Source organism: Battus philenor, unplaced genomic scaffold (assembly GCF_028537555.1).
Source record: "Battus philenor isolate CCGP_79_NKW_IND1 unplaced genomic scaffold, ilBatPhil1.0.hap1 SCAF_9, whole genome shotgun sequence".
Lineage (NCBI taxonomy): Eukaryota > Metazoa > Arthropoda > Insecta > Lepidoptera > Papilionidae > Battus > Battus philenor.
Window position 1 is genome coordinate 15,479,847 of NW_027181759.1, and position 69,714 is coordinate 15,549,560.

The 69,714-nt window shown below is 33.8% G+C and overlaps 6 protein-coding genes and 1 pseudogene across 6 annotated transcripts in view; 4 read left to right on the plus strand and 3 right to left on the minus strand.

Annotated features, from left to right (window-relative positions):
- Window positions 1-10,957: 10,957 nt before the first annotated feature.
- LOC137932441 (oxidized purine nucleoside triphosphate hydrolase-like) lies at window positions 10,958-11,507 on the minus strand. Its single transcript, XM_068776058.1, has one exon. It carries the CDS (start codon window positions 11,457-11,459, stop codon window positions 10,959-10,961), a length of 501 nt encoding a protein of 166 aa, XP_068632159.1. The 5' UTR covers window positions 11,460-11,507; the 3' UTR covers window position 10,958.
- Window positions 11,508-13,011: 1,504 nt separating this feature from the next.
- Window positions 13,012-19,092, minus strand: LOC137932279 (C-type mannose receptor 2-like). The gene is made up of 6 exons (XM_068775884.1): window positions 19,038-19,092; window positions 16,822-16,938; window positions 15,334-15,468; window positions 14,807-14,998; window positions 13,892-14,143; window positions 13,012-13,290 (listed from the first exon to the last, which is right to left on the minus strand). Exons 1-6 carry the CDS (start codon window positions 19,087-19,089, stop codon window positions 13,103-13,105), a joined length of 936 nt encoding a protein of 311 aa, XP_068631985.1. The 5' UTR covers window positions 19,090-19,092; the 3' UTR covers window positions 13,012-13,102.
- A 3,321-nt stretch (window positions 19,093-22,413) lies between these two features.
- LOC137932354 (macrophage mannose receptor 1-like) lies at window positions 22,414-29,662 on the minus strand. Its single transcript, XM_068775958.1, has 6 exons — window positions 29,644-29,662; window positions 28,004-28,111; window positions 26,528-26,662; window positions 25,798-25,998; window positions 25,040-25,291; window positions 22,414-23,464 (listed from the first exon to the last, which is right to left on the minus strand). The coding sequence occupies exons 1-6, from the start codon at window positions 29,660-29,662 to the stop codon at window positions 23,271-23,273; spliced, it is 909 nt and encodes a 302-aa protein (XP_068632059.1). The 3' UTR covers window positions 22,414-23,270.
- A 4,707-nt stretch (window positions 29,663-34,369) lies between these two features.
- Window positions 34,370-46,285, plus strand: LOC137932355 (macrophage mannose receptor 1-like). Its single transcript, XM_068775959.1, has 6 exons — window positions 34,370-34,385; window positions 40,636-40,743; window positions 42,111-42,245; window positions 42,777-42,977; window positions 43,478-43,729; window positions 45,308-46,285. The coding sequence occupies exons 1-6, from the start codon at window positions 34,370-34,372 to the stop codon at window positions 45,499-45,501; spliced, it is 906 nt and encodes a 301-aa protein (XP_068632060.1). The 3' UTR covers window positions 45,502-46,285.
- A 2,543-nt stretch (window positions 46,286-48,828) lies between these two features.
- LOC137932357 (C-type mannose receptor 2-like) lies at window positions 48,829-57,277 on the plus strand. The gene is made up of 7 exons (XM_068775961.1): window positions 48,829-48,916; window positions 51,033-51,149; window positions 52,463-52,565; window positions 53,219-53,316; window positions 53,684-53,875; window positions 56,010-56,261; window positions 57,039-57,277. The coding sequence occupies exons 1-7, from the start codon at window positions 48,865-48,867 to the stop codon at window positions 57,224-57,226; spliced, it is 1,002 nt and encodes a 333-aa protein (XP_068632062.1). The 5' UTR covers window positions 48,829-48,864; the 3' UTR covers window positions 57,227-57,277.
- A 1,580-nt stretch (window positions 57,278-58,857) lies between these two features.
- LOC137932455 (oxidized purine nucleoside triphosphate hydrolase pseudogene) lies at window positions 58,858-59,447 on the plus strand (annotated as a pseudogene).
- A 6,965-nt stretch (window positions 59,448-66,412) lies between these two features.
- LOC137932358 (uncharacterized) overlaps window positions 66,413-69,714 on the plus strand; it is a 4,470-nt gene continuing 1,168 nt past the window's right edge. Inside the window, exons 1-3 of the mRNA XM_068775962.1 lie at window positions 66,413-66,598; window positions 67,847-68,023; window positions 69,492-69,618. Coding sequence (XP_068632063.1) covers window positions 66,413-66,598; window positions 67,847-68,023; window positions 69,492-69,618 — 490 coding nt within the window. The remainder of the gene's footprint in view (window positions 66,599-67,846; window positions 68,024-69,491; window positions 69,619-69,714) is intronic.

Here is a 69,714-nt window from a genome sequence, read left to right on the forward strand (position 1 = left end):
TCTATTATACCTAATAAATGTAAGTTTCATTGTATATTCAATACAACAAAACGTACGTACTTACCAACTACAATTTTATATTTAAGTCCATCAGAGAATCTAGAATTAGGAAAGAGAAGAAGAAGTAAACTGTTGGCACTGGTATAGAAAATATACGCTTAGTCGCTACGTGAATGTAAGTAAATAAGTATGGTTTAATAGTTCCTTCAGTTATATGTGATCCCCGTAAAGAAAGATGGGAACAAGCAAAAAGCATTAGACGAAACCAAAAAAAGAATTCTCTCAAAGTATAAACATTGAAAATAAAAACAATTCAGTACGTTCCGTTCGTGGAAAAGGGTTTTCCTCCGGTAATGTAATAACAGTCGACGCACCGCTACTCTAACTTGTTTAACCACGACCGAACATTCCGGAACTAACTTGAGGCCACTCTACGGACAACTTAGAAAGCTTCTCTCTTTTATATTAAAGGTATATATATATATGTAAGAAAAGGACCAATATTTAGCCACTTCCGCACATGCAGTGGTAGTCGTGCAATAAATTGCACCGCCCGCCAGCCCGCTGATAAATGCGTATGCGGCAAACAATGCGAATCACACAACCGCCACCGCCAAATTACTCAACACGTGTTTCACCCCTCCACGGGGCATCTTCAGGAACTATGTTACACCGATTAGTGCCAAACACAGAGTGGCACTCTCACACTCACACTGCATGTGCGGAAGTGGCTAAATATTGGTCTTTTTCTTACTTAGGATGGACTTCCGCGAGGTAACGCCTAATTCCATTAAGTATATAAATATATTTTACATGTTTTTATGGAGCTGTTCTCTTCGCATTATCATTTATTTCCGTCCCCAAGATGAGGCAGAGGGCCAGAGTCTTGGGCCTCGCTTTACTTCGCTCCACGTCATTCCAAGTACCTTCACTTCTGCAGTGATCGTCCGCCGCCAGGTTTGCTTTGGGCGGCCACGTCTTCGCTTTCCTCGTGGATTCCATTCTAGAACTTGCTTCGGTATATAATCAAGGTCACGGAGCGTGTGACCTATCCAGTTCCACTTGCGGCGTTTGATCTGCTGTTCGATCGACATCTCACGGCGGCGTTTCCAGATCACACAACTATATCTACGACTTTCTCAGGCCAGTATACGCCGAAATTACGTCGAAGACAATTGTTAACGAAGACTTGGAGCCGACGCGAGATATCTTTGGTGACCCACGTCTCACATTCATATCTGTTCGCATTGCCCATATATTAAAAAAAAAATAACAGTGATTATATAACGGTATTCATTAGACTTGTAGCTGCCACTTGAACCTGCGTATGTCATATTATTAGCCGCTTGTCAACCTGCAGCCAAAATAATCTTGTTGATAGACGATACTTGGAACAAAAGCTAAAAAGCAACAGAAACATAACTTATGCGCCACGAATTACCCCCCGCATGGTAGATGGTAGCTGCTACAGCACTACACCATATTCGAATAAGTAATATACACCTATCCCCCGATTTACACGGTACTTGTTTTACACGTTTTCGCTTTTTCACGGTTTTCCAAATAAGTTTTTTTTTTATTTTTATCGCACTCTTCTAAATGCTACTGTGATTGAACACGTGTGCTGTGTACACATTTCACGGGGAATCCCAAACTTATGTGCTGACTTGCTGCACAAGCACACTGTGCCTGTATTTCTTCGCATAAAAGTTTCAGAAAGATTTAATTTTCCATATTCGTAAATTACAAGCGAGTGCATAATTTAGATTATTATAAATTAACGGCTGTGATTAAAGTAAAATTCAGAAGGAATTAATGCAGGAAACTTTGGAGGGAAATGATGGCTGGGAATTGATGATATTTTAACATATCAATGTAATTTATTTTTATTTCTGTGTACACCTAAAAATATGCATTTTCTGCAAGCTTTTCGATTTACACGATTTTGACTTGAAAATTTTTAATTTTCGATTTACACGTTTTTCTCAGGGACGTATCTACCGTTTAAATCGGGAGATAGGTGTATTCATTTTTATTCCAATAAAGACGGCGCTTTTTGCCTAGTAACTCTAACAGTTTCATCTGAAACGATGGTACTATAAAAGATATTAGATACGTGGTTGTTTAACGAAGGCGTGTGCTAAAACAGTATAGGTGTTTCGTGTGTAGGTTATTTGAGGGTTGGGAAAGGTTATTTGTTAACGCAAGATATACTTGATGGTTGAATTAGTTTGTATTTGCAAAATCCAATGTCTTTATACACCCATGGCTATAATATTACAAAAGGTAGTGTTATTAGTGCGTGTATCAAAAAGCGCACCGATCGATCTATATTAAACGGTTTTATTTAGTTCGACCCGTACAGAATTTGTTTGGGTCAAAATTAGAAATTGAAATTTAAGCACTTTCCTGTTGTCAGATTGATCTGAAATTCGGTACACACATTTAATTTAGATGACAATACAATATAATAAAATCAATAACATTATAAATCTAAGATGGGCGCCGATACAAAATGGCGGATTACATATTTTTCCTTAACCCCCTCAATATGAATATCAAATGAAAGGGCTACACTAGTAAAACACGATGATTATGTCAAAATTTAAAATTCAAGATGGACGCCGTTCCAATATGGAGGACTAGGTACCTATTTTTCCACAACCACCAAAATATGGGCATCAAAAAACCGTGTAACTTAAAAGTTTTTTAAATGTATTTGTTTTGAAGTTCCTTTAAAAAATTTAATCAAAATAGATGAGTGTTTTTACCTTTGGTCATCTTGATCGCGTCTAATGTTGAAATGCGTTCAATGCATATTACTTGATTGTGGATTAGGAATATATTCAAGCTCTGGTTTTAGTTGAACAGGCTACAATACTTAGAAGAACCAGATATTTACTCGGATTGTAACTCATCGCCCAAATCCGAACAAAGCCTCTAAATCTATATAATTGATTTGTCGAGAACACAGTAAGAACTATTCTTTATCTGAACGATTCCAATAACACGTTGATTTATTGATGTTTGCTAGAATATTCTACTGAGATACATTCTTTTCTTATCGCTCCATCTTCACTATTATTCTTCACTTTCTTCTTTATTTGACGAATATGTTCACATCAATAAAACGGTGGATTGAATAAGCGTTTCAGACGATTTCCGCAAATAATGTCACAGAAAGCGTCAGCACTAGTTAATTTGAATTTCAAACGCCGCCGCCCCAGTTATAACCTTGTTCACGCTTCAATAGTTTAGAGAATCGCTTACAGTTTAACATTATTAATGGAAAATAGAATTCGAAAATCGAATTCTCGAATATAAATTTATCTTTACTTATGAATCTGTGCTTTCTCTTTATCTCTTAAGTCTACAACACAGTTCCTCAACGAGTAACTTACATTTTTTTTTTCAACTTACTGTGTCCACAAATCGTGTAATGGCGAACATAATGCCTTATAAACATTCTGTAGCATTCAAGGGATAATTAGTAGTATAAATGTTGAAGGAATGTCACAGACCCTGCTTTTCTATGAATTCATTTCCTATCAAGCTGTAAAAGCCTTCCAGACTAGCAGAATAATACATAAATACATAAGCTTTATATTACAATATTAGAAAGACTATTTCTTCCGCGAATAGTTCTAGAAACTTCTTTTTGAAGAAACAACGGTTTGCTGAATTTATAATTTTGTTGTATATCTGTGAAATAAGTTACCATAGTCTATTAAAAGAGCCTATAGTTAATGTCTGTTTGTTCACTAACTAATAAGTTCGATAGGTGTATGAGAATGAATAAAGAATAAAGTTCACTATTAAACGGTTTGATTTGGAAATTAGCACAGTACAGATACGAAGAGATAAACACTAATTTTAGTCTAAGAAAAACTTTTAATATCAGAAATAATATTTAATGACAAAGCGAAGGAATATAATGCAAGGCTTATTACGTTGTAAATGAGTTGTCAAAAATCGCAGTAGCAAGAAGCGTGCGTCTAGCGCGCGAGCATAACTAACAATGGCGTGCGGCGGCCGGAGATAGCCGAAGTTGTCCGATGCGCCGGCGCAGGCAATAAACGCTCGCGTAATGTAGGTGCGATCTTTGCGTTACTAAAGATATGACCATTTAGTGTGAGACTTTTAAAAGGTTTGTAGATGACTTATCTCTTAATGTCATGATGTTGCTGCTAGCGCCATCTATCGTGGCAACTGAGTACGAATCGAATAAGAGTGAAGATAGCTACGAGTCGCATGCTACGCGCGGTCCGCATTTACTTCACTCTTCTTACTTTTGCTACGTATCGCCATTGTTTCAAATGTCACATTCTAACCTCTTACTTGACATGGGCTATAAGTGCGTTCATTACATTTTTATTGTTAATTTTTTATTCCTTTTCATAAATGTTATTGTTCAAATTTAAATAACACCATTCATCGAAGACGATTCCTGGCTGTTATCTGGAAATGTTTTTTTTTCCTGTCTGTAATACTTTTGGTTACTTTTTTAAAATTCAGGTTGTAATTATGATTACGTTTTTTTTTTATCTTTTCGTCAAAAGCGTCAAATCACAAATCCAGTGTCACCTACAGGATAAACAGGGTTAAACGTGACGTTAACTTATGATGGAGGATTTCGTTTAATCCGGAGCTAAATTTGTTTTGACAGATTAAAAATAAACGCTACGACGTACAGATTAAATAATGATTTTGGTTTTTTTTTATATCATATTATGACATGATTTGGACAGGTAGTATTTGATTTGGCTTCGGCTTTTTTATTCCGCTGTTTATTACTTATACTTATTTGACAGCTAGCTCCACGTGCTCCCTTTTAGTCCTACCAAAATATAAGAGAAATAAGGAGATCCGCCGAAAAACTAATTATAGCAATGTAGCTCGAAGAATTGCTCGTCTGAAATGACATAAGCAGGGTGCATCGCTCGTGAAACTGGCGGCCGTTGGGGCTTAAGCCTTCCATCCAGCCATCCTTAAGGATTCGCGACAGGCGAACAGGTAGACGTGGCGAGGGTATGCCCCCCTGGCATCATAGACCGGTCATTGTGACGATCCTGGAGGATGGAGGAGGTCTATGCCATCCAGATGACGTTTACCAGCTAATATGATTATGTAGATAAAAGGCAGACATATTGCCTTTAATTCTATACATATTATTAGTCATGAGAAAGTTGTAAAATCAAAACAACATACCAATTTATAAAACAATGCATGGATCGATTGTAACTTTTATAATTATATATCGTAACAAATATTTAAAATAACTAGATATATATCCATTTTTATTACACTTTTAATCTTATGTATATACGATTCACTTTATACGATTATGCATCATGTTATATATTTTATATTAAGTACACACAAAGGACAAAAGAACGCAATATTTCAAAATGAATGCACAACAGACGGTTCGCTTATCAAAATGGTCTTGACGGAAGAAAAGCGTTGTCGCAATGTCAGCAAAACATGCTAAGTCAGCTTCGACAGTCGACAGTGTTACCAACTGTAAAATCCCAATATCTGCTAGTTTAATTTATTACTATTACTTGTTCCATTTGTTGTAAAACATAACTAACGTGTTGATAAAAATAATATTGTTACAAAGCACAAGTTACAGAACCCTCTGAACAATAAACACGGAACCCTAGGATCATGAACACGCGCAAACTTGAAGCTATTTATAGATTTCTGTGTGCGGTTCTCGGAAATTCTAACCGAGTACTATCTCGAACTTCTAGAACTTTCTCCATAGTATAAATAGGTGAACTTCTCATGTCGACAGTTCAGTGTTTCGAGTTATAAGATTAAGATCTACGATCAGTGATATAAATTGACTATTTGGTAAGTTATTTGGACAGTGATTTCTTGAGCAATTTGGAAGTGTAGTTTGGACTAAGCGTAAGTACACCTATCCCCCGATTTACACCCTACTCGTTTTACACATTTTCGCTTTTACACGGTTTTCCAAATAAGTTTTTTTTTTAATTTTAATAACCGATTTTATTACCATCTCTCATAATGTAAAAATTTCTACTTCAAACATCGAATCGGCACAAATAACTTGGAGTGATGAAAGTGAATTCGAACCTTCGATTCCGAAATAAAAAATGAGAGTAATTTATTTTTTATTCTCCTGTTTAATGTATATTGTAATTAAATAAAAAGACAGTTTTTCCGTAATATATTAAATATTATAACTTGTCAATGCATTTTATTTTTATTTCTGTGTACACCTAAAATTATTGAAAAAATCCGCAACTGTTGAATAGCAAAATTATGCATTTTCTGCGAGTTTTTTTGATTTACACGGTTTTCACTTGAAAATTTTTAATATTCGATTTACACTTTTTTCTCAGGAACGTATCTACCGTGTAAATCGGGGGATAGGTGTATACTCTGTGTTAAAATAGGGTGACCATCTGATTTTTGAATAAAGGACTCCTTGTGAACCAGTGATGTTATATTTCGAGTCAGAACACACAGTACGTCATAATATTTATAATTATTAACATTCAAATGCTCTGCTTATCAAAACAATTAAACTAATTACAACAATATAACTGTAAATCATAGTCTTGAAATTCGCTAATTGGTACGGCAAACTATTACACAGCTTCATTGGTTCAGGCAGAAAGTTGTATACGTATTTATGTTGGAAGCAATTGTAGCTTGTAAGTTCATTATCGGTTTGCAAGTAAAAAAGAATTGATATATATCTGCCTGTCAGCTTTTTGGTTTTTATTTTAGTCATTATTAAGTTTTGATATTTTATTTAGACATTTAGTTTCCTTGATGTCTTCTACCTTGACTTTATATATTTATTCACTCTTTATATAATTTGTTAATTGGTGAAATCAATTCTTTATAGTATTACTTATAGCATTGATTCCCGAAGTGGTCTATATCGACCCCTAGGGGTCTATGACAACCTGCAAGGGGTCTACGTCAGCGAAAAAAAATTTGGGGGTCCATGAAATGAAAATGGGGGCCCACGAAGTGGATCTCAACACATACACTGATAGTACCTATTTACTTACATCATACTATATACATAAAAAATTTATAATATATGTTTATAAAATTGTGTAAGTTGTAGTATGTTGGTATTCGCTTTGTGGTCGCAATACATTTTGAACTTGTAAAAACCTGAGAGACGCAGTCTCGTGTTTATTTTATGTTACGTATATTTTACATAACATTGCACAAAGTGCATTAATTATAAAGAGGGTGGATTGAAAAGTACTCGGCCTAACACAGATCCATTCAATTCTAAAAATCAAATCTACCCAAATTATTTAGTTCAGTTCAGACTAGTTCATTGTGTGAAGTTCGAAACGTGTGCAATAATTAGTTGGGATTTTATAAATTTAATAACAAAGTAATCGGACATAATTTCCGCGAATGGAGCAAATCGAGCAGAGTGCCGTCATTATGTACCTCCATAAGAAGGGGCTATCATCAAAAGCCATCCATGATGACATGGTCAGTACATTAGGCGATTGTGCTCTATCATATTCATCCGTCAAAAAATTGATAGCAGAATTTAAGCGTGGTAGAGAGAGTGTGAAAGATGAACCCCGCTCTGGAAGGTCTTCGACGTCAACTACTGACGAAAATATTAAAAAAGTACTTGATTTAATAATGGGAGACCGCAGATTAAAAATTAGAGAGATAGCCGAGATTATAGGCATCTCTTATAAACGAACTCAAAACATCATTGTCAACGAGTTGGGTTTCCACAAGGTGTCTGCGAGGTGGGTTCCGCGACTGCTTTCAGTTGAATAAAAAAGGACGCGATTGACTATTTCACGCGACTGTTTGGAGTTATTTGAAGCTGATGCAGATGATTTTTTGAATCTTTTTGTTACTATGGACGAAACATGGGTTCATTACTGTACACCGGAAACAAAACACCGTTCACCACCCCCTAAAAAGGCTAAGTCGATTTTGTCGGCAAATAAGATGATGGCTTCAGTATTCTGGGACTCGAAAGGTGTGATTATGATTGATTATCTTGAAAGGGGTCAGACTATAAACTCTGATTACTACTGCACCTTACTACGTCGTTAACGAGAGGAAATAAAAGAAAAACGTCGAGGAATGCTCAGAAGAAAAGTCCTGTTTCATCAAGATAACGTCCGTGTTCACACGTCAGTACAGTCAATGGCTGAAATTCACAACTGTGGCTTTGAACTGTTACCGCATCCGCCGTATTCACCTGATCTGGCACCATCAGACTTCATTCTGTTCCCTAACCTAAAAAAGCACTTGGGAGGTCAAAGATTTTCGACAAACGACGAGGTCAAAGCAGCTATAGACGAATATTTTGACTCTAAGGAAGAATCATTTTTTTTCAACGGTCTAAATGCTTGGAAGGGGAGGTGGCAAAAGTGTATTGAGCTTGATGGTGATTATGTAGAAAAATAAAAATGTAACTGATTTAGTATGTGTTTATTTTCTTGATTAGGCCGAGTACTTTTCAATCCACCCTCGTATGTAACATACATAATTTTTATATTAAAGCGAAATAATTAAATTCATGTCGACTTCATTTTTGAATTGCCCACCTGTGGGGCGTGGTGCCCACTTTTGGAAACACAGCCGTACTCAAAAGCAGACCATTACCAGAGTATCTGCCCCTGTATACTTTGTACTGCCTGAAATTATTGACCCGTGTGATCATCACTTTATAGGGGTGATTGGAGATAAGTGTAACAGCTTTTAAGATTTTTCTGAACAAATGAGCTATACATTCACCCCCTTTTCAGCTTTAATACCTGCCACTAATAATAATAGGATTTATGTGAGCATATCTCATTTAAAAAATTGTAATACACCTAAATAAATCTGTAATAGGTACTTGCATGTTACACGAGTCTTCTAAATCATTGCTAAACTTGTACTTCTAGTAATAGGATCAAATAAAAAGAAGTCCAATCACTTCAAATGGCTATGGAAAAAAATATGCTATAAATAATGAATATACACAACAAAAAAATTAGACATAAAAAAATTTGCAGTATATTATTAGGGGAACCAGAAAGTAATGTCGCTTTCTCAAGTTAAATTAACACGTTTTTATTTCTAATGAACAATGTATTCACCTTGGTTATCAACAACCTTTTGCCATCTAGTATACAACGTCTACCAAGTACATGAGTTACTGAATGACAATCAAATATCAACATACATAGAAACAACATTACTTTCCAGTCCCCCTAATACAACAGGGACTTGCACTAAACTAGTTTAAGTCCTGAAGCATGTGACAGGCACAATCAATGGACTTTGAGATACACATAGCAGAGAGAAGCAGGCACAGGGAAGCGAAGAATGGGTAAGACAAGAAGAAGGTCAGTGATGGACATTGGACATGAACAGGACATGGATACAGAAGTAGAAAGCTTTCACTCTTAGAGGGGTCAAAGGTCTATAGAACTAATGATGCTAGTCAACATAATTTCAGCTCTAGATTGTCCACAGCTGGACATGTGTCTCCTCCATAGATTTTCAATAGGACCTCTAGTAAATGGCTAGCATATAGCATCTTTTTACCTTAAAAAGGTTCTGTTCAACTTGAGGGTAGATACTATGCTTGCAGTTTCAGTCTCCAGTGAAGAACCTTTTAGCCATAGAGTCTAAATGTCAGTCAACTATGCGGCCAGCATTTGTTCATATTGGAGTAATAGAAATATAGACTTTTATTTTTTTTTAAGTACAATATGTATAACAAATATATTTATTATAGAAACATTATATCTAATGTATTATTTCCAAATTATTTTACTGTTTTTGTGTCACTAATGATAATTATTTCTGCTGCTTCACGAAACCATATAACATCCAGGTGTTCCAAACATATCATCAATATATTTTTCTACATTTTTATATACAATTCTCTCTCTCTTTTCGTTAAAATTCAAGTAAAGTTATCCCTGGATACCTTGTTGGCTGTTAAGGCTTCAACAAAACAAGTTCACGGAATCCAAGTAATCCATATACTAGAGTTATCTATACAAATTAAGGATGTCAGAAGATTGAGCCAACCACTTCCAAATGATCCTATTATGCAATTTATGGATGTCATTGTCCAGCAGTAGGAATCTATAGCTGAAGTAATGATGGAGATGAATACTAGAATAATTGGAAAAACTTCTAAACATACAAGTTTAAAAGAAAAGTGATTTGATAGTACCTTAATAGAATTCTTTAGGACCAATGAAACCTAAGTTAACAATCTAGTAACATTATTTTGCCAACTAGATGATATATTACAGTAATAGGTACTCATGTGGTAGTCTTATAGAAAAGACCTGTACAATAAATAGAATTGAAGTGTCTGTTTGTAATATTAAAATAACCATTTTTTATTGCATACATATAAATATATGGTAAATATATGAAAACTACAATTATTAAAATTTTTGTCAGTCTGTTTGTTCTGGCTAATCTCTGCAAATAATAGGACTGACTTTGACAAAACTTATACTGGTAGGTAGATGTAATAAGGAGTAACATAACCTTCTTTTATATAGTTTTTTTTTTTAAATTTAATGCAGACAAAGTCACTGGCATAGCTAGAAGATTATATAGAATGTAAGACCTGATATAGTAAAGTAAATAAAAATATGGTATATGTAAAACATTTTAAGCATTAAGTATTCAATAATAAAACAAATTAAAATGGATTCAAGTTTTGTCTTTTCTTAAAACAAATGCTACATTAATATATCTTTATTCATTACTTAAAATATTTTGGCATCATGTTTTAAGGCACTTTATATCTTACATAAGCTTCATAACTCAGCTATTAAATTATATGCTTGTGCATGGTTGTTTTTATATTTTTAATCTTTGAGATGGATATGTTGTTTCAGTTTTCTTAATCAGGTTAAAATGCATATTATATTAATTATAATATGCATTTTTAATATAAAGATTTACTTCCTCTTAGCATAGTAGTCCTCCATACATTCAAGTTCCTTGATGGTGTAATTTAAAATGTTATCGTAACCTTGATAGTGGAACCGTCCATAGAATAACCTGTTACGCAGCATGTAAGGAAACCAGTAACGATCATCTGGCCACATATCACCGAAAGGTATCTCATCGCAGCGAAACCACTTGGGAACCATCTCTTCAGTTTCCGCCGGCGTGCCTTCGAACGCAGTCGCCGAGAATACTCTAACATCCATCATAACCGGGTCACCTTCGAATGTAAACTCTAAATGTCCGACGTTCATTAAGTCTGTTGTTTTAACACACAAACTAGATTCCTCTCTTAACTCCCGAACTGCAGCTTCTTTGATCGTCTCGTTTGGTTTCAATTTACCGCCGAAACCATTCCATTTGTTCTTTCCAAAACCACGTTTTTTCCAGCCTAATAATATTTGATCCTCTTTCCTTATAAAAATCAAGGTGAACACTTTCTTCATAGACATTTTTGAGCTTAAATATTAATTATAAAGCAGTTCTAAAAGATCGATACAAAGTTTACAAAACAATGAAATGTCAAATTGAAGTCAAAAATTGCGCTCTTTCCTCGTCCGTTCAGAAATTTGAAAAAATTTGGAAACGAAAAAAAATCGTTTCTTATTGCAAAATAATACAATGTAAATAATGTTGTATTTTACGATTATAATCTCAAGTAGTAGTAAATATTTATTAACGTTAAGTGTGTCTTAATAAGTCGTTAAAAACAATAGAGTTCTTTATGATTTTATTAAATATGCAATTTGGTTGTAATTTCATGTTCGAATTATTAGATTATATATTTAATTTGATTAATTTGATAACTGGATATGTATAGCATGTATTGTCTTTATTTTTGTCTATATTTTTACAACTTTATATTGTTTTTTTTTCGTTTAAGAATTAGCCGGTACATATCACATTGATCTTTAATATTTTAAAATATATTAAGAAGATTTGAATTTTAAGAAGAATATCATACTAAGTACGTCATACTTAAAAACCTTAAGACTTATATTATTATTTTTGATATTTTGCTAAGTTGGACACGTATGTCGATCGGATATTAGAATCAGATATCCTTGTATAAGAATTTATTAAAGATAAATGATATGGATTCTAAATGAAAATTGAATTTACTATTAAATTTACGTCATATAATAACAAATGCATGCTGCGTGAGTCTGTTTACTTTAAGTGACATATAATAGTACAAATAAAACTGGAAAACTAATTAAATGAAACGAAAAATGTGTATATGAATTTAACACAGTTATGTAAAACGATTTATTCCAAGTTTAATAACAGCGTGGAAAATGACGTTGGCTGTGGGTAATGATATCATTAGCAACACATTCAAAAAGTATGTCACGGCAGTAATGTAGGTTATAAAAACAAATTGTTTAAATTGCATGCATACATTGCCGCCGGTTTCAGCGGTATAAAGCGGTTCAAGTGACAACTCTAGCTTTTTTGTGCTGTCGGCGCGAAAAAAAAAACCAATTACATAGAATGCTATCTTCAACGATTAAGTTTCTAGGTTAACTGCAAGCGATTTTACCATGCGGCAACGTCAATGTATTTTTAAAAGGTTTTGTTAAAGAAATTCAGTATCTCATCATATATTTTAACATTTTAAACGTAAAGGCTATATACTACTCTTGGATTTCTAATAAGACGGTTAGTAAGTACCACCTTTACAGTCGCTTCCTCGTCTACGCGATATGTGAGCTGTCCACTGTCAATTCAATTTGACAATCCGATATGTCGGTTAATTTGTTCCGGTAAAGAATCTCCTGACTTGATTTCATAGAGAATTCTGGAGCATAGCTCTACCCATGGCTTGTTGAGCGACTAATTTGCCAATGTGCTTCTATGAAATTTTACTCAAAATATAAAAAAAGAGGATATTAAAAATGTCAATCTTAAGGAGGAAGAAAGGAAGTCTCTGGCTTGTAAATACCGTTTCGGAAGCAATGATAATACAGTCCAAATAAAACTTCGTCAATAATAATGATTTTAGTAAAATATAGATTTATTTGTGTCATCATAAACATAATAAGTGAATATGTAATAAAGGAGATTATCGTGTTAGAGAGAGAAATAGAATGTCTTAATAATCATAATCGTTGACAAGGAGACTGTCTGTCTCTTTCTCGCAGATAAAGGGTGCGTTCCTGTAGCACCAAAGGTCATTCAGTTTACCGCTTCTAAAGATGCTACCGCAGTATTCTCCGTTTGGCGCGTTGTCCGGTTGCCCGTTTTCAAACGTCGTATATCCGGTTTCCTGAATAGATTGCCCTGAAATATTTCATAAGATATAAAACCTTTTTTTCCTGAAGTAGTGGGCCAGCGAGAACGCTCCATATTGCTGGCCACTACGATGATTGATACTAATAAGTATTTTTTTTTTTAATTATTTGTATTTTTTACTCAAAATTTGAATTCTTACTACGGTAGTTAGATAGTCGCTGCCATTGTATTTGTTTCTATTGAGATTGTAAATATACGCTTTATATACGGATTGAATGGTTACAAATGTAATTGTTTTAAAGGAGTATATCTATCTCATTTGTTTCCAATTAATATATGGTACGTACATCCGATGCAGAATTAAATGATTTCAGAAATAATAAACAATACAGTAACTAAAGAAATAGTTTTTAAAATTCGAATCACTATATATTAAAATTATTCATCGTTTATTATCTGTTAATACAGACTTTGTACAAACAGAAATTGTTGGTCTGTTTAATTTTAAGAGAAAAATATCAATTTAACGTATATATAGTAAAAACAACATATTAACAAAAACATATAAATAATAAAAAAAATAGTAAATGAGGTAGTATCAGGTCTCTTTCGTTTTACGTGTAAGGGGGATACAAATAAAAAAAGAAACCTTGTATAGTAGTCCACACTCTTCTCTCATTCCAGTCATGAAATCCGATGGAGGCTATATCTCTGATATCACCAGTTATCTTCGAATCAGGGTACCTAGCAAAAGCGTCCTTCAGAACTGTGGCTTCGATCTCACTGTTAATGACGGCCAGGTACCCGCCTTCAGCTGAGCAGGCCATGAAGGCTCTGGACCAAGGTCTGCCCACGTAGTGCGTTTTATAACACTTCCCTGTTCTAGTGTCCAGTTTATATTCTGCAAGATAAGTTAAGCAGTTAAAAAGGAGTTGAAATAAATATTAACTGTTGCTCTCGAAAGTGAAGGTGAAAAGATTTAAGAATTTAAAAGTAAATTCTATTTAACACTTCTTAAAAAATTCCGTCAAGTTGATTTGGGTACGGAATTTTACATTAATTTCTATTCGACTCTTGTTAAATAATTCTGTCAAGAATATTTGTTTACGAAGTTTTAGAGCTATTTTCTGTTCGACCCTTTTTTAAAATTCCGTCAAGTAGATATTTGTACGGAATTTCACAGCAATTTCTAATCGAGTCTTTTTAATAAATCCCATTATTTACATATTCATACAGACATACAGTTTTAGAGTTATTTTCTCTTTGACAATTGTTAAGAAATTCCGTCAAGTAGATTTCCATATACAAACTTAGAGTAATGTGTATTCGATAGTTGTTAGAGTATTTCGACAAGTACGAAATTTTACAACAATCTATTTTCAACCATTGTTAAGAAATGCCGTCAGAGTTTTAGACCCTTTATTGTGACAAATGGTCTATTTGTCAATCGCTTATATGTATATCTTCCACATAATCTTTAATAAAAACACATTCATAATGATCAATTGAAAATATATGATGTGAGGTAAAAAAACATTCTATTAAAACCTATTATATCACTCACCCGGGTCTATAGTACCGCATTCAGTGTGGACAATGGGTCCTGTTTTTTTCTTAAAACATACATAAGGATGTACATCTGTACATTTAACATCTTTGACGCCATTTGAACTGAGCACCAGGCACTCCTCGCTGTTTTCAACGTTGTTTGGTTCTCCAGGAGCCCATTTGATGGGCATTCTACCCAATGGAATACCTGAAAATATTAAAATGTATAGTATACATTTTTAATACCATAACTTCAAAAATAGTAACGTCATTTCTGTCATATAAACACCAGATGCTAAAAAAGGACCTGAGATTAGACTTCATAGAGTTAGGAAATCTCTCGTATAGAGTCTTTGTAAACTATTTTCATTATTTACTGTATCAATAATAGATTTTTTATTTAAATTGAGTATTTTTAATGGGCTGAAACTTTGGCAAACTTTAATATCAAAATAGAGATATGTCATGAAGAAACACATCTCGCGACCGCTTTTAAAACATAATTTTTAAAAACATATCTCTTGAAATAATTTAAATCGTTACCATCGACGGAATAATAGTCTCCCTTGGAGAAAGTAGCATGTACTCCTGTAAATATTCCACCAGGGAAATGACCAGCGACAACCGCCTCCAATAAGGTACTGATTCGGGCGTTTGTGGGAGACGCGAGCACGGCACCTGGAATATGAAAATTAATAATACGAACATATTTAAATCCCTAGGATAGTCATAAGTGTAATAGATTTAAAATTGGGAACATATAGCTAATCTGGTAGCAAAAATCATTAAACATTAATTTACTTTTATATATTTGATTGTAACTGGCCAATAATATCTGGCAGAATATGATCTGCAATGACAGATAGTGAAAAGTAAAAATAAAAAAAAATTATTTGTAGTAATTCTAATTTTAAAAATTCTTACTATATTATTATTACGTTATTAGTTCTGAAACCTGTTAGTTTGTATGGAATGTAAAATACATTAATTGACAGCAAATAAGCTAAAAAATCACAATTTTAAATCTTTTATATATACAGACAATCACTGTAACCGTTGGTGGTTCTGTTTGCGGATTTAAATTCTTTAGAACTATACAAATATTCCTTTGTAAGACCAGTTAATTTATTAATTTATTTATTGTAAAGATTTTAAAGGCGTGGTGCGGAATATGATGGTTTTTTTTGGCGTCAAAGCTTTGGCAAAGGAATTGTGTGGTGCGTCATAACGAAAAATCAATGGTTTCAGGAATAATCCCCTTCTTTTTCAGGACTTCTGAACTAACTCGGTAAGATCATAGCGTCCCTTTTGGCAGAAGAAGATTGTTACAAAATAATAATTAATGTAATGAAACGTAACCAAACCGTGTAAGAGGAAACTTTTAAGAAGAAATTGTATAAAATAGCACAAAATGGGAAAATTGAAGGAAAGAAAAATGGAAATGAAAAAAATTTAAGAAATGTGACGAGGGATAAGAGACGATGCGTGAATGTAATGTAAATGTAGAGAAAAGAAAGAGAGAAACTGTGAAAGATGCAAGAGAGGCTGAAAATAGGAAGGCTTGTATCCCTGCCCCAAAAGTATGATGGAAGAACGAGAAGCCTCCATTAATGGGGGCCATTTAAAAAAAGATCAAACTGTCTTTACGTTTATCTAGCTGTCATATTATCTCTCTTCTTTCGGCACTCACTTTGTTAGATAAAAAAATAGAGCATTACTGTTTTCTTCTTTAAGAGCGTCTAAACTGGAATTACCCATCTAATGGATCAAGCACTAAACTCATATGGTTAAAAATTATATTACATTGTAATATCAAAGTGTTCATTTGCTGAAAAAAGACGACATTGTTGTCATCATCACGATAGTTGATAGACGCCCAGTGCCAAGTATAGGCCTTCCTGCAACCTTTTCAGCCCCAATGATCGTCGATCGCTTGCACGACAATACTATTTATGAATAATACATTACCGTTTCCCTTTTTTATCATAACTAACTCTAAGTGTGTTGCAAGCAATGTAAACATCGCATTACCTTCCAGCTGGCAGCGCAGCCGCGCGTCGTGCCACACCGCTGGTACGCGGTGCACTTTCAGCCAACCCTCTACTTGCTGGTAATATTTATAATCGTACCGATATTCCCAACTTTCAGCTGAAAAGAATAACCAGTAACAGAATTAGACACTTCTGCATACATTTCAATTGAAATCATATTTTTATTTTCGTATCAAAATAGTTCAGATTTCAAATATTATTTAGTCTTGTTAGTACAATAAACTTATTAGTATAATGTTAATATGGTTAGTTTTATCTTTGATGTAGATCCAGTTGGGGTGAAGACCTCCTCTTTCACCTTCTAGAATTCTCTGTTTTTAGCAAGAATCATCTAATTGTGCTCTGACTTTGCAACAATATCATCACCTCTCTGTTTTGCTTATCTGCTGACATTTCTTTTTCCCGATGGTCCTATCCAATGAGTCAATTTTAGTTTCCACCTATTGTCTTTAATCTTCGAGATATGACCAGCCAATTGTCCATTGCCCATGTTACAGCATCAGTTATTCTATGTATCTTCTTTATTTTGATTATACTTCTCTCCGTTGATCTCTGTGCTGCCTTATTTTTTTCTATTACTTTAGCTGTGTAAGTCCATGACTTGCATCAATACAATAAGCTAGGCAGAAGACAGATAACGAATATAGATTTCTTCATTTGTCTCTTTTTAGAATTTCCTTTAGAGACCAGATTTTGTTACAGGTTGTTTTGCACCTTTGTATCTTCTGTCTACTTCTTGTTTACTATTAGTCATACTGAAAGATACCTTTTAATCCAGATATAACATATATACAGCATATATATAAGAACTAAACCTAAATGCTAAACCTATAAGCTTAGCCTTAAGCTAAACCTCCTTAGCTAAAACAACAAGCTAAAACCATCTTAATCATAGAAGTGCAATTGCTTTATGATAAGAAAATCTGAGAGGTTCTTAGATATAAGAAGTACAACTACTTTTTAATTAGAAAGACAGCAGATTCCTAATTTTGAGAAATGCAGCCCACAATTAAAGGCCTGGGACTTGAGATGGTAGGTCGCTGTTTCGATTCCTGGGATACAATGTTATATAATTCATACTTTATGCATTAATTATACAGGATTATCACAGGTAACAAAGAAGTTTACATAGTTTGGGAAGCAGCGTCCTCTGCGTGCCATAATATCGCACTGCGATCGCCAACCCGACCAATATCTTTGGGTATTTGACTTGCAGTAGGCGTCTATGGGTTGAAACGACGAGATTCTTAATTAAAAGAAGAGAAAGAGTAGATGCTTCTGTATAAGAAGGAGAGCAACAGATTCTTAATTAGAATAAGAGGAATGACGCTACTATTATCCGAAGAGCTAAGATATACTTTACTAGAAGAAGAGAGACTGTTTCCTAATGAGAAGATTTTTGGATCTTAAAGGGTATTTTAACGGCATATATGTACAATAATTCTGTGATGATGTGATGGTAAAGACTGTCATAAGTTATATGATAAGGTAATTTTCAATTTATTTTTCATGATGATCTTCTACAAAGTGTTAAGACATTTGTAGAATAAAGAAGAATGAAATCTAATTTTTAATATTAAAATATAGTAATTTGAATTAAGACAACACTTTTTCTTACTATCTAATTTATTTTATATACATATATACACATATATATATATATATATATATATATATATATATGTGTGTGTGTATATATATAAAAAATATTTTATATACATATGTAGATATATACATATATATATATATATATATATATATATATATATATATATATATATATATATATATATATATATATTTATATATATATAATAGGTATAAGTGTAAGTCTGCAATGACAGATAGTAAACAATAATTAATTTTAATCTGTAGTAATTTGAATTTCGAATACAATTTTCCTTACTATTTAATCATTATTATTTTTTTTTTCTATTTGAAAAGCAACAGGCAATGGTTTCTGGCACAACTGAAATGTGCAAAGATACGTGTCTTAAGTAATCTGAATTTTGATCCTTTTTTTAAGCATTGTGTCTTTCTAAAACTATTGATTTTAGATACATTTACCTGTTTAAATCTTGTACACATATCTTCAATCATACTACATATTGATTTGTTACACATTTGATACGATATTGTTTTACTAAAGCAATTTAAAAACATTTAAAAATATATAATAATTTAAAATATACTTACAGAAAGTAACACATAGTGAAATTTGAATTAAAATAAAAATATTTTTCAACATTTTTACATAACCTTGTCAATCGCGTGTTGATTTTGTTTTTCTATAACTCGGCATAAGCGGATGCGGATTTTGTTATAAATGAAACGAATGATTGTGCAAAGGATGCGGCTGTTTTTTTATCTAAGGATTAAACACCACAGTTAGTTGCGCGGTAGGTTTACATTCAAAATTATAGCAGTTTAAACTTTTAAATTATGTTTTACCAAGTCTTCTTTAACAACTGTCTTCAACGTATTCTCGGTAAATACTGGTCTAAGAATGTCTTCAACGTAGATCTCTGGAAACGCTGCGGTGAGATGCCGATTGATCAGCAGATCAAACGCCGCAAGTGAAACTGGATACGAGTGAAGTAAGTAAAGTGAACGTGTGGCCGTTCCGAAGGGACCCTGATCTCATATCGAGGCAAGCCTTAGAATGGAATCCTCAAGGAAAGCAAAGACGTGGCCAAAGCAAACCTGGCGGCGGACGATTTACTTTCTAATTTTATTTCCTCGCTCTTCGTCCTTTTCAATCATATATAAATATATATATATAAATAAATAAATATATATATATACATATATATATATATATATACATATATATATATATATATATATATATACACATAACTTCCTCCTAGGCCGAGGCTCTTTAGCTTTCAAAGACCTCGGATCAGTACGTTACATACATTCATCATGTTTGTCGGAGTGGGAGCATATTGAAGTCTTAGTTCTCCTGGGAGGAAACTTCATGGAATGTGCTGTTACATATACGAGTTCAGAGTTGAAACTTAAGATTCAGAGAGCTAAACCAGGACCCATATTCGTAACTGCAATTACTACCGTATCAGAAATTGTTGGAATTGGGACAAGTGGCGATAACTCAAAAACCATCCTGGTCTGCGGGGTCTCATGTGAGTTTCACGTGTTTGGAACACTCCTTGTCATCGCTGGAGAGGATAGCGAGGTCTTGTCTGGTAATTTTTGCTGAGTCTTCAATTACGTGTATCGTTCTTTTAATTTTAACATTTCTGTATGGATTGTTTCTTGCCATCTGCAAAACTTGTAAACTAAAGAGGTACCAATTGTAGGTGAAAATTAATATAAGATCACGACAGTGTTTCAAGTCATTTATTATTCAGAAGGTAGTATGTGTGTATGTAATTGTATGTATGTACACCCTAAACTTCCTTCTCGTTTATCTCTCATCTCCATCCAAAGGTTGTCTGGTTGAGATCGCCTCGAGTGATAAGGCCGCCTCTTGTACCCAGTGGCGTACCTAGGGGGGGGCGGTGGGTGCGGTCCGCACCGGGCGGCACTTACCTAGGGGCGGTATTTTTTATATTTACTTATAGTTGTAAAAAGCAACTTTTTCATTTCAAATTTATTTTCTTTCTTGAATAATAAATGATTATTATAAGTTTAATACCTAATAAGTCTAATATTTTATATTATACTCAAAAACCTATTACTATTTGATTGACTTATAATAGAAAGGGCGGCAAACTGGAGATCGCCCCGGGCGGCAAAAGTTCTAGGTACACCACTGCTTGTACCTGTCTATGATTTGTTTATTTTTTTTATATTATCTATGGTCTATAAAAAAGCGTAAATAAATAAATATAAGGTAATTTTTGTTTTATTACCTTAATTGTTACGGATTGATTCCCCACATAAAATACCATCCTTCTTGCATCTGTCTTGTTTATTTCCTTTGGTAAATATAGGTATTACATAAACATGTACATAATAAGGAAAAAAATATCCTTATCGTGTGTTTTTACTCGACATAACACATATAAGCGCGTGGGAGTTCCGGGAACACAACAATAGGTATAACTTTATTATTGTTTACACTCTATTTATAGTTTATGTGATATATATATTTATTACAGTTTTAATCATATTGTCTAATAGCTATATCAAAAAAAGAGTGTACATTATTTCTGAACGAACTGTATGAAAGAGATGACGGACATTTCTCTTTTAATCCAGCTACTTAAAAACAACTATTACAGGAGGAATGCTATTGTAATTATAGTAAATTTTTTAATAATTATTGCCGTAACAATTGTGCTAAAAAGACAATGCGTCGAAAGCAAGTACGAAGAAAAACTTTTTTAATGGTTTCTTTAACGAAGGAAAGGAAGTCACACCGCTATTAGCCCGACGTCAGTTCGACTCGACCCGCCTACAGCAAAGTGCTCACCAACTGCCGGCACGTGGTCGACACTTGACAACTTTTCGGCCACTCTTCAAGACAGTCTAGTTTGTGTCTATAATAAAATCAATAAGTCTTCACGTGACACTATAATACTATAATTTTCAGGTTCATTATCGTTATTTCAGCCGTAAGTTATCAACTGCTGCATTTAAGCTTCTACCAGAGACATTAAAAAAGACTGGTTGTATGTGGCCTGCATCCTGTGATTTCTGACGATGTACTTATGTATCCTTTATAGGTGGAACGCTTGTGACGCCTGATGTTAAGCAATGACGAGGTCCACGATGATAGATGCTTGTCTAGAAGAAACCTATTCTCGTCTTAAAGACTCCTACGTTATTTGCCGGTAAGTTATTCAACTCCTCGAATGTTCGCACTATAAGAGTATTATCAAAACGCTTAGTGCGGGAGGAAGAAATTTCAACCGTGTACAGATGTCGTGAACGCGTGCGTCTTGTCTGATAGAAGAAAGAAGATGGTGGAATTATTTGGTGTAATTCCGTTGCACACTTTTCAAAATGCAGTCTGTAGAATATTGATAAACTGGTAAACTTTCGCCGATGCTACAAACTTTGAAGCTAAGAGCTCACCCAAGTATTGTTACCAATCAGCCTATTGTCTCGTCTCTGTACGGAGTCCAAAGTCCACCCACTTCTGTTTCCCAGATAACAGTTTCCCTAGTTCCCAGGAACTAGACCAGGGAGAGGTAGTATAAATTCTATTTATGCTTCCTGTCTTATTTTTTCACAATCCCTTGTTTTCAGTTGATTTCGTTTTTATTGATTAGACATTCTCTCCTATGATGTAAGTATATAGACTTCGTAGTGTGAACTCTATTTATGTCTTTCATCATCATTATTTCAGCTGCCCACCGCTGAACACCGACCTCACTCATAAATTTCCAATAGGTCCAATTGAAAGCGGCCAACATCAAGCGTCTTCCTACCTACAAGGCGTTTACTGATCTGTCGTCTCAGTTCATGTTCCATTATTATTTATCGATATATAATTTTACTTAAAATAATCGTTTAATCACGTTGGTAAATGTAATAAATAAAAAGAAGAAAAATTAGAAAAAAATATATTATAAAGAAATATTTTTTTATTTTATGTATCGATTATGCATATTATTATTTTAATAAGTACATTTTATAAATCATTATTATAATTAAATTAGTTCAAATCCAGTGATCGGTATAAATGAAGAGATATTCCGTACACCAAAGGCTTCATTTGAAGAATAAAAAAACTGTCAAAATCAAGTGTAAAGTTACATGACTAATAAATTAAATATATAAACGTAGTTTATGGGAGGATCTTTTTACGGGAGAGTTCTCTCTGCGAGGAAGTACCACACTAATTTAAATTTTCATAATAATCGATATAGAAATCAGTAAATTAATTAGGAATATTCGTCTTTAATTTCAGTTTTTTTCAGAATAATAAATTGTATTTCAAGAAACCCGAAGCCATGTCCGTATTAAAATTTTTCGTAAATCAGTCTAAATATTCCAATCACTGTATAATACAAAAGTGAAAAATACACTATAGTTTATCTGCGTTAAGAATGCGTTGAATAATCACTGTCCGCTTCCCTAGTAACGCTAAATAACCTATTCAATCGTTCAACGGACAAACATTCGAAAGTATGTCTTCAATTGGGTACTATAAATTTTGGCTATATTTAGAGACAATTTGATTGGTTATTGGGCGTGGTTAGATCGGCGGACAATGATTGGATACATTAATAACGCGAACGAACTATAAACGTCAACTATAGCTACAGCATTCTTCCGTGTACGTTAAGCCTAGCCACGCCTCATTACCAATCTAATTCGAACAAGCAATGAATTTTGATTCTATTTGGAACAATTTCAATAGTTATTAACGGTGACTAAATCGGCAGACAATGATGACTCATTTAATTTTTAGCGAGAACGAAATATAAACATATTTTTCTTTATTATTAATGATTACTAGCGTACTATTTGGACAGATACATTAGGCATTTCTTCAAGAGGCTTTTCGCAAATGTATGGAGCAGATAAGTTGCAGTCTAAGTCATCCAAACCTCCTGATCGGAACATAGCGCCGCAGTATGGGCCGTGCTGCCAATTGTCTGGCTGACCTTTTTCGAATGTTGAATAACCGGCCTCTTGGATTGATTGCCCTGGAAACATGAACTCATAATTAACCAGTTGTAGTCTAAAAGTATCTTTTACTTCAGTTCCTAGATCACAGGTTTGATTTTCAACTATACTATATACTATAAATATCCAGATTCTCCGAATGTACAACTCTTACAATCAATGTAATGCGCAAATATCTATTAGTCATCTGTAATGTTAAAAATAAATTGTTTTATAGAGAAAGAGAAAGTAACAATAATACTGTATAAAATAAAACGAAATTAAAAGAAGATTGAACGAAATAAATATTAAAATAGACAATTGGAATTGTAAATAATTAAAATTTCAAGAAATATGGCAAAGGATGAAAGACGATGTGTGAATATGATGTAAACGAATGCTTTGAAAACGATAGAAAGTATGAAGCATGAAAGAAGGAAGAAAGAACGAAATTATGAAGGATGAGAGAGAGAGAAAAATAAGATAGGGGAAAGAGAGGCCTTATTGGGTCATTAAAAATGATTTTAAGAATGGAGTGCTTAATCAACGCATAGATACGTTAGTGTAATTATAGGCCGGATTATATTCGTCTACAATAGACAAAAATATTTAATTCTGTTTTACGAAATTGATGTAAATTTATGTTTTACTGTTGGAGTGCCTATTCCAAATAAATACATAAATAAACAAACGATTGTTATAATGTTTTTCTTTTAAAATATACTTTTATTTACGTATAGTTTACGAGTATTAAAATATAACATAAATATATATATTGATTATAAATTCAAACCTTGTTTTTTCTGTTTTAGGGGGGCATAATAAATGAGTATATTTTTACCATTATTTAAATTGAAGTAATATCGATTTATTTTTCAAGCGGTGTCAGCAAGTGATAGAGGTAGCAAGTGGTAGTAGAGATACTTGCGATCCCAGCACGCGGGTTCGATTCTCGCAATATGGTCTTACATAATGCAAGCTTTGTTGGACAGGGGATGGGTAGCGTCCTGTGTGTACACTAATACCACACCGTGGTCACCAACCCACCTGCTGAGCTTGGCGATTATGGCATATCCTCCCATAGATATCTTTGAGGAACGCCTATGCCTTGCAGTGGGCGTCTATGGAATCTTCTAGATGGACACAAGTTACTCTGTTCTCTGGGGGAAGGACAGAGTTATGTGGGATTCCTACCCATTAAAACCGCTTCGATAGTCGTCGTCGATACGTTTGGAGGAGCAGCCGGAACGACGAAACTCGCAGCTGCCCGTCAGTACTGTACCAAGACACCTAGGGAGGAAGCTGTGCCTCCACTGGCATCCTCGCTATACCACAGCAACACGAGAGCAGTGCGTTGCCGCTTATCCCGGAATTGCATTTTTGGACGATGAAGGTTCCCTTCCTCAACGCCCGCGAACCTGATGTCCGTTTAGTCGTTTCATACGACAGGCAGGGGATCCCTTAAAAGGATTAGGGACACGAGAGGCCTGTTTCCAGCAGTGGACATTATACGGCAGAAATGAATGGATTAGTGATAAACCTAAATAAACCCTTTGGCTCCTGAGAGAGGCAGGATGCCTTTTTAAAATATATTTTATGTAAAAGTAGTTCCAGACCATGAATAGTCGTCCACACTCGAAATTCTCCCCAGTTGTGGAAGCCTAACGAAGCAACGTGGGTGACAGGAGCTGCGATTTCAGAATCGGGATGTTTTGCGAACAGCTCTTTCAAGGCTTTTGCTTCTAAGTCGCTGTTGATGATGGCTAAATGAGCGCCTTCCGCTGCGCAGGACATAAAAGCGCGCGACCAAGTTCGGCCCACTGTATGTATCTTGTAGCAGCTGCCAGTCTTTTCATCCAACGTGTATCCTGCGGAGTAATATACTTGACAGAAGCCAACTTTAAATTTTGTTATTTATTTGTATAATATATATGAATGATGACATGAAAATTGTTTTATAAAAAGGCTGTAGAGCATTTTGCTGGCTCTCCTTAGCAGGACAGCATTCCAAGCCAGTTGTAGCATACTACTTATAACGTCAAAGCATGTAAATGCTTATTTGAATAAAGATATCTTGAATTTTAAGTTTGGTGGTTAGGTTCATATAGTAGTAACCGCCCCTTGCTTTATGTCTTTCATCTTCATACAAAAATTGTCACGTCGAGATTGCCTCAATTAATAAAACCGCTTATTGTACTATCTCCGTATTAATTACTTAATATTCATTTATTATCTATATTTTATTTTGTGTTTCATGTTCTTCAAGAAGTATTTTTTCATCGTCATTTTTGTGTACATAAATATATTGTATATGATAAATAAAGTGTATGTATACAGACATATACAAAATATCCTCTTATATATTATTATTTACCATTGTCAATACTTCCGCAGTTATCCCGACTCCAGTTTGGGTTAGGAGCTCCCGGTTTGAAACACACGTAAGGAAACACATTTGTGCAATTGACGTCGGCGGCTGTTCCATTGCTATGTAATACAATGCACTCCTCACTGTTTTTGTAATTATCTGGTTCATTTGTTGACCATTTGATTGGTGTATGTGCTAGCGGTATACCTATAACAATGTTTTGATTGAAAATATTTTTTTATTTAATTTATTATATAAAAAAGATCTATATTGCACAGACATTAGCGTCCGTGCCTTTGAAAAAAAAAATATTTCGTTCGCCTTTTTGCTTTTTACACTGTTGTCTCTTATTTATTTTTTAACTTAAATCATAAACTATTTAAAACTAAGTTGAAATCATCTAATAATTATGATTATTTTATTTATATCAGCGGTGTCTTGTTTGTTTTTAACGACACTATAATAATTATTATTATAGTTGCATAAATAAATTTAGTTCTAGAATTGGTTAACGTAGCTTCAAGATTTGGTGTAAATACAAAATCTCGGCAATGAACCGAAGATTCGCCGCTATTATATCGGATTTTAAATAAATTCCCGTCGTCATATCAAATTAAAAAAAAAATGTTGGAAAATAATGATGCAGTTCATTCTTAACGCAAGAGAACTATATCTATATTTCCATGCTGAAACAGTAATGTAACTTATAATTTTAAATATCTTTTGAAAATCAAACCTTCAACTGAAAAGTAGTCTCCTTTCGAGAATGTGGCGTGGAGACCCGTGTAGATTCCATTTGGAAATTGTTCAGACACTATTCTGGCTAGTTCTTTGTACAGCGGTATGTTAACTGGCGAAGCTAGGTTACCGCCTGCGGAAAAAGCGTGTTTTGTTTAATACAAAACATGTAAGTTAATATTTGTAATTACATATTATTGCATTGTCTATTACAAGAGAAAAATATTTTTTTCGTCTATGTCTTCGTTTTATTAAAATGAATTTTAAGTTAAAAGTAAAATTTAGAGCTATAAATTGTATACAAAATTTCCTTATAGAGCATTCACGTTAAAATAAATATTGACTTATTTACCTCATAACTTACAACGAAATAACGATGTTATTATAGCTTCAATTAGTTAAAATGAACACGTATTTCTTAGGAGTTTATAATTTTTTAACGCGAATGCACTATAGTGATCGATTCGTTTTAATTTACAAACAGAAAATGCGAACTTTTTAGTTTTGTACTGCATAGTAATAGGTAACAAGAAATTATTTACTAATATCAAGTGACGTTGCAATTGTAGGGCACTATTTAGTTAACGCGAAAGAACTATAAATGATAACGGCTGCGATTTGCTTAAACATGAGAGCCAAAAATGCGGACATCAAAGTGTCAATAGGAGGCGTGGCAATAATGATGCACTATATTCTTAACGCGAATGCACTATTGAGGACTGCGATGTATTTAAATTTGGTTAACGATAGTGCAAGTTATTTAGGGAGTTGATAAATGAAAATATCTTAAAAATTGATTATTAATTCAGATTTCAAATACGATTTGAAAAACGAAACTACGAACTGGAAAACCATAATTTTTACAATACATAAATACTACTGTGATGAAAATGTAAGGTGAAATTGTCATTTAAAACTTCCATTAGGAAGGAAGGTAAGTTTTTTTTCCTACATTGATATAACTGTCTATAACATTTGCCAAGCGTCTGTTTTTCAAAAGTTAAATAACATTTGTCTCAACACATACCATTTTGAATAATGTTTAGAACACTTAGTCTCGATTGGTCGATGTCATACTATATTAGGTTCTTTGCGACTTTTTTACCAAAAACTTGACTGATATCGTTCCGCAACCACAGAATTCGCCTGATTTGGCTCCGTGCGCCTTCTGGCTATTGAGGAAACTTAAAATGCCAAAGCAAGTACACCTTTATAACGCGATTGAGGATATAAAAACCGAAACGAAAAATGTCTTGCAGGCTATACCGGAAAAAGACTATATCGACTGTTTTGAAGACTGGAAAAACCGTTGGCAAAATATCGTTTTATCGGACGGAGATTATTCTGATTAAATTGATTTAGAAAAATAAATAAATAATTTACAATTTATAAACAAAATTCACCTTACTTTTTGATCACAGTATAACATAGTAATATAAAGTAGATCATATGATGTTTGTATAGGCATTCTTACCTTCGAGTTTACAACGTAATCGCGCATCGTGCCAAGTGGCAGGGATTTCGTGCACCCGAAGAGACCCCAACAGGTCCGGATTGAATTTGTACGTAGATTCGTTACAATCTATGAATATAAAATAATTTTATTTGGACACTTATATTTGAGTGAGATCATTCAATTAACTACAATTAAAACAATGTTATATGTACAGTATGTATAATGACTGAGGTAAAATACAGGGTGGTTGATTAGACACGTAAATGCTTTAAAGTGTTGAATGTAAACCCTTATTAGCTTTTGCTAAAACTAACTGTATCATAAATAAATAAATAACAGAATATAGTACGAAAAAGCGGACGGCCACTGTAAAACAAAGGCCTTATTCAAAGATATTTATGGCGCAGATATATCATAATCGCCACGCTTTTTTTATGACCCCCGCTATTGGGGGCCTCTCGTACCCCTATTTATTGTGGGATAGGGACTTTTTTAGCATTTATTTATTCACATTGTCTTTTATTTTCTCTCTCTTCTTTCGTTCTTCACATTCTCTTTCAGTCTATTATTTCTCTTTCATGCTACATTTCTTCTATCGTTCTCGTTTGCTTTGTTCAACTTTCATTGTTTCCTCTTTTCTTACTACAATTTCCATTTTTTATTTTATTTTACATTTTTATTTTAACATTATTATTACTTATTCTACAATTATTTTCTATCACAGTTTTGTATATTGTTTCTATTAACATTTTATTATCTATTTATTTACTATGTTTACTTTTTATTTATTTCTTTTGCACTTTTTGCAACTTCTTTGCAGAGGGATAAGAATGACTGCTTATGTTCTCCGCCTATCAGGTAGGGTATTGTCTCCTCCCTGATTTCAAATCGCCACGCTTGATACGCAGAGGATACTGCTGCCTATCCCCTGGAGACTTAGTGAGTAGTGATCCTATATAATTAATGCTTACAGTGTGAACTATATAAGACTGTATGCCGGTAATCGAATCTGCGACCTACAATAGCATATCTCAACTATCGTTGGATTACCACTGTACTGCTAGGTCGGAGTGTACATATATAACAAAGTTCCAAAAGATTTCATAGACCTTCATTTTTTAGTTTTAAATATAAAATTTAAAATATTTTATTACATTAATCTTATTTTAGCAATCAAGTTTTTACTTGAATCAGAGCCGGTGATAACTTACTGCTTATAATGTGAATGATTTAAATGTATTTGAATTATAAACTATAAATGTTTTAATGGCGTGAGTAGATCTACAAACTTCTCCTACCAAGTTGAAGGCTTAGTGAAGGTTGCGGTAAGTCGCTAGATGCGGAAAAGCAAGACGAAGTTATTTTAAGTATTACATGAAAATGTCGTCGAATATACAATATTTAAATATAAGATATTCTTATTTATAAATATTAAATACACTTTTTTATTCTAAAAAAATGTAGAAAAAAAAAGGCAGAATGTTTTTCCTCGGGTAGAGCGTACGCGTGGAAGGAGATGTCTTCCTCATGTGCAGGAGAGACATCGGTAGTCATCGGTAGATGTTAATAAGATATTTTTTGGAGGCATTAAAGTTATATTTATACTAAATATTATAAAATCTTACCATAGCATCCGAATAATAACACGAAAATAATACTTGAGAACTTCCCAAACATTTTGTAATAGTGCAATCACAATATTCAATTACTTATTGAATCAAAGTATATCATATTCAAGTGCTTAGTGAATTGTGATAAAAAACTGCGACAATAACAAAGGATGTTACGTATCACATATCTAAATGCAACACACCACAGCGAGTTGAAATATATTTTTTTTTTCGCGTAAAAATCTTTGACTTTTTTTTGTTTTCATATGATGTATATCGATTTAAAACTGCTAATATATTTTTACGATATTACATTTCAAATCATAACACATCATCCTAATACAGGATGATGGGTTACAGATGTAAAAACTTGTAAATGTAAAGGTAAATGCTTTTACTACAATATATTAAAATTAATTATTGTTTACTATATGTAAACTTTTTACTGCCAGAAGTTACAGGCCAGTCGCATTACTATTTAAAAAATGTAACATATTTCAGAGTGTCAATTTTATACCAACTGATTGAAAATAGGTGTAAAAGTTTCAAAGGTTTTACTGAAAAATGAGCTTGACATTTAACCCTTTGAAGATTGTATAATTATAACCAATAACTATGTATATAAATAAGTGAAATTTTTAGCGTAAATTAATAAGATTTTTAATCAGTATAGGCTGGTGTCGTAAAGCTGTCCTGGTAAGACAAATTGGAGTAAAAGAAGATAGTTGATTCATATATACACCCCCATTGCAAGACATAGTCCTCCCCAAAGACATCCCTTGAGGGTTGGCGATCCTAGTCCAGGATTAATGTATGAATAGGACGCTACTGCCCATCATTAAACGGTTTTATTTAGTTCGACCCGTACGGAATTTGTTTATTTGGGTCAAAATTAGAAATTGAAATTTAAGCACCTTCCTGTTGTCATATTGATCTGAAATTCGATACACACATTTAATTTAGATGACAATGCAATATAATAAAATCAATAACATTATAAATCTAAGATGGCCGCCGATACAAAATGGCGTATAACATATTTTTCCTTGACCCCCTTAATATGGGTATCAAATGAAAGGGCTACACTAGTAAAACACGATGATTATGTCAAAATTTAAAATTCAAGATGGACGCCGTTCCAATATGGCGGACTAGGTACATATTTTTCCACAACCACCACAATATGGGTTAAAAAAAACCGTTTAGCTTAAAAGTTTTTTAAATGTATTTATTTTTGAACTTGTGAGCAGTGGCAGTCCCAGAAACCGAACCGGCGACCTTCACACCTCCCTCAAAGATATATATATATATATATGCTAGGATATACCATTATTGCCACTTTCGGCAGGCAGGTTGAAAATCGCAGTGTGGTATCACTACGCACAGGAACGTGCTACGCATCTTCTGGAAACTTCTTTGTGGTCAGTGCACAAAGTGTGAGCAATTTGAAATTGTATCCCGGGAACCGATCCCGCGCTCTGCGATCACAACTCTCAGTTCTCTATCGCTCAAGATAGAGAAGAGAGTTCCCCAAACTTTTTTGTGTCGTAGACCCCTTGCCATGTTTTTCCGTGTTGGGTAGACCCCCCTACTTATCTGATATTGATTTCCTGTTAATTTCTAACTGTAGTGAAGGTTAGTGTATGTTCAAAATGTATTGCGACCACAAAGCGAATACCAACATCCTACAACTTGCACAATTTTATAAACATATATAATAATTTTTTTACTTCATAGGTACTTTTATAAATAATGTAAATGTTTTGATATTATCAGATAGTATGATGTAAGTAAATAGGTACTATCAGTGTATGTGTTGAGATCCACTATCGTGGGCCCCCATTTTCATTTCATGGACCCCCGATTTTTTTCCGCTGACGTAGACCCCTTGCAGATTGTCATAAACCCTTAGGGGAGACTTATGCCGTGCAGTGGGCGTCCATATCCTGAAAGTAAGAATGGAATATTCCGTATGGAACAGCCGTGCGGTTTACTTTACACAAGCTTTTTGTTTCGATTAGAAATCTCTCCAACTCCAAGTGTTTACATTTGTATAGAAATAATAATTGATGTAAACAATCCATCGAAACTAATATTTCTTATTTGTAAAACATTATGACAAATGAAGTGACGGATATGTTTTTGCGTGAGGAACACTTCGATCGTAAAATGGTCGGATTGTCATCAGATTGATGTCACACGTAATTCGTTCATGCATAAAATTTTGTACATTTATCAAACCCACTTCATTTGCGTTCACATAGATAATAAACCTTTGAAAACATGATCGCAAATTTTTGTTTTAAACACAGAAAAAACTTTATTAGACATATTTATGGTATATCAATATAATACAGTATCATAATTTATATGATATTATAGGAGATACGTTCCTATGTATGAAAATAAAAAAAAAACACATAAATAATTTAATTGAAGTTCTTGAACATTTTGATAAATCATCTCAAGGCTTAATCAATGGTTGGACACCTATTGGAATCTTTTTTTATTACATATGTACTTATTGGATCCGCGAATAAATAATTTTTTGCCGCGCATACAAGAATTGGGTCGTGTTTTTTTAATCTGCGCTAAGGAAAAACGCGAATGAAGGAGGTGCGAATAAAGAGTTTTTACTGTATTGAATCAGGAGCAAACAGCGAAGAATAGATAATGCGATTTGAAAAAAATAAAAAAAATAGTTGGAAGGTTTTTAAAAACACTCTTTACGTTTTAAGTTATTTGTAAGAAACATTTTAGTGTACTTAAATAAAATATGTATGTTTACCATGCTATGCTTAACACACACACATATATATACATATGTATATATATATATATGTATATATATATACCCAACTGCCTATAAAAATATGAAGTATCGTCAATGACACAATTATATATTATTCAGCTGTTTTTAACCTAACCGCACTTACTTCTGTCTAGTGTTTAACAATCTTTTCTCCACCTAAGCCTTTCAAATTGTTAAGCCTTCATACGAGTATGTACCCCCTAAAACCAACTTAAATTGACTATTATATACATAAATATATAAATATATATATACACACATACATAGATACATATACATATGTATATATATGTATTTATATATATATGTATAAAATTTATTTATTAACTTATTTATATGTTGAATAAAAAACACAATGACGCTCTCTTACATCATTAACAATAGACTTTTAGATAATTAATATTCAGATAACACAATTATTATCTTTACATATATATATACATATATGTAAATCTTAAAATATAAAATATTGTATGTAATATAAAATCAGCAGACGACTTATTGCAGAAAACGTCCGAATAATGTAAACATCTCAAGTACCTTTTAAGATATTCAACTTAAGTATGTGAGGGACACCGGATGGTTATGGAGTCAGTTCTGGGTCAGGCTCCGGGGGAATTACCGCTCACCAGAGCACTAGCTCAGACTTACAGAATCCCCAAATCGACTCATAGATAAGTTAAACAATATATATATTTAATGAAATCAGGCGTTACCTCGCGGAAGTTAATCCTAAGTAAGACGTGTTTCACCCCTCCACGGGGCATCTTCAGGAGTTATGTTACACCGATTAGTGACTCTGTTTGGCACTGTCTGTGTTGAGTGGTTTGGTGGTGGCGGTTGTGTGATTCGCATTGTTTGCCGCATACGCATTTATCAGCGGGCTGGCGGGCGGTGCATTTCATTGCACGACTACCACCGCATGTGCGGAAGTGGCTAAATATTGGTCCTTTTCTTACAATATATATATATATATATATATATATATATATATATATATATATATATATATATATATATATAGTTAAACAATATATATATATATATATATATATATTGTTTAACTTGTCTAACTTTTTTAAAAAAGGAGTCTCGGATTCTCGGTCTCGGTTCTCGGATCACGAAACTTGACTACATACTAATTAATAATATTTGCATCATATCTAAAATACAAATTTCAGAGATTCGAGAAAGCTGAAATGACAAAATGCTTTTGTTATACATTCGTGTTTTGTTTCAAAGTCTCGTTCGCGAGCTACGAAGCCTTTTGTAAAAACGACCGCCACAGAAAGTTTGTCCGGGATGTAGTATCTAAACATCGAGTAGCAATTATTCAACAAACTTCAAAATTAAAATTCGGAATCCCGTTCGAAATTCAAAAAACTCTGGATTTGTTTTTGAAACGTATTTCTGTTTAAACTTTTGTAAAGGTTTTCTATTTTATTTTTATAAATATACATAATGGAAAGACTTTATCTATACGAATAAAAGAAAACAAAAAAAATAACATAAATCTAAATAGATGTCGAAACACAATTAATAAATGTTCTCTGTGTATTAAATGAATCCGCGGTAAAAAAGTGAGTCTCGTGTTGTAAATAAATCAAAACTCCAAGGACTTATCACTTGTATAAATCAGAGACGAATTAAAATAAAAACTCCTTGTTCCCTTCCAGTATACTTTTATCTACTTAAAACTAACAAAAGATTATACTAGTTGAGGAGAACTCAAAAGGTTTTCCGTCCGCACATATGGAGCTTTCATTGATTTTGAAAAGCCGGCGTTTACCAGCTTGTTCGTAGTTTATCTAAATAGTTCATATAATACTATAAATAAATATTTTTGTGATGTATTTATGTGATTTTTTTTTGTGAATATAATTTCCAACTCCTCCTATCTACTTCTATAGCTTTTATATCTTTTATAGACTGAAAAAGCGACGAGGTATTCCGCGATATAAGATGCTTGATGATTCAGGTATCCATATTTCTTCTCCTTTTCAGCCGAATTAGCCGATTGTCTCTTTCCAAAAGTCGATGTGCAATATTCATCGCCGGGTATTGTACATAAACTCGAAGCGTCTATTAAACCTGACATTTGCACGCCAGTATAGTGCATACATACAATAATTACACTGCGCATGTAGGAAACTGAATAGGAACTCAAGTTAGAAGCGTGTTCATATGTCCATAGAAACCATTACATGGATCAATGTAAACTGGATATGGTATATGATATTATCTTTATATAAATATATATATACAGGGTTTCGTCTTCTGCTTGGATGCAATGAAACTAGGATAACAGACATTTACTTGTATATTATTACATAAATCAAAAAGAAAATCAAACAGAGAGATATCCAATAGTCCTGTGGACAAGAGAGTAGTCACATATTCAAAATGTTATTACGGAGGTCTTTGTCCAGCTGTGGGCATGAGTCACTTAGGCGAAGATGATGATAAATACTAGAATAATTGGGAAAACTTCTAACAAGTTTAAAAAAAGCAATTTGAAAGTACCTTAATAAAATCCTTAAGGACGAATAAAACCTTTAGTTATAGATCTAGTTACATTACTTGACCCACTAGATAATCCTATATTAGACATATATTAATATATACCCATGTAGTAATCTTATAGAAAAATATATATGCAAATAAATAATATTGACCTGTATGTTTGTAAAAATAAAAATTCCTTTTTCTTACTACATGCGCACGAATAAATATAGGTGTATCCAAAACATTTTTTTTTAATTTTTAATTGTCTGTCTGTTTGTTCCTGTATCTCTGAAATGACTGGACAGATTTTGACGAGACTTATATTGGCAGGTAGCTAATATAATAAGGAGTAACTTAGGCTACTTTTATCTTGAAAAAATAGTAATTTTTTTTTATTCACGGAAACAGGTAATAAAAAACATAAAACTTATTTCTAGACATACAGACAGACATCAAAACTTTCAATAATAAATCAGTAACTGTCTCTCTTATTAAACACCGAATTATTTGACGACGTTAGAAAAAGCTAGAGGAGGCTTTTACCTAAGAGGTTCTTCAACAGTACTAAAGAAAATAAAGATATGGGTATGAAATAAAAAAAATAAACATATATTTAAATAGGTATGACATTTATTATATAGTTGTAATGATTTTCATAAAACCGATTTTCGTGGTCGTTTATCCACTTTGCGGTCGACCCACGCTGTGTAAACAATCAATTCGCGCAGGCATGTAAGGAGTTCATAACGAAAGTACGTTTACTTTTAAAAGTCACTGAAACGGAACCACTAGGTAAACCGGAAAGTAGCTGAAACGGAACCACGAGGTAAACCGGAAAGTCTCTGAAACGGAACCACGAGGTAAACCGGAAAGTCGCTGAAACGGAACCACAAGGTAAACTGGAAAATCACTGAAACGGAACCACGAGATAAACCGGAAAGTCGCTGAAACGGAAACACTAGGTAAACCGGAAGTCGCTGAAACTGAAACACTAGGTAAACCGACGTTTCTGGAACTGAAATACTAATTAAACCGGAAAGTCGCTGAAACGGAACCACGAGGTAAACCGGAAAGTCGCTAAAACGGAACCACGAGGTAAACCGGAAAGTCGCTAAAACGGAACCACGACGTAAACCGGAAAGTCGCTGAAACTGAAACACTAGGTAAGCCGGAAATTGCTGTAACGGAAACACTAAGTAAACCGGAAGTCACTGAATGCGAGCAGCGCAAAAACGATCGTTGTGGTAATCTTTTGGGGAAGACTATCTCTTGAAGTGGACGTCGGTTGACCTAGTATGAATAAATTGTGAAAATATAAAATAAACTCTTCCTGTATATTATGTATCTTCGGCGGCACGTAGCAACATGGCGCCGGCAAGATGGCTCCTGCATATTTTAAAAGCCATTACGATGCCTTTCTCTAAAACACTTGTGAGGTTCTTTGATTGTATACAAACTTAGCTGGCGAAGAACTACTTCTTATAGTTTTACCACATTCTTCATATTTAACTTACAGTCTATTTCAATGTTTGAATTTACTATTCACATACATGATGATTATTTATACGTAAAAAATTAAGAGGAGTGAATATATACTTCGTTTATCATAAAAAAGTTTTAAAGTTATAATAATATCCGTTGTCATTTCAACCCATAAACGCTCACTTCTGAGTAGAGTCCTACTTAGAAGGTATTTATGGGGGGATACACCATAATCGATATACTTAGCAGGCGGGTTGATGATCGCAGTGTGGTATTATGGTACGCAGGGATCACAGCTGCCCATCATCTGGAAGCTTATTTGTAAGTAGTGGCAGTCTTATATAATTAAAGTACAAAGTGTGAATTGTATAAGATTGTGTCTCGGGAATCGAATCCGTGACCTATGATCGCAAGTCCCAATCCTTGCCACTGAGCTATCGCGGCTTTTCTGTATATATTTCTATTAATAAGTATACATGTGGTAATGACGTAATATATGAAATATCAATGAATTATGTAAAAAAATAATTACTTTTCTATTACTCAATTTCTCATTTAAAATAATAAACCTGTCGTTGAAAGGTACACAAAAAAAGAAAGTAAGTTAATAAAAGAGAAATTTAATTGAATCAGTTCATTTAAGAGCGGAGATAGAAATTATTAATAAAAAATATGGCCATTGTTCCTTAGAAAATTAAATATCGTCTGTTTCAGATCAAAATTAATATTATAGTTAGATTTTATAAAATGTGATATATAATATTTTTAATTACTTACACTGTTTGGTCATGAACATTATTACAATGACAAAGCCAAAAGATTCTTTCACTTTTATTCATTTATATCCTATCTAAACCTTTATCTATATCAGTGATTCCCAAAGTGGTCTATATCGACCCCTAGGGGTCTATGACAACCTGCGAGGGGTCTACGTCAGCGAAAAAAAATTCGGGGGTCCATGAAATGAAAATACGCCCACGATAGTGATCTCAACACATACACTGATAGTACCTATTTACTTACATCATACTATCTTATAATATCAAAACATTTACATTATTTATAAAAGTACCTATGAAGTAAAAAAATATTATATATGTTTATAACATTGTGTAAGTTGTAGGATGTTGGTATTCGCTTTGTGGTCGCAATACATTTTGAACATACACTAAACTTCACTACAGTTAGAGATTTACAGGAAATCAATATCAGGTAAGTAGGGGGTCAGGTAACATGGCAAGGGGTCTACGACACAAAAATGTTTTGGGGAACTCTGATCTATATCTTGTGCGATAGAGAACTGAGAGTTGTGATCGCAGGGCGCGGGTTCGGTTCCTGGGCTACAATTTCAAATTACTCACACTTTGTGCACTGACCACAAAGAAGTTTCCAGAAGATGCTTAGCACGTTCCTGTGCGTAGTGATACCACACTGCGATTTTCAACCTGCCTGCCGAAAGTGGCAATAATGGTATATCCTAACATATATATCTTTGGGGGAGGTGTGAAGGTCGCCGGTTCGATTTCCGGGGCTGCCACTTCTCACAAGTTCAAAGTTAAACGGTTTTTTGATACCCATATTGTGGTGGTTGTGGAAAAATATGTACCTAGTCCGCCATATTGGAACGGCGTCCATCTTGAATTTTAAATTTTGACATAATCATCGTGTTTTACTTGTGTAGCCCTTTCATTTGATACCCATATTGAAAGGGTTAAGGAAAAATATGTAATCCGCCATTTTGTATCGACGGACATCTTAGATTTATAATGTTATTGATTATATTATATTGTGTTGTCATCTAAATTAAATGTGTGTACCGAATTTCAGATCAATCTGACAACGGGAAGGTGCTTAAATTTCAATTTCTAATTTTGACCCAAATACACAAATTCCGTACGGGTCGAACTAAATAAAACCGTTTAATGATGGGCAGTAGCGTCCTATTCATACCATAATCCTGGACTAGGATCGCCAACCCCCAGTGGATGTCTTTGGGGAGGACTACGTCCTGCAGTGGGGGTGTATATATGAATCAACTATCTTCTTTTACTCCAATTTGTCTTACCAGGACAGCTTTACGACACCAGCCTATACTGCTTAAAAATCTTATTAATTTACGGTAAAAATTTCACTTATTTATATACATAGTTATTGGTTATAATTATACAGCCTTTAAAGGGTTCAATGTAAATCTCATTTTTCAGTAAAACCTTTGAAACCTTTACACCTATTTACAATCAGTTGGTATAAAATTGACACTCTGAAATATGTTACATTTTTTTAATAGTATTGCGACTGGCCAGTAAATCAAACAGTAAAAAGTTTACATATAGTAAACAATAATTAATTTCAATATATAGTAGTAAAAGCATTTGCCTTTACATTTACAAGTTTTTACATCTGTAACCCAGGATGATTCCTGTATTAGGATGATGCGTTATAATTTGAAATGTAAAATCTTAATAATATACTAGCAGTTTTATACCGATTTATATATCATATGAAAACAAAAAAAAGTCAAAGATTTCTACGCGTAAAAAAAATATATTTCAACTCGCTGTGGTGTGTTGCATTTAGATACGTGATACGTAACATCCTTTGTTATTGTCGCGGTTTTTTATCACAATTCACTTAACACTTGAATATAATATACTTTGATTCAATAAGTAATTGAATATTGTGATTGCACTGTTACAAAATGTTTGGGAAGTTCTCGTGTGTTATTTTCATGTTACTATTCGGATGCTATGGTAAGGCTTTATATTATTTAGTATAAATATAACATTAATGCCTTCAAAAAATATCTTATTAACATCTACCGATGACTACCGATGTCTCTCCTGCACATGAGGAAGACATCACCTTCCACACGTACGCTCTACCCGAGGAAAACCATTCTTTTTTTTTCTACTTTTATTTAGATTAAAAAAGTGTATTTAATATTTATAAATAAGAATATCTTATATTTAAATATTGTATATTCGACGACATTTTCATGTAATACTTAAAATAACTTCGTCTTGCTTTTCCGCATCTAGCGACTTACCGCAACCTTCACTAAGCCTTCAACTTGGTAGGAGAAGTTTGTAGAAGATCTACTCACACCATTAAAACATTTATAGTTTAAAATTCAAATACATTTAAATCATTCACATTATAAGCAGTAAGTTATTACCGGCTCGGATTCAACTAAAAACGCTTGAATGCTACTATAAGATTAATTTAATAAAATATTTTTAATTTTATATTTAAAACTAAAAAACGAAGGTCTAGTAAATCTTTTGGAACTTTGTTATATATATGTACACTCCGACCTAGCAGTACAGCGGTAATCTAACGATAGTTGAGATATGCTATTGTAGGTCGCAGATTCGATTACCGGCATACAATCTTATATAGTTCACACTGTAAGCATTAATTATATAGGATCACTACTCACTGAGTCTCCAGGGGATAGGCAGAAGCATCCTCTGCGTATCAAGCGTGGCGATTATGATATATCTGCGCCATAAATATCTTTGAATAAGGCCTTCGTTTTACAGTGGCCGTCCGCTTTTTCGTACTATATTCTGTTATTTATTTATTTATGATACGGTTAGTTTTAGCAAAAGCTAATAAGGGTTTACACAGTGGCGTAGCTAGGGGGTGACGAGCGGGGCGGCCGCACCAGGCACCACAAGAAGGGGGGGCACCAAAGTTGAAAATAATTTTTTTTGATTTTTTTTTTTAAATAAAAAGAATATCGAATTTTACTATTTTTGTGCTAAAAAATTGTTAAATAATATGAACATTAAAAAAAAGGAAACGGTTACAAATTATAATATACACAGTGTTCAAGCCTTTCATTCGCAAAACAAATAAAGTGTTTTTTAAAAGGCCCTAAATCACAATACACATATCTGTGTTCATGAAATGTACTAGATGATATATATATGTGTGTTCAACATTTAAAGACATGATCCTCTCCTTTAATGTATAAATCACAAAGATGGGTTCATAAAGGGTGAAAAAAATTCTGGAAACACATTTTTGTTTTATACAAAAAGGGTGAGGATTTAATACCATAGCTACGCCACTGGGTTTACATTAAACACTTTAAAGCTTTTACGTGTCTAATCAACCACCCTGTATTTTACTTCAGTCACTATACATGCTGTACATATAACCTTGTTTTAATTGTAGTTAATCGAATGATCTCACTCAAATATAAGTGTCCAAATAAAATTATTTCATATTCACAGATTATAACGAATCTACGTACAAATTCAATCCGGATCTGTTGGGGTCTCTTCGGGTGCACGAAATCCCTGCCACTTGGCACGATGCGCGATTACGTTGTAAACTCGAAGGTAAGAATGGCTATACAAACATCATATGATCTACTTTATATTACTATGTAATACTGTGATCAAAAAGTAAGGTGAATTTTGTTTATAAATTGTAAATTCTTTATTTATTTTTCTAAATCAATTTAATCAGAACAATCCCCGTCTGATAAAACGCAATTTTGCCAACGCTTTTTCCAATCCTAAAAACAGTCGATATAGTCTTTTTCCGGAATAGCCTTCAAGACATTCTTCGATTCGGTTTTTACATCCTCAATCGCGTTAAAAAGGCATACTTGCTTTGGCCTTTTAAGTTTCCTCAATAGCCAGAAGGCGCACGGAGCCAAATCAGGCGAATTCTGTGGTTGCGGAACGATATCAGTCAAGTGTTTGGCAAAAAAGTCGCAAAGAACCGAATGTAGTATGACATCGACCAATCGAGACTACGTGTTCAAGACATTATTCAAAATGGTATGTGTTGAGACAAATGTTTTTTCAACTTATGACAAACAGACGCTTGGCAAATGTTATAGACAGTCATATCAATGTAGGAAAAAAACTTACCTTCCTTCCTAATGGAAGTTTTAAATGACAATGTCACCTTACATTTTCATCACAGTAGTATTTATGTATTGTAAAAATTATGGTTTTCCAGTTAGGACATAAGCAATAAATAAAAGTACCTTTTAAATCGTATTTGAAATCGGAATTAATAATCAATTTTTAAGATATTTTCATTTATCAACTCCCTAAATAACTTGCACTATCGTTAACCAAATTTAAATACATCGCAGTCCTCCATAGTGCATTCGCATTAAGAATATAGTGCAACATTATTGCCACGCCTCTTGTTGACACTTTGATGTCCTCATTTTTGGCTCTCATGTTTAAGCAAATCGCAGCCGTTAGCATTTATAGTTCATTCGCGTTAAGAAAATAGTGCCCCCATAATTGCAACGTCACTTGATAATAGTAAATAATTTCTTGTTACTTATTACTATGCAGTACAAAACTAATAAGTCCGCATTTTCTGTTTGTAAATTAAAACGAATCGATCACTATAGTGCATACGCGTTAAAAAAATTATTAACTCCAAAGAAATTTTTATTCATATTAAATAATTGAAACTATAGTAACATGGTTATGTCGTTGTACATTATGAGATAAATAAGTCAATATTTATTTTAACGTGAATGCTCTATAAGGAAATTTTGTATACAATTTATTGCTCTAAATTTTACTTTTAAAATTATTTTAATCTTCATTTTAATAAAACGATTATATGGACGAAAAAAATATTTTCTCTTGTAATAGATAGACAATACAATAATATGTAATAGCAAATATTAACTTACATGTTTCGTATTAAACAAAACACGCTTTTTTCGCAGGCGGTAACCTAGCTTCGCCAGTTAACATACCACTGTACAAAGAACTAGCCAGAATAGTGTCCGAACAATTTCCAAATGGCATGTACACGGGTCTCCACGCCACATTCTCGAAAGGAGACTACTTTTCAGTTGAAGGTTTGATGTTCAAAAGATATTTAAAATTATAAGTTACATTACTCTTTCAGTAACGAAATATGGCTATAGTTCGCTTGCGTTAAGAATGAACTGTAGTATTATTTTTTCAACATTTTTTTTTTAATTTGACATGACGACGGGAATTTATGTAAATTCCGATTTAATAGCGGCGAGGAATCTTCGGTTCATTGCCGAGATCCTGTATTTACACCAAACCTGAAAGCTACGTTAACCAATTCTAGAACTGAATTTATTTATACAACTATAATAATAATTAGTATAGTGTCGTTAAAAACAAACAAGACACCGCTGATATAAATAAAATAATCATAATTATTAGATGATTTCAACTTAGTTTTAAATAGTTTATGAATTAAGTTAAAAAATAAATAAGAGACAACAATGTAAAAAGCAAAAAAGGCGAGCGATATTTTTTTTTCAAAGGCACGGACGCTAATGTCTGTACAATATAGATATTTATTATATAATAAATTAGATAAAAAAATATTTTCAATCAAAACATTGTTATAGGTATACCGTTAGCACATACACCAATCAAATGGTCAACAAATGAACCAGATAATTACAAAAACAGTGAGGAGTGCATTGTATTACATAGCAATGGAACAGCCGCCGACGTCAATTGCACAAATGTGTTTCCTTACGTGTGTTTCAAACCGGGAGCTCCGAACCCAAACTGGAGTCGGGATAACTGCGGAAGTACTGACAATGGTAAATAATAATATATAAGAGGATGTTTTGTATATGTCTGTATACATACACTTTATTTATCATATACAATATATTTTTATACACAAAAATGACGATGAAAAAATACTTCTCGAAGAACATTAAACACAAAGTAAAATATAGATAATAAATGAATATTAAGTAATTTATACAAAGATAGTACAATAAGCGGTTTTATCAATTGAGGCTATCTCGACGTGACAATTTTTGTATGAAAGACATAAAGCAAGGAGCGATTACTACTATATGAACACCGCCATCAAACTTAAAAATCAAGATATCTTTATTTAAATAAGCATTTACATGCTTTGACGTTATTAGTAGTATGCTACAACCTGCTTGGAATGCTGTCCTGCTGAGGAGAGTCGGCAAAATGCTCTACAGCCTTTTTAAAAAACAATTTTCATGTCATCATTCATATATATTATACAAATAAATAACAAAATTTAAAGTTGGCTTCTGTCAAGTATATTACTCCGCAGGATACACGTTGGATGAGAAGACTGGCAGCTGCTACAAGATACATACAGTGGGCCGAACTTGGTCGCGCGCTTTCATGTCCTGCGCAGCGGAGGGCGCTCATTTAGCCATCATCAACAGCGACTTAGAAGCAAAAGCCTTGAAAGAGCTGTTCGCAAAACATCCCGATTCAGAAATCGCAGCTTATGTCAAATACATTGCATCGTTAGGCTTCCACAACTGGGGAGAATTTCAAGTGTGGACGACTATTCATGGTCAGGAACTATTTTTATGCAAAATATATTTTAAAAAGGCATCCTGCCTCCCTCAGGAGCCAAAGGGCGTTAGATTTATCACTAATTCATTCATTTCTGCCGTATAACGTCCATTGCTGGAGACAGGCCTCTCGTCTCCCTAATCCTTTTAAGGGATCCCCTGCCTGTCTTAAGAGACGACTAAAAGGACATCAGGTTCGCGGGCGTTGAGGAAGGGAACCTTCATCGTCCACACAATGCAATTCCGGGATAAGCGGCAACGCACTGCTCTCGTGTTGCTGTGGTATAGCGAGGATGCCAGTGGAGGCACAGCTTCCTCCGTTGGTGTCTTGGTACAGTACTGACGGGCAGCTGCGAGTTCCGCAGGAAATTCCGGCAGCTCCTCCAAACGTATCGAAGACGACTATCGAAGCGGTTTTAATGGGTAGGAATTCCACATAACCCTGTCCTTCCCCCAGAGAACAGAGTAACTTGTGTCCATCTAGAAGATTCCATAGACGCCCACTATAAGCCATAGGCGTTCCTCAAAGATATCTATGGGAGGATATGCCATAATCGCCAAGCTCAGCAGGTGGGTTGGTGACCACGGTGTGGTATTAGTGTACACACAGGACGCTACCCATCCCCTGTCCAACAAAGCTTGCATTATGTAAGACCATATTGCGAGAATCGAGCCCGCGTGCTGGGATCGCAAGTATCTCTCCTACCACTTGCTATCTCTATCACTTGCTGACACCGCTTGAAAAATAAATCGATATTACTTCAATTTAAATAATGGTAAAAATATACTCATTTATTATGCCCCCCTAAAACAGAAAAAACAAGGTTTGAATTTATAATCAATATTTATATTTATGTTATATTTTAATACTCGTAAACTATACGTAAATAAAAGTATATTTTAAAAGAAAAACATTATAACAATCGTTTGTTTATTTATGTATTTATTTGGAATAGGCACTCCAACAGTAAAACATAAATTTACATCAATTTCGTAAAACAGAATTAAATATTTTTGTCTATTGTAGACGAATATAATCCGGCCTATAATTATACTAACGTATCTAAGCGTTAATAAATGAATACAAAGAAAAACAATATTTTTGATTAAGCATTCTATTCTTAAAATCATTTTTAATGACCCAATAAGGCCTCTAGTTCACCTATCTTATTTTTCTCTTTCTCTCTCATCCTTCATAATTTCTCTCTTTCTTTCTTCTATCATCCTTCATATATTCTATCATTGTCACAGCATTCGTTTACATCATATTCACACATCGTCTTCCATCCTTTGCCATTTTTCTTAAAATTTTAATTATTTACAATTCCAATTGTCTATTTTAATATTTATTTCGTTCAATCTTCTTTTATTTTTGTTTTATTTTATACAGTTATATTACAGTTAGTTGACAGATGACTAATAGATATTTGCGCATAACATCGATTGTAAGAGTTGTACATTCGGAGAATCTGGACATATAGTCCGATAGCCTGTTGAAAATCAAACCTGTGATCTAGGAACTAAAGTAAAAGATGCTTTTAGACTACAACTGGTTAATTATAAGTTCATGTTTCCAGGGCAATCAATTCAAGAGGCCGGTTATTCAACATTCGAAAAAGGTCAGCCAGACAATTGGCAGCAAGGCCCATACTGCGGCGCTATGTTCCGATCAGGAGGTTTGGATGACTTAGACTGCAACTTATCTGCTCCATACATTTGCGAAAAACCTCTTGAAGAAATGCCTAATGTATCTGTCCAAATAGTACGCTAGTAATCATTTATATTAAAGAAAAATATGTTCATAGTTCGTCCTCGTTAAAAATGAAATGAATCATCATTGTCTGCCGATTTAGTCACCGTTAATAACTATTGAAATTGTTTCAAATATATTCAAAATTCATTGCTTGTTCAAATTAGCTATAGATGACGTTTATAGTTCGTTCGCGTTATTAATGTATCCAATCATTGTCCGCCGATCTAACCACGCCCAGTAACCAATCAAATTGTCTCTAAATATAGTCAAAATTTATAGTACCCAATTGAAGACATACTTTCGAATGTTTGTCCGTTGAACGATTGAATAGGTTATTTAGCGTTACTAGGGAAGCGGACAATGATTATTCAACGCATTCTTAACGCAGACAAACTATAGTGTATTTTTCACTTTTATATTATACAGTGATTGGAATATTTAGACTGATTTACGTAAAATGTCGTTTAATTTTTATTTTAGTTTTGAAAACTGCTGAAAATTAGGAGTAATATTCCTAATTAATTTACTGATTTCTACATCGATTATTATGAAAATTTAAATTAGTGTGGTACTTCCTCGCCCAGAGAACTCTTCCGTAAAAAAATCCTCCCATTAACAACGTATATATTTAATTTCATTAGTCATGTAACTTTACATATAATTTTGATAGTTTTTTTTTATTCTTAAAAATGAAGCCTTTGGTGTACGGAAAATCTCTTCATTTATACCGATCACTGGATTCGAACTAATTTAATTATAATAATGATTTATAAAATGTACTTATTAAAATAATAATATGCATAATCGATATATAAAATAAAAAATATTTTTTTATAATATTTTTATTTTTTCTTCTTTTCATTTAGTCTATTTACTAACGTAATTAAATGATTATTTTAAGTAAAATTATATATCGATAAATAATAATGGATCATGAACTGAGACGACAGATCAGTAAACGCCTTGTAGGTAGGAAGACGCTTGATGTTGGCCGCTTTCAATTGGACCTATTGGAATTTTATGGGTGAGGTCGGTGTTCAGCAGTGGGCAGCTGAAATAATGATGATGAAAGACATAAATACAGTTCACACTGCGAAGTCTATATACTTATATCATAGGAGAGAATGTCTAATCAATAAAAACGAAATCAACTGAAAACAAGGGATTGTGAAAAAATAAGACAGGAAGCATAAATAGAATTTATACTACTTCTACCTAGTCTAGTTCCTTAGAACTAGGGAAACTGTTGTCTGGGAAACAGATGTGGGTGGACTTTGGACTCCGTACAGAGACGAGACAATAGGCTGATTGGTAACAATACTTGGGTGAGCTCTGAGCTTCAAAGTTTGTAGCATCGGCGAAAGTTTTCCAGTTTATCAATATTCTACAGACTTCATTTTGAAGAGTGTGCAACGGAATTACACCAAATAATTCCACCATCTTCTTTCTTCTATCAGACAAAACGCACGCATTCACGACATCTGTACACGGTTGAAATTCCTTGCACCACCTTCAAGCGTTTTGATAATACTCTTATAGTGCGAACATTCGAGGAGTTGCATAACTTACCGGCAAATAACGTAGGAGTCTTTAAGACGAGAATAGGTTTCTTCTAGACAAGCATCTATCATCGTGGACCTCGTTATCGCTTAACATCAGGCGTCACAAGCGTTCCACCTATAAAGGATACATTAGTACATCGTCAGAAATCACAGTATGCAAGCCACTTTCAACCAGTCTTTTTAAATTCTCTGGAAGAAGCTTAGTTCCAGCAGTTGACAACTTACGGCTGAAATAACGACAATGAACGTGAAAATGATAGTATAATAGTGTCACGTGACGACTTATTGGTTTTATTATAGACACGAACTAGACTGTCTTGAAGAGTGGCCGAAAAGTTGTCAAGTGTCGACCACGTGCCGGCAGTGGGTAAGCACTTTGCTGAAGGCGGGTCGAGTCGAACTGACGTCGGGCTAATAGCGGTGTGACTTCCTTTCCTTCATTAAAGAAACCATTAAAAAAGTTTTTCTTCGTACTTGCTTTTGTCGTACGATGCATTGACTTTTTAGTATAATTGTTATGGCAATAATTATTCAAAAATTTGCTATAATAACAATAGCATTCCTACTATAATAGTTATTTTGAAATAGCTGGATTAAAAGAGAAATATCCGTTATCTCTTTCATACAGTTCGTTTAGAAATAATGTACACTCTTTTTCTGATATAGCTATTATAGACGATATGATTAAAACTGTAATATGTATATATTTATATATATCACATAAACTATAAATAGAGTGTAAACAATAATAAAGTTATACCTATTGTTGTGTTCCCGGAACTCCCACGCGCTTATATGTGTTATGTCGAGTAAAAACCCACGATAAGGATATTTTTTTCCTTATTATGTACATGTTTATGTAATACCTATATTTACCAAAGGAAATAAGCAAGAAAAATACAAGGAGAGAGTAATTAATTTTGTTTTTCCGCAAAGACCATGGTTATTTGTGTTGGGAAAAATTCATTTCGTAAAAATTAAGGTAATAAAACAAAACCTACCTTTTACCTATTTTTATTTATTTACGCTTTTTTGTACATCATAGAGCGGTCAGTACATGTGGCAGTCTTATTGCTTAAGGCGATCTTTACCCGACAACCTTTGGATATAAAAGAGAGATAAAGGAGAAGGCAGTTTAGGGTGTACATACATACAATTACTACACACATACTACCTTCTGCATAATAAAAGACTTGAAGCACTGTCGTGATCGCATATTAATTTTAACATTCAAAGAACGGCACACATACTCGATGACTCGACAAAAATACCAGACAGAACCACACCATCCTCTCCAGCGAGGAGTGTACCAAACACGTGAAACTTACATTAGACCCGGCGTACCAGGATGGTTTTAGAATTATCGCCACTTCCCCCAATGCCAACAAATTCTGATACAGTAGTAATTGCAGCCCGATAGTAACTGATCCAGTCCTGGTTCAGCTTTCTGAATCTTAAGTTTTAACTCTGAACTCGTATATGTAACAGCACATTCCATGAAGTTTTTTTTTCCTCCCAGGAGAACTAAGACTTCAAAATGCTCCCACTCCGACAAACATGATGAATATATCTAACGTACTGATCCGAGGTCTTTGAAAGCAAAAGAGCCTCGGCCTAGGAGGAAGTTTAAAAGCTTAAACTGCTATAATTTAAAATGAAAACCTACCGCGCAACTAACTGTGGTGTTTAATCCTTAGATAAAAACAGCCGCATCCTTTGCACAATCATTCGTTTTATATATCACAAAATCCACATCCGCATATGCCGAATTATTAAAAAACAAAATCAACACGAGATTGACAAGGTTGTTTAAGTAAAAATGTTGAAGAATATTTTTATTTTAATTCAAATTTCACTATGTGTTACTTTCTGTAAGTATATTTTAAATTATTAAATTTTTTAAATGTTTTTAAATTGCTTTAGCAAAACAATATCGTATCAAATGTGTAACAAATCAATATGTAGTATGATTGAAGATATGTGTACAAGATTTGAACAGGTAAATGTATCTAAAATCAATAGTTTTAGAAAGACACAATGCTTAAAAAAAGGATCAAAATTCAGATTACTTAAGACTCGTATCTTTGCACATTTTACAGCCAGAAACCATTGGCCTTTTGCTTTTCAAATAGAAAAAGAAATAATAATGATTAATTAGTAAGGGAGATTGTATTCGAAATTCAAATTACTACAGATTAAATTTAATTATTATTTACTATCTCTACCTGTAGACTTTGTACTGCCTGAAATTATTGGCTTGTCGTATTCCAAACAGAAACAAAATCATCATTATTAAATAGTAGCAAAAAATGTTTTCTAAATTCAAATTACTACATTTTCAAATTAATTATTGTTTACTATCTGTCATTGCAGACTTACACTTATACCTATAATATATATCTATATATGTATATAAAATATTATATATATATATATATATATATATGTGTGTGTGTATATATGTATATAAAATAAATTAGATAGTAAGAAAAAGTGTTGTCTTAATTCAAATTACTATATTTTAATATTAAAAATTAGATTTCATTCTTCTTTATTCTACAAATGTCTTAACACTTTGTAGAAGATCATCATGAAAAATAAATTGAAAATTACCTTATCATATAACTTATGACAGTCTTTACCATCATATCATCATAGGGAAATTATCATCACAGAATTATTGTACATATATGCCGTGAAAATACCCCATAAGATTCCAAAAATCTTCTCATTAGGAAACAGTCTCTCTTCTTCAAGTAAAATATATCTTAGCTCTTCGCATAATAGTAGCGTCATTCCTCTCATTCTAATTAAGAATCTGCTGCTCTCCTTCTTATACAGAAGCATCTACTCTTTCTCTTCTTTTAATTAAAAATCTCGTCGTTTCAACCCATAGACGCCTACTGCAAGTCAAATACCCAAAGATATTGGTCGGGTTGGCGATCGCAGTGGGATATTATTGCACGCAGAGGACGCCGCTTCCCAAACTTTGTAAACTTCTTTGTTACCTGTGATAATCCTGTATAGTTAATGCATAAAGTATGAATTACATAAGATTGTATCCCGGGAATCGAAACAGTGACCTACGATCTCAAGTCCCAGCCCTTTAATAGTGGCCTGCATTTCTCAAAATTAGGAATCTGCTGTCTTTCTAATGAAAAAGTAGTTGTACTTCTTATATCTAAAAACCAGATTTTCTTATCATGAAGCAATTTCTCTTCTATGATTACAAAGGTTTAGCTCTTATATATATGCTGTATACGTATCTGGGTTATAAGGTGTTTTTCAGTATGACTAGTAATAAAGAAGAAGTAGACAGAAGATACAAAGGTCCGAGAGAACTTGTGACAAAATCTGGTCTCTAAAGGGAATTTAAAAAGAGACTACACATTAGAAATGAAGAAAGCTATGTTCGATATCTGTTTTCTGCCTAGTTTATTGTATTGATGCCAGATGTGGAGTTACACAAGTAAAGTAATAGAAAAAACTAAGGCATCACAGAGATCAATGGAGAGAAGTATAATCAAAATAAAGAAAATACATAGAATAAGATCAAAAACTATGAATGAATACTAAAATAACTGATGCTGTAAGATGGGCAATTGACAATTGGCTGGTCATATCTCTAATATTAAAGACAAAAGGTGAAACCTAAAAGTGACTCGTTGGACAGGACCATCGAGAAAAAGAAATGTCGGCAGATAAGCAAAACAGAGGGGTGATGATATTGTTGCAAAGTCAGAGCACAATTAGATGATTCTTGCTAAAAACAGAGAATTCTAGAAGGTGAAAGAAGAGGTCTTCACCCCAACTGGATCTACATCAAAGACAAAACTAACCATACTAACATTAGACTAATAAGTTTATTGTACTGACAAGACTAAATAACATTTGAAATCTGAACTATTTTGATACGAAAATAAAAATATGATTTAATATGAAATGTATGCAGAAGTGTCTAATTCTCTTACTGGTTATTAATTTCAGCTGAAAGTCGGGAATATCGGTACGATTATAAATATTACCAGCAAGTAGAGGGTTGGCTGAAAGTGCACCGCGTACCAGCGGTGTGGCACGACGCGCGGCTGCGCTGCCAGCTGGAAGGTAATGCGATGTTTACATTGCTTGCAACATACTTAGAGTTAGTTATGTTAAAAAGGGAAACGGTAATGTATTATTCATAAATAATATTATCGTGCAAGCGACGACCATTGGGGCTGAAAAGGTTGCAGGGGGGCCTATACTTGGCACTGGGCGTCTATCAACTATCGTGATGATGAAAACAAAGTCGTCTTTTTTCAGTAAATGAACATCTTGATATTACAATGTAATAGAATTTTTAACCGTATGAGTTTAGTGCTTGATCCATTAGATGGGTAATTCCAGTTAAGACGCTCTTAAAGAAGAAAACATTAATGCTCTATTTTTTTATCTAACAAAGTGATAGCGAAAGAAGAGAGATATTATGACATCCAGATAAGCGTTAAGACAGTTTGTTCTTTTTTTAAATGGCCCCCGTAATTGAGGGTATCTCGTTCCCCCATCTAATTCTTGGACAGGGATATAAACCTGCCTATTTTCATCCTCTCTTGCATCTTTCACAGTTTCTCTCTTTCTTTCCTTTACATTTACATTACATTCACGCATCGCCTCCCATCCCTCGCACCCCATTTCATTTTTTTTTCCTTCAATTTTCCCATTATATGCTATTTTATATAATTTCTTCTTAAAAGTATCCTCTACTAAACCGTGTAGGTTTGGTTATGTAACAATCTTCCTTGGCCAAAAGGGAAGCGATGATCTTACGAAGACAATTAGTTCAGAAATCCTGAAAAAAAAGGGGATTATGCCTGAAACCATTGATTTTTTGTTATGGCGCACCACACAATTCTTTTGCCAAAGCTTTGACGCCAAAAAAACCATTATATTCCGCAACACGCCTTTAAAATCTTTACAATAAATAAATTAATAAATTAACTGGTCTTACAAAGGAATATTTGTATAGTTCTAAAGAATTTAAATCCGCAAACAGAACCACCAACGGTTACAGTGATTGTTCGTATATATAAAAGATTTAAAATTGTGATTTTTAAGCTTATTTCCTGTCAATTAATGTACGTTACGTTCCATACAAACTCACAGGTTTCAGAACTAATAACGTAATAATAATATAGTAAGAGTTTTTAAAATTAGAATTACTACAAATTATTTTTTTATTTTTACTTTTCACTATCTGTCATTGCAAACCATATTCTGCCAGATATTATTGGCCAGTTACATTCAAATATATAAAAGTAAATTAATGTTTAATGGTTTTTGCTACCAAATTAGCTATATGTTACTACTTTTAAATCTATTACACTTATGACTATCCTAGGGATTTAAATTTGTTCGTATTTTTATTTTTCATATTCCAGGTGCCGTGCTCGCGTCTCCCACAAACGCCCGAATCAGTACCTTATTTTTTTTTTCTTTTTTAATGACCCCCGCTATTGGGGGCCTCTCGTTCCCCTATCTTGAGTGGGACAGGGACTTAATCTTTTAATATAATTTTTTCACAAAATTTTTATTGTCTTTCTCTTCTATCGTTCTTCACATAATCTTTCAGTCTTGTCTATCTTTCATGTTACATTTCGTCTTTCTTTCTCATTCGCTCTATTCTTCTGACATTCTTCCCTTTTTTCTCCTTTTTACATTTATAATTTTAATTTCATTTAACATTGTTTAACATTGATCTTATACTATTATTTTACATTTTTGTTCTTCTAGCTTATTATTTTGTTTTATATTTTTTATACAATGTTTGTTTTGTTTCTGTCGATGGCTTTTTTTGCGATTTCTCGACATAGGGATAAAAATGTCTTTTTATTTTCGCCACTGATCAGGGAGGGTATTGTCTCCTCCCTGACTTGAATTCCAGACCGGCACTCGAAGCCGAACCGGAGTCCCCCGAATGCGGGACACCGGGCCACAAGGTGGATCACGGTCTGGTCCACGCCCGGTTCACAGAAGCACGAGGGGTCCTCCTTGAGCTTAAACCTATGAAGGTACTCAGAGAACCCCCCGTGCCCCGTGAAGAGCTGGGCCGAGACCGCGTCCACCTCGATGCTGCGGAGCACGCGGTAGGCTGAGACGGCGTCCGGGAAAAACATCCTCGTTACCGAAGCCATCAGTACCTTATTGGAGGCGGTTGTCGCTGGTCATTTCCCTAGTGGAATATTTACAGGAGTACATGCTACTTTCTCTAAGGGAGACTATTATTCCGTCGATGGTAATCATTTAAATTATTTCAAGAGATATGTTTTTTAAAAATTATGTTTAGAAGCGGTCGCGAGATGTGTTTCTTCATGACATATCTCTATTTTGATATTAAAGTTTGCCAAAGTTTCAGCCCATTAAAAACACTCAATTTAAATAAGAAATCTGGTATGGATACAGTAAATAATTAAAATGGTTCATAAAGACTCTATACGAGCCGCGAAATATTTATATATTTCCAATAGAGAGATTTTCTAACTCTATGAATTCTTATCTCAAGTCCCTTTTTAGTATCGGGTGGTTATATGACAGAAATGACGTCACTATTTTTTGAGGTTATGGTATTGAAAACTGTATACTATACATTTTAATATTTTCAGGTATTCCATTGGGTAGGATGCCTATCAAATGGGCTCCTGGAGAACCAAACAACGTTGAAAACAGCGAGGAGTGCCTAGTGCTCAGTTCAAATGGCGTCAAAGATGTTAATTGTACAGATGTACATCCTTATGTATGTTTTAAGAAAAAAACAGGCCCCATTGTCCACACTGAATGCGGTACTATAGACCCGGGTGAGTGATATAATAGGTTTTAACAGAATGTTTTATTACCTCACATCATATTTTTTGAATTGATCATTATGCATGTGTTTTTATTAAAGATTATGTGGAAGATAAACATATAAGCGATTGACAAATAGATCATTTATGACAAAAAAGGGTCTCTTAAAAAAAAACTCTAAATATTAACAAAGAAATCTACTTGACGGCATTTCTTAGCAATGGTTGAAAATAGATTGTTGTAAAATTTCGTACTTGTCGAAATACTCTAACAACTATCGAATACACATTACTAAGTTTGTATATGGAAATCTACTTGGCGGAATTTCTTAAAAATGGTCGAAAAAGAAAATAACTCCAAAACTCTGTACTTATGTAAATGATAAAATTTCTTAAAAAGAGTCGATTAGAAATTGCTGTGAAATTCCGTACAAAAATCTACTTGACGGAATTTCAAAAAAATGGTCGATCAGGAAATAGCTCTAAAACTTCGTATAGAAATATTCTTGACAGAATTATTTAACAAGAGTCGAATAGAAATTAATGTGAAATTCCGTACCCAAATCAACTTGACGGAATTTTTTAACCCTTAAATGCATAGTGATGTAGATCTACATCGCACGCTTTAATAGCCCATGGCTCATTACGTTTTGTCCCAAGTTGTATTTATTTTACTTTTTTAAATAAATTTGATATTTACACGTTGATTTCTGAACGCAAAAACCAAGTATTGACAGAAACTTTTTAAAAAAAAATAGTTTTTCATGTTTGGCGCCAAACAGTTATTACACTGGTTCCCGCGGCTATTACAATAAGTGTTTTTTGCAAAATAGTGTCGGAAGATACAACGAAAAATTGTTTCTAAAAAAGATAAAAGGTAAGTGTAACGTTTTCATGTTATAATTTTGATAATTATTGTGTATTTTGCAAAATATTTGTTGTTTAGTTGGTGATGTATAAATACATCATCATGCAAAATCAGTGCTTTTGAATTCATTATTTTCTTCCGTGATTCTTATAGTTTATGTTAACAATTTTCTAATATTTTCACATAAATTGGCAGAGTGCTGTGATCACTTGTAAATAATAATATATTTTTTAAGTATCTACATTTTTTTTTCAAATATTGTTTTTGAAACTATTTTTTTTTTTGTAAAGATGGCGAAGCGATTACAAGAGAGGGACATCGAGGATTTATTGGCTGCGTTAGAAGATGGGGATGTGTCTGAAGATGGTTTAGATGACGAGGATGATGACGAGGAAGGATTTTATAATGATGCCAAAAAAATCATAGAGGATTTACTGGGAGAAGACGTTGCCAACGACGATTGTGAACATAACGACCATCCTACTCCTGAAATCGAAGCAGTTACAGAAGACAGCGACCCGCCTCTTATTGAAGATGAACAGGATATGCAACAGTTCGATAAACGAAAACTTATCTGGAAAATAAGTAACTTGTCATACGATGAAACCAAAATAGCTCATGAACCCATCCCTACAGATAAAAACATTTTAGATCTGGACACACCCTATAGATGTTTTAGTCATTTTTTTACTCCTGAATTTCTACAGAAAATTACACATGAAACAAATCTATATTCTTGCCAAAAAAACCCAGCTCATCCAACCAATATCACATGTAGTGACATAAAAAAATTTATAGGAATAGTTTTATTTATGTCTGTGCAACATTATCCGAGTGTACGCTCGTATTGGAATGAAAAGTTCGGTTACGATCCTGTAAAAAGCGTTATGCCTGTGAATAAGTTTGAGGTAATACGAAGCTTGCTACATTTCAACGACAATACCAAACACTTACCGAAGGAGCACCCAGATCATGACCGGTTACATAAAATCAGACCCGTAATAGACCACCTGAATAAAACGTTTTCATCGATACCGAAATCGATAGAAAATAACTCCAAAACTCTGTATGTAAATGATAGAATTTCTTAAAAAGAGTCGAATAGAAATTAATGTGAAATTCCGTACCCAAATCAACATGACGGAATTTTTTAAGAAGTGTTAAACAGAATTTACTCTGAATTCTTTAGATCTTTTCACCTTCATTTTTGAGAGCAACAGTTAATATTTATTTAATATTTATTTCGACTCCTTTTTAACTGCTTAACTTATCTTGCAGAATATAAACTGGACACTAGAACAGGGAAGTGTTATAAAACGCACTACGTGGGCAGACCTTGGTCCAGAGCCTTCATGGCCTGCTCAGCTGAAGGCGGGTACCTGGCCGTCATTAACAGTGAGATCGAAGCCACAGTTCTGAAGGACGCTTTTGCTAGGTACCCTGAATCGAAGATAACTGGTGAAATCAGAAATATAGCCTCCATCGGATTTCATGACTGGAATGAGAGAAGAGTGTGGACTACTATACAAGGTTATTTTTTTTTTTATTTCTATCCCCCATACACGTAAAACGAAAGAGACCTGATACTACCTGGTTTAAGTTTATTTTTTATTTATTTTTTTATTTTCTATACCAAATTACTTAAATCTATCTTTTATGCTTATCTTATTATCTTTCATGCCATCTATTAATACAATATACGGCATTTAGCGTGATGGTATAGCTTTTTTTTTCATCCAGGTTGATTGGTGAAGCCTCAGAGAGGTGAATATATAAATCATTTGTCAGCAAACAGCTTTTCACAAATTTCAACACTCTGAAATACGTTAAATTGATTTTTTTTCTATAAAAACAAAACAGACCTATAATTTCTGTTTGTACAAAGTCTGTATTAACAGATAATAAACGATGAATAATTTTAATATATAGTGAGTCGAATTTTAAAAACAATTTCTGTAGTTACTAAATTGTTTATTATTTCTGAAATCATTTAATTCTGCATCGGATATACGTACCATATATTAATTGGAAACAAATGAGATAGATATACTCCTTTAAAACAATTACATTTGTAACCATTCAATCCGTATATAAAGCGTATATTTACAATCTTAATAAAACCAAATACAATGGCAGCGACTATCTAACTACCGTAGTAAGAATTCAAATTTTGAGTAAAAAATACAAATAATTAAAAAAAAAAACACTTATTAGTATCAATCACCGTAGTGGCCAGCAATATGGAGCGTTCTCGCTGGCCCACTACTTCAGTAAAAAAAAGGTTTTATATCTTATGAAATATTCCAGGGCAATCTATTCAGGAAACCGGATATACGTCTTTTGAAAAAGGACAACCGGACAACGCGCCAAACGGAGAATACTGCGGGAGCATCTTTAGAAGCGGTAAACTGAATGACGTTTGGTGCTACAGGAACACACCCTTTATCTGCGAGAAAGAGACAGACAGTCTCCTTGTCAACGATTATGATTACTAAGACGTTCTTTTTCTCTCTCTAACACGATAATCTCCTTTATTACATATTCACTTATTATGTTTATGATGACACGAATAAATCTATATTTTACTAAAATCATTATTATTGACAAAGTTTTATTTGGACTGTATTATCATTGCTTCCGAAATGGTATTTACAAGCCAGAGACTTCTTTTCTTCCTCCTTAAGATTGAGATTTTTAATATCCTTTTTTTTATGTTTTGAGTAAAATTTCATAGAAGCGAATTAGTAAATCAGTCGCCCAACAAGCCATGGGTAGAGCTATGCTCCAGAATTCTTTATGAAATCAAGTCAGGAGATTCCTTACCGAAACAAATTAACCGACATAACGGATTGTCAAACTGAATTGACAGCGGACAGCTCACATAGCGCGTAGACGAGGAAGCGACTGTAGAGGTGGTACTTACTAACCGTCTTATCAGAAATCCAAGAGTAATAAATTAAGTAATAAAATATATGATGAGATACTGAATTTATTTAAACAAAACCTTTTAAAACAATATCGATGTTGCCGCATGGTTAAATCGCTTGCACTTAACCTAGAAACTTAATCGTTGAAGATAGCATTCTATGTAATTGGTTTTTTTTTTCGCGCCGACAGCACAAAAAAGGTAGAGTTGTCACTTGAACCGCTTTATACCGCTGAAACCGGCGGCAATGTATGCATGCAATTTAAACAATTTGTTTTTATAACCTACATTACTGCCGTGACATACTTTTTGAATGTGTTGCTAATGATATCATTACCCACAGCCAACGCCATTTTTCACGCTGTTATTAAACTTGGAATAAATCGTTTTACATAACCGTGTTAAATTCATATACACATTTTTCGTTTCATTTAATTAGTTTTCTAGTTTTAATTGTACTATTATATGTCACTTAAAGTAAACAGATTCACTCAGCATGCATTTTTTATTATATGACGTAATATTAATAGTAAATTTAATTTTCATTTAGAATCCATATCATTTATCTTTAATAAATTCTTATACAAGGATATCTGATTCTAATACTTACAGAAGAAATAAATATTTTTACATCGATATACGTGTCAACTTAGGAAAATATCAAAAATATTAATATAAGTCTTTAGGGTTTTAAGTGTAACGTACTTAGTATGATATTCTTCTTAAAATTCAAATCAAAAAGATCAACGTGATATGTACATACCGGCCAATTTTTAAACCAAAAAAAAAACAATAAAAAGTTGTAACAATATAGACTAGTGCTTTATACATGCTATACATATCCAGTCATCAAATTAATCAAATTAGATATATAATCAAATAATTCGAACATAATATTGCAATCAAGTTGCATTTTTAATAAAATCGTATAGAACTCTATTGTTTTAATGACATATTAAGACACACTTTACGTTAATAAATATTTACTACTACTTGAGATTATAATCGTAAAATATAACATTATTTATATTGTATTATTTTGCAATAAGGTACGATAATTTTTTTGTTTCCGAATTTTTTCAAATTTCTGAACGAACGAAAAAAGAGCGCAATTTTTGACTTCAATTTGACATTTCATGGTTTTCTAAACTTCGTATCGATCTATTTAAACTGCTTTATATTTAATATTTAAGCTCAAAAATGTCTATGAAGAAGGTATTCACCTTGATTTTTATAACGAAAGAGGATCAAATATTATTAGGCTGGAAAAAACGTGGTTTTGGAAAGAACAAATGGAATGGTTTCGGCGGTAAATTGAAACCAAACGAGACGATCAAAGAAGCTGCAGTTCGGGAGTTAAGAGAGGAATCTAGTTTGTGTGTTAAAACAACAGACTTAATGAACGTCGGACATTTAGAGTTTACATTCGAAGGTGACCCGGTTATGATGGATGTTAGAGTATTCTCGGCGACTGCGTTCGAAGGCACGCCGGCGGAAACGGAAGAGATGGTTCCCAAGTGGTTTCGCTGCGATGAGATACCTTTCGGTGATATGTGGCCAGATGATCGTTACTGGTTTCCTTACATGCTGCATAACAGGTTATTCTATGGACGGTTCCACTATCAAGGTTACGATAACATTTTAAATTACACCATCAAGGAACTTGAATGTATGGAGGACTACTATGCTAAGAGGAAGTAAATCTTTATATTTAATTATAATATGCATTTTAACCTGATTAAGAAAACTGAAACAACATATCCATCTCAAAGACTAAAAATATAAAAACAACCATGCACAAGCATATAATTTAATAGCTGAGTTATGAAGCTTATGTAAGATATAAAGTGCCTTAAAACATGATGCCAAAATATTTTAAATAATAAATAAAGATAGATTAATGTAGTATTTGTTTTAAGAAAAGAAAATTTTAATCCATTTTAATTTGTTTTGTTATTTAATACCTAATGCTTATAACGTTTTACATTTACCATATTTTTATTTACTTCACTATATCAGGTCTTACGTTCTATATAATCTACTAGCTATGCCAGTGACTTTGTCTGCATTAAATTAAAAAAAAAAAACTATATTAAAGAAGGTTATGTTACCTTATTAAATCTACCTACCAGTATAAGTTTTGTCAAAGTCAGTCCTATTATTTGCAGAGATTAGCCACAACAGATAGACAGACATACAAAACTTTAATAAATGTAGTTTTTGTATATTAACCATGTACATTTACATTTATGCAATAAAATGGTTATTTTAATATTACAAACCAACACTCTAATTCTATTTATTGTATAGATCTTTTTTATAAGACTACCACATGGGTACCTATTACTGTAATATATCATCTAGTTGGAAAAATAATGTTACTAGATTGTTAACTTAGGTTTCATTGGTCCTAAAGAATTCTATTAAGGTACTATCAAATTACTTTTCTTTTAAACTTGTATGTTTAGAAGTTTTTCCAATTATTATAGTATTCATCTCCATCATTACTTCAGCTATAGATTCCTACTGTTGGACAATGACATCCATAAATTGCACAATAGGATCATTTGGAAGTGGTTGGTATCCTCAATATTCTGACATCCTTAATTTGTATATATAACTCTAGTATGTGGATTACTTGGATTCTGTGAACTCGTTTTGTCGAAGCCTTAACAGCCAGCAAGGTATCCAGGGATAACTTTAACTTTAATGGAAAAATGAAGAAAAATATATTGACATGTTTGAAACACCTAGATGTTATATGGTTTATAGAAGCTGTAGAAATAATTATCATTAGTGACACAAAAACAGTAAAATAATTTTCAAATAAAACTTTAGGTATACTGTTTCTATAATAAATATATTTGTTATACATATTGTACTTAAAATAAATTAAAGTCTATATTTCTATTACTCTAATATGAACAAATGCTGGCCGCATAGTTGACTGACATTTAGACTCTATGGCTTTAAGGTTCTTCACTAGAACCTGGAAGCATAGCATAGAGCAGCATATAGCATAGCAAGCATAGTATCTACCCTCAAGTTGAACAGAAGTCAATAATTTCAGGCAGTACAAAGTATACAGGGACAGATAATTTATTTATTTATGTATTAAACCAAACTTTGAAAACACTTTTTCTTACTATGTTAACAATATTTTATTTTGAATTTCTGAAACTATTTATTTTTGGATAAAGTGTACCGTATATTAATTTACAGAAAATGAGCCACACATTTTCGTCTTTTAAACTTTTGTACCTGTTTTAAATCATCCTGTATAAATGTGGATGTGTACATGCATTAATAAGTATGAATAACTAAGAAGCAAAAGGAGTCTTAATATTAATATTGTGATTATTAAAAGTCACATTAAAGTTACAGTTTTAAAAGTAAATTTCTTAACATTTAGTAAACAAAATTAATTTAATAATTGTAATTCTTTTAGTTATATTATAATGTTGAAATTTAATAGTATTATCGTTTTCCTAATGTATATAAATTAGTATGAAACTTAGGAAGTACCTATACTCTGGTAATGGTCTGTTTTTGAGTACGGCTGTGTTTCCAAACGTGGGCACTACGCCCCACAGGTGGGTAATTCAAAAATGAAATCGACATGAATATAATTATTTCGCTTTAATATAAAAATTAGGCATGTTACATATGAAGGCTTAAGAATTTTAGAAAGGCTTAGGTGGAGCATGCCACAAGAAAGATTGTTAAACACTAGACTAGTGCGGTTAGGTTTAAAATCAGCTGAATAATATATAATTGTATCATTGACGATACTTCATATTTTTATAGGCAGTTGGACATATATAGATATGTTAAGCATATTTAAGTACATTAAAATGTTTCTTACAAATAACTTAAAAGTAGAGTGTTTTTAAAAATCTTTCAACAATTTTTTTTTAATTTATTTAAAATTGTGGTATATTCTTCGCTGTTTGTTCCTGATTTACTTAACATATACATAAAAAGTCAATACAGTAAAAACTCTTTATTCGCACCTCCTTCATACGCGTTTTTGCTATGCGCAGATTAAAAAAATACAACCCAATTCTTGTATGCGCGGCTAAAAATTATTTATTCGCTGATCCAACAAGTACATATGTAATAATAAAAGGATTCCAATAGGTGTTCAACCATTTATTAAGCTTCGAGATTATTTATCAAAATGTTCAAGAACTTCAATTAAATTATTTTTTTTTATTTTCTGACATAGGAACGTATCCCCTATAATCTCATATAAATTACGACACTGTATTATAATTATATACCATAAATATGTCTCATACCCCGCGAATAAAGTTTTTTTTTGTATTTAAAAAAAATCATTTGCTATCCTGTTTCCAAAGGTTTATTATCTATGTGAACGCAAATGAAGTGGGTTTGATAAATGTACAAAATTTCATGCTTGAACGAATTATGTGTGACATCAATCTGATGACAATCCGACCATTTTACGATCGAAGTGTTCCTCATGCAAAAACATATCCGTCACTTCATTTGTCATAATGTTTTACAAATAAGAAATATTTGTTTCGATGGATTGTTTACATCACTTATTTGAATATAACCGTCGTGATGATATTTCTTTACAAATGTAAACACATAGGAGTTGGAGAGATTCCTAATCGAAACAAAAGGCTTGTGTGAAGTAAGCCGCATGGCTGTTTCATACGGAATATTCCATTCTTACTTTCAGGCGATGGACGACCACTGCAAGGAATAGGTCTCCTCCAAAGATCACCACGAAGACCGCTCCTGCGCAGCTTGTATCCAGCGACTTTACTATGTCGTCGGTTTACCAAGCGTGGGCCTACCCACACTGTCTAACGACTCGTGGTAGCCACTTGAGAATCTTTTGGCCCCAACGGCCATCGCTGCACAAGCAATGTGCCAGTTCAGACAAGCAATTCTTCGAGCTACTTCCGTAATCTTGGTTTTTCTACAGATCTCATTTCGATCTCGCAGCGAAACTCCAAGCATAGCCCTCTCCACTACTCCTCCACCATGAGTTTTTTTATGAGGCCCGAATAATGACCACGTCTCGGATCCGTATGTCATCACTATAGATGTAAAAAAGCCGATTTAAAACGTTTAAAACCAAAAGTGGCGGTTTAAAACCCCAAATAAATCTTTTTAAACGGTTTAAAACTCGCCTACTAAAATATAAGAACAGTGTTTTTACACATCATTATCGACAATACTTGGTCTTGTGTTAGTTACCTATGCAGTTTATACCTATGTAGGTAAGTATATTACATATAAAGTACTACAATTATAAAGAAACAATATTACATACAATAGATTAAAGCATAATTTTATAGCTTGGGCACTTGTTTACAACTTTATAACTTATTTGTAGTAGTATCTTATTAAATGTGACGTTATCAGGGCGAAGGGACCTTATTGTCACTAATACAATGTGTATTGAAAAGTACATAATTCAATGGAGAATCACGTGTAGAATTCGAAAATAATGACATCTCAAAATCGACAATAGAGTCCCTTTACCCTGATAAAGTCACAAGGTAGGTAGGCAGGCCAGTTATAGTCTGTCAAGAAAGTCATGAAAAGAAATAAAGTGTTACCATATTTAATTTTAGGACAGAAATGTCAGTCAGTTTTACAAAGATAGTGGCGCCTCATAAATTTTCATGACTTTCTTGACTGTATGATCATCATGTTGTCGAGTGGACTGTGTAAGATTAGCCAGTTTTTTTTATTACTTTCAAGAAAAAGTCGGGTACCTAATAATCTAATTTTATAACAGCTCATTACATTTTAGTTATTTAGTAATGTTTGACATATTTGGTACGAGTACCTTTATATTTAATACAAATTTGTACATTTTTTACAATACTGGCAACACTGACATGTCCGCACGCAACACGCTATGTATGTGTTTGACGTCTCTCCGCGTGAGAAGTGCAAGTGTGTGAGTTTGGTTTTAAACCGAATGAAACTGATTGATAAATCTTTTCAAAATAACCAATATAGTTAACTAGGTAATAGTTTTTCAACTTAGCTAGGTAATGTCTACGCTTGGAATAGATAATGTGTTTATATTAAAAAAAACATAGTCGTCAACACTAAACGTTTAAAATCGAAAAAAATGGGTTTTTTTGGTTTTAAACGGTTTTTTTCGTTTTAAACCGATTGGTTTAATTCGTTTTAAACCGGCCTTACATCTATAGTCATCACCATCAACACGCATTAGTAACAAACAATCATACACCTGCGAGAAAAACATTATGATAAAATAAATAAATGAGGGGTACCCACAGTAAAGCGGCGTATAAATAATTATGGAGAATTTCGTTAACCCGTATCCTATTGGTCTTTAGGCGTTACTCGAAGTCCTAACAAGACTATTACTGTCCCAAGTAAGAAAAGGGCTAATATACAGCTACTTCCGCTATGTAACAGTAGTCGTGCAATAACGTGCACCGCCCGCCAACCCGCTAACAAATGCTCATGCGGTAAACAATGCGAATTACACAACTACCACCGTGAAATCACTCAACACGTGTTTCACCCCTCCACGGGGCATCCTCAGGAGTAACGCATACACAGGCCGACCGCGATTCCAAGAAAGTCGGTTGGTTTTCCATATAAGGCTGTGAAATTAGGACTCTAGACTTCTCCAGCTCCACCCGAAATCCGATGAAGATATAACAGATAAAAATAAATAAGATTCTGAATCGAACTCCTTGAGAGAGCCATCCAGTTGTGAATAAAAATAATTAACAGTTAAATAACTTCAAACATTGAACGCGGATACAGAGTTGTAAGATATGTCATTACAAAAAGCTCTTGAAACAAAATGATAGGAAACAAGCGTGGAACAAAGGACACCGAGCTTTTGTTCAGGGTTATCATTTAGAATCCTTGAGCTGTATGAAAAGACCTATCCGAGCGTAATGACAATACGGTATTGCGTCGCTTACAAATTTTGTTTGTTACTTCTCGTGCTATATAATTTGAATGAAAAAGAACCAATATATCTACATAAGAAAACGTATCTGTTGCAAGTTAAAAAATTAATCGGAAGAAAATATGACTTGAAATAAAAAACACGATCACATATTCCTTAAATGTAATCCTTTGCTGTAAATCCATCAAAAAACATTTATTTTATCACTCTTCTATTCATCATCGTATCAGCCCTTCGGTCTACCTTAACTATGTCGTCGGATCACAAAGGGAGGTTACCTACACCGCATACACCGACTCGTGGTCGTCATTCGAGAAACTTTCGGTTCTAACCGCTGTCTATTGCATGAGCGATTCACCCCAACTGTCAAATCAGACGTGCGATTCTTCGAGCTACGTCGGTGACTTTGATTTGTGGCGTGCATATCGCGCGCCACTCAAACACGCGTTGCCTAGCAACGAGCTCTTACCCACGTGACCGTCGATCGCATCGCGGCGGCGGCGACAGTGAAACGGATAAATGACAGATGGCGCCACAGTAGACGCAACAAAAGTTTGCATCACGCATGTTGAGAGTCTCCGCGCTCAACTGCGAGCGGAGGTGCGGTCAACATTAACAAGAAGCTACAGTACTACGACCACTCCTACAGATTCTTCACCCGATTTCTGATTCCATCACACCGTGAAGGTCCAAACATAACCTTCTACATTGCTCTGGATAACCAATAGCCTTTGCAAATACCCATAGTAAACGATTTCCATTAGTCGTTACTTTCTTTGATTCCCCGTAACGTTGGTTTTTTTTCCTAATTAGTAATACATCACTGTTATGCTATATATAATGCATGCTTACAAAACTCCACCATCACTGGTCCCAAACTCGGATGATAAAAGAGGTATGTATATATATTAGAACAGTGATTCCCAAAGTGGTCTATATCGACCCCTAGGGGTCTATGACAACCTGCAAGGGATCTTTTTTAATGTTACGTATATTTTACATAACAGATACTAAAATTTTATTTTTAGTAGTTTTAATTTAAATTCAATTAATAAATTTATAAATTAACATGTGTTTTTACTTTAAGTTTTCAACACTTAACTTCACTACGGTTAAAATTTTACAGGAAATCAATATCAGGTAAGTAGGGGGTCTACCCAACACGGAAAAACATGGCAAAGGGGTCTACGACACAAAAAAGTTTGGGGAACTCTGTGTTAGAATATAATGGACGCTTAACCTAAAAAAGCACCTAACGTTATTCTAATAATGTCAAACTACCCTAGCGTGCTCTGTATAAAAAAAAAACACGTTCTCTTCTGTATCGCGTTCACCGCGTCATAGTTTATGTAAAAATATATAGGTATTCAAAGTGTCTACTATTATTTCATCAATGTAGATACGACTTCCGAGGATGTGGTGTGGTGCTTGGGTTGCGGAAACCCTGAGATGGAGTCGCTGAGGACATCGATTCGACGCATCTTCCCACTCTTGAAACAGGTGAAGAGGTAATGGCTGGTTGCGTTCGCTATGAGGCAATAAATTTATAAGCTCACGGAAATGTGTATAGATTTACATTTGTACGTTTAATATTTACTAAAATATTGTAAACAATTTGTATTTTTAATTCGTCATACGTTTTTTTTATGTATATACCATTTAATTAATATTCAATTATCTAATCTATAACAAGGAATATGTAATTTTATCTGTGCCCGTGTAATTTTATATTGTCTATATTCATATCTGTCACATTTCAAATAACGCTCGTATTGAAGGCGTGCGATTTTTTACTGATACATTTATTTAATGATTAGTGTGACACCGTACACATTCCAGCCCGCGACATCGAGGATCGTTCGGTTGTGGAAGAATGCAAGAGCCGTTTCTGATTGGGTGACGTTGACAGTTTGTCCTTGCTGTGAGGCGAGGATGTCCTCAGCGACCTCCACTTACACGAATACTTCGGAGCCCTCCTTTAGCAAACAGTCCCAAGTAAGCATTTGAGTTCCTATATTTACAAGTTTTTTAATGACGCCAGATTTTGTGCAGCTCGCATACTTCGCTGCTATCCGTAAACGGGGACATCACATTCTCTTTAGATCTTTCCCCTATTTCTCATTCTTTTTCATTCCGTTCTATGACTAGGTTACCTTTCATACGTTGACTACGTCTTCCTTCGCTTTCCGTCTATAATACTGTGGGGTTTTCAAGTTACAGGTCTTAGGTATGCAAGTTAATACTAAAACAAGCCTTCTGGAACAGCCTTCTAATTACTACAAAAAGAACAAGCCTTCGGCGCTCTACTAACACAAATGCGATAAACCTGTCAAAGCTTACCGGCAATTAAATAAAGACAAGTTGTCATTCATACAATCCTTTGAAAACAACTACGCGATTTTCAAAATTATTAGTTATAATTACAATTATTGTATGGTACACCCTAACCAAAAATTCGTTCTGAAACCGACACACGGTCTCTAGTTTCCGAACGACAAGATTGCAATAAGAAATACAATATAGAAAACTTAAATACGTAGCCAGTCCAAAACATGCCAGCCTAGCGTTTTTAGTGTTCCTTTTGCCACTGCTTCCGGCGCTAACGCTTTTCGAAGCCATAGTAAAATTAGCCAGGCATTATCACTAAACCAAACTCATAATTCTCTTTGAGTCTTGATTTGGTGAAGGATGTTTATGAAAGAGATAGCAATAGAAAACCCAACTTGGTGTGTTCTGAACTCTTCACAAATCCGTTATGAACTCGTACCTTTAATTTGATTGATGACATAGGTAAGTTCAATTTGATTCTAGTTACTCTCAAATTGAGATCTTGCTTATATCTCCTTTATATTGATACAACAGGTAAAAGTGATACAAAGTGGAAAATTACATGAATAAATAAATAAAATTTGATAGATACGTTTTTAAGGGCTTACTGCTGGGCAATGTGAACACGGCTTTCTTATTTAATTCGATCTAATAAATAAAGAGGCACATCGTTCGTGCCACCGATGGTGATGAAAAGGTACTCGAGTGTTGACCACGAGCCTGTAGACATGGCGTAGATAGGCCTGCTCTAGGTGGTACGACGACATGGTGAAGGATGCAAGAAGTCGCTGGTAGAGCAAGAATGACCATAGTGGCGATTTTTGGTGAAGGCTTTTGCCTTATAGGAGTCCATCGTCTAAAAAGAAGATATCTCTATTTTATTAATCATGTTAAACGTGTCACTGTCTTACATAGTTATTAGTAACGCCAGCGGTGGACGCGGGAAGAGCGACCGGAGAACCGTTTCAGCCCCACCACGTGGTGATAGACTTCAGTCCACGTCCTGAAGACACCAATGAAGTCCAAGAGAGATGCCTCGAGTTTCTCAAACTGATTAACAAAACGGGAAATTTTAAAGAAGTTTGCACCTCGGTAAGAGCTATGCTGTTGACAATATTTATTTTTTTGACCCCTGTTTTTGGGGACCTCTCATTTCCTCAACCATGTTCAAAGTCAGAGCGTTACTTTATATTAGTGAAGATTTTCATTTTTTTACATTTATTTCTTCTTTTATACGTCGCACGATCATTTATTCCCTCTTCTTTCATTCATTCCTAATTCTATCTCTTTTATTTTTAAACATTCTGTTATTCTTCATTTAAAATGTATATCAGTTTGTAAATGCTAGTTACATAAAACTAAGTTTTCTTAGACTATGTTACCACTGTTAGAAAAGGACCAATATATAACTACTTCTGCCAATGCACTAGTAGTCGTGCAATAAAGTGCACCGCCCGCCAGCCAGCTGCTATTGCACGACTACTACTGTATTGGCGGAAGTAGCTATATATCGATCCTTTTCTTACTTAGGATGGACTTCCTCAAAATAACGCCTAAATCCATTAGATATGTTACTACTGACAATATTGACACAGTTTACATTTAGATTACGAAAGCTATGGAGTTTTCTGTTGGTATTTCATCTAGACAATAAGATTCATATGGTGAGGTTTATAAGTTATATGGAGGTCTATGTCTGATGAGAACAGTCTTCGTGGTGATCTTTGGGGAAGGCTTTTGCTTAGCATTAGGCGACTTCAATAGATGACCTCAAGGTCGAAAGACACAGGATGTACGTCTTTTACATCTCGTCTTATTGGGAAAGGCAATATATTGAGCAGTAGTATGGAATGAAATTATGATTATATTTGGCTACTTTACATGTCGTGATTTAGTTTCTATGGCCCCGACGTGTGGTGATGAGTTTATTATGAGGTGATATAAGATCAGCCCAAGAATCAAGGATGCGACATCAGGGAACCCTAACAGGATTGTTCCGGAAAATCTACACGGATCAATCTCAATTTTGATACAGTGTATATATTAGTGTTAATACTATCAGTGAATGAACGTCTTTGGTCGTAAACACAAACTGTCGTTTCAAGTAGCTTAGCTGTTTGGGAAATTGAAGTGACGGTGGGCAGGCTACATGCAACAGATGACCGCTGGAGCCCTAAGGTTCGGAAATGAAGACCATGGTCCTGAATGGAACCACCTTGTTAGGGTTGACGGTAGACGCTGGATGCTATCGGTGGACATGATGATAATGAGGCTGTGGACTTCAAATTTTTAGCACTCTACAGTGTAATATGTCTACCCGCAAAGTGTACAGATCACCTCCTCAAAGTCATCGTAAGACGTAAATCTACGGGGAAGGTTCTACAGCTGAAATGATGATGAAACGCAAACAAGATTCATCATTAATCTTTATGTAAAAAAACCTTGGGTTGTACATATGGTTACAATTTGAACGTATTACTTATCAGATATTTCAATTAATCTTGGTTTAAAATAAAAGGTTTGTAAAAAAATATTATGGTCATTATTATGATCATGGCAGAAAACAGACGAGGTCATCCCAGAAGAGGCATCTGTCTGTTCTTCTAGAAATAAAGAGAAGTCAGATACTTATGATAGCAAGGAAGATTTCCCTGCTATACACGCGTTCAAAAAACTTCAGGCTAAAGGTGAGAGCAATTTATTTTATTAAAAAATAGCATAAGTGTAAGTATATACGAAAATTCGTACCTACTATTGGCTAGAATTAGGCTATTCGAAATTCA

Excerpts from the sequence above, each read along its gene's own strand:
- LOC137932441 (XM_068776058.1), bottom strand. The coding sequence starts at position 11,459 with ATGTCTATGAAGAAAGTGTTCACCTTGATTTTTATAAGGAAAGAGGAT.
- LOC137932279 (XM_068775884.1), bottom strand. The coding sequence starts at position 19,089 with ATGTTGAAAAATATTTTTATTTTAATTCAAATTTCACTATGTGTTACT. Across the intron at positions 16,939-19,037 it reads TTCACTATGTGTTACTTTCT|CTGAAAGTTGGGAATATCGG; the intron begins GTAAGTATATTT and ends TATTCTTTTCAG. Across the intron at positions 14,999-15,333 it reads AGACTATTATTCCGTCGATG|GTATTCCATTGGGTAGAATG; the intron begins GTAACGATTTAA and ends TAATATTTTCAG.
- LOC137932354 (XM_068775958.1), bottom strand. Across the intron at positions 26,663-28,003 it reads ATTACGTTGTAAACTCGAAG|GCGGTAACCTAGCTTCGCCA; the intron begins GTAAGAATGCCT and ends CTTTTTCCGCAG. Across the intron at positions 23,465-25,039 it reads AGTGTGGACGACTATTCATG|GGCAATCAATCCAAGAGGCC; the intron begins GTCTGGAACTAC and ends TCATGTTTCCAG.
- LOC137932355 (XM_068775959.1), top strand. Across the intron at positions 40,744-42,110 it reads ATTACGTTGTAAACTCGAAG|GCGGTAACCTAGCTTCGCCA; the intron begins GTAAGAATGGCT and ends CTTTTTTCGCAG. Across the intron at positions 42,246-42,776 it reads AGACTACTTTTCAGTTGAAG|GTATACCGTTAGCACATACA; the intron begins GTTTGATGTTCA and ends ACATTGTTATAG.
- LOC137932357 (XM_068775961.1), top strand. The coding sequence starts at position 48,865 with ATGTTGAAGAATATTTTTATTTTAATTCAAATTTCACTATGTGTTACT. Across the intron at positions 51,150-52,462 it reads GCTGCGCTGCCAGCTGGAAG|GTGCCGTGCTCGCGTCTCCC; the intron begins GTAATGCGATGT and ends TTCATATTCCAG. Across the intron at positions 53,317-53,683 it reads AGACTATTATTCCGTCGATG|GTATTCCATTGGGTAGGATG; the intron begins GTAATCATTTAA and ends TAATATTTTCAG.